General features: G+C 47.5%; 2 protein-coding genes across 2 annotated transcripts; both read left to right on the top strand.

Annotated features, from left to right (window-relative positions):
• Positions 1-16,602: 16,602 nt before the first annotated feature.
• LOC135828727 (uncharacterized) lies at positions 16,603-38,935 on the top strand. The gene is made up of 6 exons (XM_065341150.1): positions 16,603-16,695; positions 22,247-22,420; positions 33,611-33,670; positions 35,387-35,647; positions 38,383-38,661; positions 38,814-38,935. Exons 2-6 carry the CDS (start codon positions 22,288-22,290, stop codon positions 38,933-38,935), a joined length of 855 nt encoding a protein of 284 aa, XP_065197222.1. The 5' UTR covers positions 16,603-16,695; positions 22,247-22,287.
• Positions 38,936-50,035: 11,100 nt separating this feature from the next.
• LOC135828726 (uncharacterized) lies at positions 50,036-59,043 on the top strand. Its single transcript, XM_065341149.1, has 3 exons — positions 50,036-53,269; positions 56,142-56,187; positions 58,985-59,043. The coding sequence occupies exons 1-3, from the start codon at positions 50,036-50,038 to the stop codon at positions 59,041-59,043; spliced, it is 3,339 nt and encodes a 1,112-aa protein (XP_065197221.1).
• The last annotated feature ends 13,046 nt before the right edge of the window (positions 59,044-72,089 follow it).

Below are 72,089 nucleotides of genomic sequence, written 5' to 3'. Positions count from 1 at the left end.
TGGGTAAAACCTCCGTACTATTGTGTATCGCACACCTTTCTCCCATCAACCCCATTGTTTGCAAAAGTGGCTGTACTTTCAAGTAGTTCTGAGCGCAGGTTTTGAATTGTACTGGGAAGTAGCATATAAACCAACCAAACAACCCACCAACATATTTTCTATATGTCGCCTCTGAACTGTGTTGCTGGTAGCCAAGATATGTCAAAAACCAAGTTTACCAAACGGAATTTTTAAGGGAGATGCATTCAATTCCGCATATGGAAACAATGAACTGAGGGGAGTTTGTAACGATGGCTATACAGCCACACAAACACCTAAGGCGACTTGCGGCATTTTTGGCACGGTGACTGTGATGGGCAAATGCGGTAAGATATCCTGTGTGTTTCTGATTAAGATTGTATAGTGGAGACAATTGATTTGAGCTTCTTGCGACATTTTTGGCACGGTGACTGTGATGGGCAAATGCGGTAAGATATCCTGTGTGTTTCTGATTAAGATTGTATAGTGGTGACAATTGATTTGAGCTTCAAGATTTAGTTTAACTTTTAGTAAGAGGAATTTCCTGCTATGGCCTTGTGAACGGAGCTCCAAGCAAATGGAAAATTCCAATCAAGTGAGATTTGAGAAGTGCCAAGAAAGAATACATTACAGGGCAGATCTCTAAAGGGTTTGCTATTAAGGGGGTTCGCGACGGCAAGAGTACATAACCCCCCAGAGTGTGCAACTCCCACATACCCTGCTGTCCCGACAGAATTTCAAGTTGACGTCATTGTTAATGACGCAATGCTCCTTGCACCAGTGATTTACAACATGTGTACGGGTGTCAACGCATCACACGTTTTTCTTTGCAATAATTTGTACAGGATCGATCGGCTTCGGTCAACCACAGGTTCCGGATTCGTCTGATAATCCGTGTACAGTGCGCATTGCATCATCAAAATGACGTCAACTTGAAATTCTGTCGGGACAGCACCCATAGTGGAGTTGCACACTCTGGGGGGTTATGTACTCTTGGCGACGGTTAGCGCCATTTTGGATTTCCAATTTTTTTCTGAACAATAATGCCTTTCGGAGTGGAAAAATGGGGCGCGATCACGCACAATCGAGTAAGTAGTTTGCCCATGACCTCGCAGTGCGTGCTCGGGTCGAGACAAGATTTGAGGAAGAAGCTCAGCCACTACTACTGGCGGATTTTTTTGACATTGGCGGTTTTTGGATAGCTTGGTTCTCCTGCTGACGTGTCATGGAGATGAAGATGCGGGAGAGTAATCCGTCACCCACGACGCGACCTTGCATTCTGCGTACTGGACGATTCAAGAAGCCGAGGAGGGGGACGCTTCGCAAGCTCAAACGATCGATCGATTTCCTGAAAAATGGAAAGGGCGATCTCCACCACCAACGCCACTGGATTCAACTCCCGCGAAGAGGTCGTTCAGTGCCCCTCCTCACGGTCGACGAGTCGTTCATCTCGGGTACCTGGCTGTGGGATTGTCTGCGTGCCAGAATCCTGGATGTGGTAAACCTTTGGCGCTCATTGATTGTGTTGAAGAGAAGAGGTACGGCTTGGGTAGCGTACTTGTCAATCCGTGTCAGCAGTGTGGGATGGAGAATTTATAGATACAGTGAATGCAGGGGCGGATCCAGGGGGTGGGGGTTCGGGGGGTTCGAACAAACCCCCTTAAATTTTCCGACCATGGTGCAGTTTTTTTTTTTACAAAAGCCAGGCATGCGAATTGCTCCTGGGATCCTGGCCTGCCGTATATAGCCCGTTACATTGATACATGTACATTAAGAAAAGCGATCCTGTCAGCTTTTCTATTATTGTGTTCACATGGCAGAAAAAACGACACCGCTATGCTACGTAAGTTTCTACGTAAGGTGCTCGGTACTTCACTTAGGCTACGTAAGTTTCTACGCAAGGTGCTCTGTATTAGATCTACCAACGCGTGGTAGCCGCGTGCTGTGCACGTGCACGGCAGACATTGTGATGCAGTGCAGTCCGTTTTCGGATGTGCATGCGCGAGGAACTTCCTTCTTTGGAACTGCTTCTTGCATGAGCTGTTTCGGATATTTCGTGTCCTGGCTTATTTCGCTTCGGCTCTGCTCAGACCTCTTGTCACGGAATATTACTCAATGACAGGCGAGTTGACCAGTTCCCTTTGATTCATTTGCTTGTGTTGACTCTTTCATTTACGAAAAGTGTGCTGATTTTAGGTGGAATACAATAAAATTAATAATGGAAAAGCTGACAGGATCTCTTTTCTAAATTTAGCTTTTCTGCTGTCGAGGCCTCCTTTTACGGAATACTCAATGCCAGGTGATCTCTGAGTTGACCAGCTTCCTTCGATTTGTTTGCTTATGCTCACCCTTTCATTTACGAAACGTGTGCTGATTTTATTCGGATTTAGATCCATTCGTTTCTCTTTGCCCTTGCCAACAGTGTGCGAAGAACACGAGTTCACCTTCTTGACGGTAAGGCTTATGTTGCTGCTGAGGCTTTAAATAGATGTGTTGTCGAAATACTCATGTTCATTGTACATTGGTACGTTACAAGTAAGGCACTGGTCATGATTGCTTCCGGCATTCCGTGCTCCGATCATAGGGTAGAATCTGACATTTGCAGTGGCATAGCATCGTTGGCAGTTCCCAATCTGGAGGGAAAGGTTCAAAGACGCATTGGCCGAGTACTAGTATGCAAAATAAATTCGCATATCAGGGAAAATCTCCATTATGCATGGAGAGGTTCATGCATTCAGTGACTTGTTTGCTTCATACGAAACAAGCCAATGGGTGCAGTCTCGTCTCGTGAAAATCTCGTACGATTGGATTTGTTTACTCGAGTCCGGGCTGTTTGATTTGTGAGTAGCGCCGAGATTGCACTGCCCCAAATAAAGTTGCGTGCTGGTAGAGCAAGAATTACGATCTGCAATCTGTTTGTAGTACCTGCAAGAATGTGCTATACATGTATCGTATTTTCTTTGTTGTTGTTTCAGTTGCCGTCATGTTGCTAAAGAAAGGTTCAGTGAATCATTTGTTTCATAAAAGACGAGTTAATGGTTTGATCTGGCTTAGAATCTTTCGCTGTAGAAGAAATCTATTCGTGTCTCTATTGGAGAAATAATTGTATTCACTCGTTATAAAATAGGGTTAACACAAACTCACAGAGCAAATGCCATTGGTCCCTTGATGTTCGTCCTAAAGAGGTTTGACTGGATATCATTCATACTCCCCCGAAGTCGTGTAACATTTTACTATTATGGAGTGCCTTGTTTATCTCTCAGCACCTAAAACCATATATCCTTGCCCCTTATATCCTCAGGATCAGTGTAGTTGTTGGAACGAGGTGTCGGACTCAGCGATGTATTTGTTTACATTTTAATGCATGTTTATTGTTCCTACTTTGCTGTGTTGTTTTAGACAATCGTGGACACTTTGAAGTCACTGAACTGCTTCCAAAAGTTTTATCGACATCAACAGGATTACGATTTCACTACAACATGATGCCGGATGACCTTATCACGACAACCCATGACTACAATTATAAACACAGAATCAACAAAAAACATCTGCGGCACACACCTGGTTACAATTCTCAAGTAAAGGTGATTTAGGGTGTGGACATCTGAATTTTCTGAAAGACAAGACAATTTTATGACAGTCATAAAATTCTGCAACATCCACAGAATGACTTGCGTATAAAAAAAGTATCACCGCCACTACCCATATGATTCCACTGCAGAAGAACATGAATACATGTATGCAAGACTACATGTAGTTCCATTTTCTGCAAGAAAAGGCTTGCAGATCAATGCGTATAATACGGTATTGAATTTGATATGATACACATAGGGGCTCCCGTAAGAAGAACATAGGTCTGTGGGAAACACCCTAGTAAAATAAATAAAATAATAATAATAACATGCAGGGGCGCTACATGTAGGCCATCATTAGGGCATTCCATTGGTTACACAATTACATGTATATCCTTTAGCCAAAAAAACAAAAGAAATTATAGCAATAAAAACTGCTTTATGACAGTTTTCTAAAAAAAGTTATTGTGTTCTAGTCCATGTACCTCGTCTAAAAAGTAAGAAATTAACGAAATGTGATAGCCGAAAATTAAAATTTCACACAAAACCTCACAATAATCACACACAGGATGCGAGACGACCTTTTCCCCTCGTGGTCCTCTTTCATATGCAAGCATGTTGGCGCAGTACATGTACTTGTACAAGTACAAGTGTCGGAATAAACAAGTGTTGAAAGCCGTACTATTAGATCTTCAAGTGTCGTGATTATTGTGAGGTTTTGTGTGAAATTTTAATTTTCGGCTATCACATTTCGTTAATTTCTTACTTTTTAGACGAGGTCCATGGACTAGAACACAATAACTTTTTTTAGAAAACTGCCATAAAGCAGTTTTTATTGCTATAATTGACATAACCCTCAGACGAACACCTTGTCAATAGGCCTTTCCCAAATCGGCCATTTATTTTGGCCTTTTCGGCTTTTCGATCGGCTGAAAAAATCGCCAGAATCGGCTGAAAATTTCTGTAAAAGGTGGAAATTAGCCTCTAAAGTCGCAGCCACCTTTCGCAGATAATGGCTACAGAAATTGTATTTGCATCCTATAAGCCTTTTGCGCGTTGTACAGATGCCGAAATCCCGTAGAATACCGTAGAACCTAATGGGTGTTGAATGTGCAGGACCCTATTGTGTTTTCTGCTATTTCCACTAAGAAATGGGCCCTGAAGGCATTTCAAACGAAAACCTTTTATGACAAAGATCTAGGTAGTCATTAGTACTAACCAAAGTGAAGAAGCTGGAATAGGGATTGTCTGCCCTTAATTATGAGGCTAAAATTGGTCAATTGCGCATGCATAGCACACAACGAACACCCAATCGGTTCTGTACACACCTACGCCCTAGTACTGAACTTCGTACATCTGTACAACGAGCAAAAGGCACTAAGGGGCCTATTATATGTGCAACATCGACCAAGAATACCGCAGCCTCATTGGGTTTCCTTGTCGCCATGGTGGTCTTGGCCTGGCGGATCCTACATCTCTCTCCAGTCAGTACTCGGCTTCTCGGCACATCACTACTGCGCTAGTCCATCAAATGAACACTCAGGCTGGTATCCTGGGAGAGTCATTGGCTGAGGTCAGGGACCGCAAAGGTGAGGTACGGCGTGAGCAGCGAAGGTCAGTGGCCCACCGTGCCATGGAGCTCGCAAATGATGCATCTCCCCCAGTCAAGCGTGCCATGGAGCTTGGCAGCGAGAAAGGAGCCTCAAGCTGGCTTACATGCCGCCCACTAGCACGTCATGGCTTTACCCTGTCCAAGGCCCAGTTTCGTGATGGGCTGGCGCTTCGCTATGGGTGGCACCCGGACCGACTGCCATCAACCTGCTCGTGTGGTGCAACGTTCACTGTTGCACATGCTCTCTCCTGCGCTACGGGCGGCTTCATCATCATGCGGCACAATGAGGTGAGGGATCTCACGGCGCAGCTGCTCGGTCGTGTGGCGCATGACGTCAACGTGGAGCCAACCCTCCAGCCCTTGACCGGGGAGAACTTGCGCTATCGCACAGCTGTGCGGGATGACCTGGGTTGGCTGGATGTTGTCGCGAGCGGTATCTATGGCGGCCGGTTTGAACGGAGCTACCTGGACGTCCGGGTCTTCAACCCGCACGCTCCATCAAATCGCTCATCATCTGCGGCATCCTGCTACAAGCGACACGAACGTGAGAAGCGCCGGGCCTACGGAGAAAGGGTTCAGCACGTTGAGCGGGCAGGCTTCATCCCTGTGGTTTTCTCGGCACATGGTGGCATGGGCAATTCAGCTATTTCTCTTTACAAGCGCATTGCCTCCATGTTGTCCGAGAAGACTCGTGAAGCCTACTCCTCTGTCATGGCCTGGATTCGTGCCCGGCTGAGCTTCGCCCTCCTGCGTGCAAGTGTTGCCTGCCTTCGGGGTGCCCGCCGACCGATCCACTGCCACCGCCTTGTCTCTGCTTCTGCCGCACTGGCGGTTGCCGAGGCTAGGATTGTGGTCTGATCCGGCTCAGGAGCGGTATTGTGTGGGAACTGAACTATTGTTATCGATTTCACTGTACTACTTTTTTCTCTTTTACGTTTACTTTATACCAGGCGTGGGCCATCCCCTGTACATAGGTGCCATCATTTTTCTTTGTTTCAATAAAATTGTACTGTAGTTTTCAAAAAAAAAAAAAAAAAATGTTACAGTATGTAAACAAAAAAAAACAAAAAAAAAAAAAAAATTATATGTGCAACTCCAGTCCGGGCTGGAGCGAGCGGGCCAGCCCGCCAAGGGTGTTTACATGTGCAACGCCGGGCTGGTCGCCAGCCCGCAGTGAGTTTATATGCGTTGAGCACACGCCAGCCCGTTCTGAGTATGCAGCAAACACACTACGACTATAGTGTGCTGCCCCGGGCTGAAACGCAGGGCTGCAAGCCATACTCAGGTTATCAACCTAAATTGGCTAAAAACTTTTCTCTCACACAATGTATTCTTCTGCTGATTTCTTTTCGCGCAGTGGCACATGTTTGGTGTGTTGTATCACCTCGTTTCTTTTTCCTCTTTTTCACATGTTTTAGCTTTCCATAATATTTTGCAAGTATTTCCTTTCCATTTTAATGTAAATCATGCACGTCGACAAATAAACAGTGCTCACTGCACGTCCTTCTTGTTGCTGTACAAAAGCTTCATAGATTTACAAGACAATATCGAGAATCCTCTTTAAAACTTCCCTCAAAAGGTAAAAGTACCTATTTTGTAGTATGAACGCAGTGTCGACACCATAATAATACATAATCTGGCCCGGGCTGGTCTGTTTATATGTGCTTTTTCTGGCCCGCCTAGCCGGGATCCCGGGTGCTTGAGGCGGGATCCCGCCTCGCCGGGCCAGCCCGCTTGCCATGTAAACGCACCACAGGTTTTGTGTGGATTTGTGTACAACCCCGAGATCCCGTTGCAGGCGGGCTGGCCCGCCTGTCGACCAGCCCGGGCTGGAGCTGCAAATAATTATAATCACCCCCTAAAACATCAATTTTCGGCGAATCCAGTGCGAAAATTGCGTATTCGGCTAAAAGATCGATGATTTCTTCAAAACCACTATTTTCGGCCAATGTTTCGACCGGCCGATTTGGGAAATGCCCACGGGCCTTGACGCAGGCGCGCACGAGCGGTCATGGCCAGTTGCCCGCGACCCTGCAAAACGTGTACATGTACTACTTTCACTTTAGGCTGCAACCACACTAGGTACAAAATCACGTACAAACGGCATTACAGTAGAAATCGTCATGCCGACGCGTGCGAAATGCAAAATGCGCTTTGTAGGTTTTCAGCAACTGGCGCACCCTTGTAGAAAGCCACGTTTGTCGTTTTCGTCGTTTTCGCGCTCCTTCTCCTGTGTACAACTTAAATTTTGTACCGGGTCATCGTACATAGCATCAGCAGATTCAGCACCAGCATTGTTTTTGAATTTCCCGGTCTTTTCCAGCGCATGGCACACGCTTTGGTACGACAACGTCACGTGCTGGTCGCATGAAAACGTCATCTATGCAGACCGAAAAGTGTAGTGTGGTTGCGTACCGACTTGCACTGAGATATGCATGAAAATTTGTACTGTGATTTTTACGTAGTGTGGTTGCGGCCTTAGCTCATACATGTACATGTACATGTACACCCTTCAAAGCGGTGAACCCCTTGTAGTCTAGGAGCCAAGTCAGCACAAGTTCAAAAAATAAGGTATTAATAATAATAATAATAATAATATCTTTATTGATAGGCGACAAGCCTCTGGGCCATCCTAACGAGAGAGCTTGGAAGCTCAGGGCCCTACGCTATGCTTTTTTGCCTTGATGAACTAGACAAAAAAATCATAAGGATGTTATAAATTTTATAATCGCTATAAAGAGAACAAATTCTAAAAATTGTTGTCTCCGCATCGATTATTTACATGTTATAAATTCTTTAAAAAATTCCTTTTTTTTTAAGACATAACCTGGGATTCGAACCCGCACTATCGCGAGCCCTGCCTGCATCCCCCGATACACTTCGCATACATACTAATTCTTCAAAGTTGCTTCACATTATGATCTTGCATTTGAAAGCCCTATTTGAATTTTGAATATGCATTGTGGCCAGCCGGCTTTGATGGTACGGTACGGTAGGGATAGGTACGATCGAGGGTAATACGACACCGTGTCCCGTCCCGTACCGTACCATCAAAAACAGCTGGCCACATACAGCTGCCAGCAATATTCAAATAGGGCTTTCAAACGCAAGATCATAACGTGAAGCAACGTGGAAGAATGGGTATGAATGCGAAGTGTATGGGGAAATGCATGTAGGGCGATAGTGCGGGTTCGAATCCCAGGATATGCCTGAAAAAAAAATGGAGAATTGAAAAATTTATAACATCCTTATCCTTTTTTTGCCGAGGTCATCAAGGCGGTAGACGGTGTCGTATTATCCTCGACCGTACCTGTCCCGTACCTGTCCCGTACTGTACCATCAAAGACGGCTGGCCACAATGCATATTCAAATAGGGCTTTCAAATGCAAGATCATAACGTGAAGCAACTTAGAAGAATTAGTATGTATGCGAAGTGTATCGGGGGATGCATGCAGGGCGATAGTGCGGATTCGAATCCCAGGTTAAGTCTTTACAAAAAAAAGGAGAAATTCATAAGAATTTATAACATCTCTATGCTTTTTTGTCTAGGTCATTAAGGCAAAAAAGCATAGCGTAGGGCCCTGAGCTTCCACGCTCCCTCGTTATTACATGTACATGTATATTCAATATAGCTATGAATAGGATGAAGGCCGCAGACATCACGCAACTACGTTACTTGTTTGACATGTATTACTGTGTACTTTATAACAAAAATATGATCGAAAACCCTGAAGAGATAGCTACATGTATTATCTCCACGTAGATTACATGTATATTCGGCGATTTCTTGGTAAAATCTCAGAATTCGGCGAAAAGATCCGCAATATTTTGAAAAGGCTACTTTTCGGCAAATTTTTCGGCCAGCCCATATGGGAAAGGCCTACTTGCCAACATTCAACGCTTGGTCGACACGTATTCTGATGATCTGCCAAGCTCTTCAACTATATCAACTGACATCCGAAGGTGGGTCAGGAAATGGAAGGACGCAGCAGAGAAGTCTGGTGCACTTCCAGCTACCCCACATGAAGCTCTTGTGCATTGCGATGCCGATGTTTTCCCGAACATCAACGTCTTCCTCCGGATTGCTTCAACACTACCCGTCACCTCTGCGGAGAGTGAGAGCAGCAACACTGCCTTGAAACGGCTGAAGCTCTACCTGCGCTCGAGCGCTCGACAATGGGATTAGAGCGCCTATCCTCTAATCCTTTCCCAAAGGTGCCCGCACTTTTTCGCCCTCTTTCGAAAAGCCCGTTTCTTTCGCACTTTATTGCTTTTTTTGGTGAATATCGCCCCTTTTGAGCTGAAAAAGTGCTAAAATCTGTTTGCTCATACATGCCTATCCGTCGGCAGGACAGCAACCACCCTGCTAACCACTGTATTCCAGCAAATTTCATTTCCATCAGTCGTCGTCATCCTCTCCATTCTACAATACTTTTGATTATCCACTTTATAGGCACTGTACATTTCCAGGCGGTCAGTCGGCAGCCAATTTCTTAACCACTGTAGTCCAGCAACTGTCATTTTCAAAAGCACTTTTAATTTCTATGTCCTCATTTTAAAACACTTTGGTAAGGATGGAAGAAAACTGAACCCCCTTAAATACCGAACGGAATATCCTGCACGCAGTTTGTAACTCCGGCTTTGAATCTATTGGTCCATCTAACCCTCAGGCAACTTGCCACAGTAATTGCACGGTAACAGTGCAAGGCAGATGCGTAAGATATTCCTGTCGGTTTCTGATTAAGATTGTAGTGAGCGTAGATTGAAGTCTCACATCTGGTCCACGTCATCAATATAGTCACTCATCTTTCGAACTTAGTCTTTAGATAGTCCAAGGTTCGAGTCCTGTTGGTTCTGGCGATTTTTTCTCCTAACACGCAGTTCACTTCCCCGACTGATCCTTTGAATTTGACGTTCTCCCTATCCTGTCAAAAAAATTAATAAATCAACTCGTCATTGACCTGGCCACTACGGCGGACCGTTAGAGTCGCAGCACCAATTTGGCCATGGGGTGGGTCGACTACAAGAAGGCGTATGACATGGTTCCTCACAATTGGATTGATCGCTGTTTGGAGCTGTTTGGCATACACGAGTCCGTACGCAGAATTATGACTGTTAGCATGGCTCAGTGGAAGCTTAACCTTTTGAACGGCACCAACAACTTGGGATCGGCGGCCATTCACCGTGGGATTTTCTAGGGTGATTCATTATACCCACTGCTGTTCGTCATCTTCTTCATACCTATCACCATGGTCTTACGGAAGGCTGACACAGCCTACTGTTTCAAGGATCAAAACCGAACCAAGCTCAACCATCTATGGTACATGGATGACATCAAGCTGTATTCAAAGAATAAAAAAGGTGTTGCGATCTCTTGTATACACTGTTCCTGGATGTAGTCAAGACATTGGCATGCAGTTTGGTGTGGCAAAATGCGCGGCCGTTGTACTAAAGGCTCAACTGCAAACAAATATACAGCAAGGGCTGCACCAGTAGCGCAAGATGGCCCAAAATTTCTCTTGTACGAGGCAGTCAGTGCACTTGAGTTTCACATGTGCATCGATGCCTCGTCGCACTAGTGGAAAATCATGGTGTAGCAGTCGGGCGCTTGAGGATATCAGATATGCATTGCAGCTGGAAAATCAAGAATCGAAAAATAAAAAAAAGTTCTCTTTGGGGGACAGCCACAGCCCTACAAGTAGGTACCTAAAAAGATGCATGATATATACAAGTATGTTATATTTGCTCATGCACCATAAATACATGGGCTCATGGCAACCTGAGAGAAATTTTTGAATATTAGAGAGGTTCCGCACTACGTAAAGTTGAGCAACTTTACGTTAGTGGGCGGGAAAAACCCGCGAATTCGCTTACGGAAAGTTGTCTACGGAGAGTACGTAGATAGGGCTCTGATAACGTAGCTGGTCCGTAAGTGGATTGGGGTACAAATTTATGACTCTCTCCCGAAGTCGATCTGGTCGTACACTGCCGTGTTCGGAGTTGCCAAGGGCAGCTACGTGATTTGAAAACTCCGTATGGCGGAACCCAGATGCGCATGCAGTTTACGTAAGACTTTCCGTAGATCGACTACGTTTTTCACTAACGTAATTACGTTATGCGGAACCTCTCTAATATTTTTGGATGGGAGCATGGCACGCATGTGAAACTCGCATGCACTATTTGCCCAGCACAAGAGATCGTTCTGGCGCAATCTGGGCCATCTTGTACTACTGTTGCAGTCCTTGCTGATTTGTTGTTGTGGAAAAGTTCTTCTTTCTCGTCATGGTGGGCTGTTGTTGAGCAAGTGACGCTTCGTATCCCAGTATCCAAGCAACATTACTAGAGTTTCTGGACCAAACCGTCATAGTGGGCAAACAAAGTCCACTCGGGTATAAAAGGAGCCAACTCGGTAATCGGTAATTTGGCCATGTCCGGAGATTTTTGCTCGTTAAAGACATTTACTGATTTAAATGATGATGGGTTGAAACCATTAGTCCTATAAATTTGGCAACAAGAGCTAAAAGCCAGAAGGTTATATACACAGTTCCATATTATTAAGAGTTATCAAAATGTGACGTAAAAGTTTGAGCTGGCTCGAGTGGATGTTCTTCTTGTCCAAGGAGTTTCTAGTGTCTTCAAGTGAGTTGGGTCAAGTTTAGTCTCAAAGTACCACACTAAGAATTACTGATTTAAGTGATGATGGGTTGAAACCATTAGTCCTACAAAGAGCTAAAAGCCAGAAGGAACTAAACACAATTGCATATTTTAAGAGTCATTCTTAGTGTGGTACTTTGAGACTAAACTCTACCTCTCACCTAGCACTAAAATCAATTGACCCAACTCACTTGAAGACACTAGAAACTCCTTGGACATGAAGAATCTTTTCGAGCCAGCTCAAACTTTGACGTCACATTTTGATAATTTATATGAAGCACAGAAGTGATGGTTTCCCCTGCCTGCCTCATTGCAGTTTGTAAGTATACTCTAAAGCTGTTTTAAAAAGATTCTCGCGCAGGTGCTAGTGGGTTTTACATTGCCAAGTTTGTTATAATTATTGCGCTCTTTCGAGCAACTCACACCATCATTTAGCCTGTGTACGTTTCAACACCATTCTTCCGCCGATATGCTGTGTAAATTGACATTGGTGTGCTTTGTCTCATTTTCAACCCTAAAATTAACCGATTTGAGAAAATTTCTCATTAATGATGAAGAAAGGAAAAGGACAAAATGTTACAAGTTATGACAAACTGTCCACCAACGTAACCCGATCTTATACAGTCCTTTTCCTTTCTTCATCATAACTATATTGGCTCACCATCCGAGTTCAGATTTGAGAAATGATTATACAAAAGGACTCATCAGATTTACAACTCCCTTCGTCTCTTCATATGCAAATATGTTTCCCCGTTGTATAAGTTTTTCTCCATGGCAACTGACCTATGGGTACACTTCCATTTTTGGTTTCGTAGAGGGTGAATCTCATCATGTTTGTGATGCCAACAGAGTGCTTTTTATGCACACGCGGGATACACTGGTTTACGATAGTGCCAAGAAATTTTGCACTGATAGAGGCGCCAGTTTACCTACCCTCAACGAGGAACCCTGCATGAAGAAGCTTTCCACCCAGTTAAAAAATACCGAAGGACAACTACATTTCTGGACTAGTAGTCAATTTTTGGGAAACTGGGTTGCCTCTAATGGATTTGCTAAAATGCTTGCTGTGGACCCTATGGACGAATTTAATGTAGCCTGCATTCAGAAGAGGAGTAAGTTGATTAAATATAACATGCACATAATATATTATTATTTGAGTTTCTTTGTGCTGTGCTGATGGGTCCACAAAGGACGAAACAGCATGCTGTCTCCAGATTTCAGAGTCATTTGATACCCTTAGCATAAATTGTTATGTTGTAACGGTATTACCGTAAGGGGGGTAATACCTGATCTGGGTTCGACATTTGGCAAGATGCTTGTGCACGCTATTATTTCGCGGGATACAGCCATTTATGTATCTATTATTGCACGATTAAAGAGGTCAATATATTTCATATATTGACCGATTATGAGGGCAATAATAGATTTATCATTACATAGCATACCTAAACTGTTTTAAGCTTTGTTTATAGGAAGAAAGGAATACTAGAGAGGTTCCGGGGTACGATTTTCCATGCCAAAATCCGTATGGGCGCTACGGATTTTTTCCAGGCGTGCCCCATACGATTTTTCGGCACGAGAATCCGTGTGGACTGGCTTTCATACGAACCATGCTTCGTATGGAGATTTTTCGTCATCGGGTGCAGAAAGATTTTTCGCGTACAAATTTGGTACGAGAAACATCGATTTTTCGCGGGAAGTTTTGATTTCGGTACAAAATTTCATAATAAAAAGGCATAGCGCGGGAATGTGACGTGTTTGCGATCGTAACCTAGGCAATGACGGCAAACACATAAGTTCCGTACCCCGGAACTTTTCACTGCTCGAAAACGACGTATAAAAAATCCGTAGAGCCTCCACGGATTTTGGCACGAAAAATCGTACTCCGGAACCTCCGTACTATTGTAATAGTACATAGTATGTACATATGCCGTTTAAATTGGACATTACTTCTCTGTAAACAGAAGTTTTCAGTTGTCTCTTGTAGTAGGTTCCCCAACATTTGGCTTCAGACTTTTCTTCTTTCAGTTCTGACTTCTAAGTTGAGGAAAAAGTTCTAAGTCCTCGGGCTAAGTGGTCAATAACAAGTGGTCAATATAAGCGGTCAATATATGCTGATATTTGACCGCTAAGAGATCACAAGTTTCTGTGGGGGTCAATAATAAGAGAGTGATAAGTCACCATACGAGACAAGGTGAAATGCATACCTACTATGCAATATTTGTCTCACGCTGCACAACTTCTGATATTCGCAATAGTCACCAACGACTTGCACAGCGGCACAGCGCTTGGCCCATTTGGCAGCATCATCCCCATGTGTGAACTTTGACGATCTGCATGTGTACAATTTCCATGTTTCCGTGTATAGGTCCCAATTAAGCAGCGTATGTGTGTTGCTCGTGAACATAATTTTTCTAAGGTCAAGAAGTAGTACATGTACCAGGCAACTTGTGGATACAAACTGTGCCTTCGTCGCGACATATTGACATCGTTTCAAATGTGATGGAAATCATATACAAAATGTAGCTGCCCATAAAGGGTTAAGTTGAGCGAATATAACTTGTTCAATACATTCATTTTGATTTTCTCTGTCCTATGCTGATGGGTCCTCAAAGGATGAAACAGGATGCTCTCTGCAGGTGTCGCAGTCAATGTCTGTAATAACCGAAATCACCGGACATTGCCGAATTTCGGACTTCGCTTAACCGTTTGCTCCGTGTATCCTTCATTGGAACTTATTCGCCGACTTAGTTGTCCATGTTTCAATCATGGCCAATATCCAAGGACCATACCATCTATGTTCGCTCACCAATCCAAGTTACCTACTTGATCCCTCCAGACACAATTGGGGCCTATCTTCACACTTGTCTCAGGAAGAAAACACAAATGTGCATGATCATTTACATGTCAGGAAGCAACTCAGCCGAAGATTCAAGCAAGTTACATATCTTCTTCGCCACTGTCGTTCCTGGAGGAACAGCTCAAACGTTCGATCTGCACCGCTGCTGCACGTTTCTTGTTCCACTTCTCCCCATCTCGGATCTCTCTCAAAGGCTGTGCGTGCCTGTAAAAATAATGCCTTTGTTTGAGACAAAAAGGCAACGCCACATAGGCGGTGTCCTTTTTCAAATCGCCTCTTGCACTTGTCGTATTTGCTGATCCTCACCCAAGTGAACCGCTGGTGCTTATACATGCTGCACAGTGATAGCATCCGCTTTTTGTAGCACCTGTGCATACTGCACTTAAGTCCTAATGCCTTGCACCAGTCTTTTAGGCTAGTTTCCTGAAAGTCCTTTGCACGAGAGTTTCCCTCAAGACTTGGTGCTTTATTTTGAGTAGATACTTTGCCCGGACATCTGTGAGCTTCAGAGTGTGTTCGCCGGATTGGTCTCATTTTTGGGAGATTTCGACATGAGCTGCAGTTTCTTCGTCAGCGATTTGCTGGTATTCGTTGGTGGCAGCTCCAGTTTAAAAGACTCAAACGAACCAATCGCAACTTTTGTCATGGTTTGTGCTGCCACGTTGTGGGATTCAATGGTCACTGGTTATGTTCGAAGGGTGAATCGGTTATTCCATGCCGTATGACATTGGCGGAACACCGAAAAATCAAGTGCGAATATATTAAAGCGCCAATTATAACTTGGCGGTAACGGCCCAATATCACCCGACATGGCCAAATTTCCGATTTCACTAAAAGTTGGCTCCTACTGTCCATAGGTGGGCTTCATTCTCTGACTCTTTTAAAAGGTAAGACAAGTGCCGGCGAGGTGATTTTCTGAGTTGCAAGGGCGGCAAGTTGGTGCCTGTTCCTCGTGCTTCACGTTAAAGGTATTGCCTTCGGTTGTCTGCACGAATGTTGGCACCGGCATACAGCCGTTGTTCAGGCAAACAGTTATGAAGCGTACGCCTGTTCCGACAAATGCACCCGACTTTGTGCGGGTACGGCCGTGCCAAATAGTGTCTTCTACCGTACCGTGTTTCGTGAGTGCATGAATGACGGCGGCATCGGATATCCAAATCGGGATGTCCAAGATGTGCAGTTGCAGTGAGGAAGTGAAACAATGGCGGACAGCAATGCGAGATTTGCCAAGAAAGAGACGAAGTTCAACAATGGTTTTTTTAGAGGTCTGGCTAAAACATTTTGACTTGCAAGTTGACCCAGTAATCTGCCCGGAGGCGACGTCATCTTACCCCTGGTTTATGAGGGTGTCCCCATTTTCCACGATTTTCTGGCCTGTGAGGCCGTCGACACACATCACTGTATTGACCTTCAGCCTCCACAATTCAGCCTCCACGGTGGCTCTGGAGGCTGACGCTTTGAGCTGCCTGGCGGTGCGGAGTTATCCATGATAGGCAGGTAATTCTCGTCAGAATATCAATTATTGATATATGCCTCGAGAAGGGGGGGGGGGAGTAGTCACGACACTGAGAGCTTCAAAACTTGCTTCCTACTCCTGGCGAGTTTTTGACATGATGCCAAGAAAAGTACCTTTTGCCATAATACGTTCACACTATCACGCAGTATTCTAATCTGTACATGGAAGCACCAATACTCGACCAAACATAACCAAAACAAACAATACCCGACCCAACATAAACAGAACAAACATGAAATACTAGAAACACTCATCAAGCCTCTTTTTGCCCTTTGATCTCTGTTGTTAGTTTGTCTACGTCCTAAGGATCCAGCTCATGGGTCTTACAGCAACGGTGTATTCCTTCAACAAGAATTGCTTGATACGCTGACTTTGACATGTATTCAGGGATATGAGGTTCATGGTAACCCGAAGGTGACTTGCATCACAGCACCTTCCACTACTACCCCACTAGCCACATGCGGTAAGCTTTCTTGTGTGGTTTTCAAATTGCAAAATCAGTGTTACAACAGTATCCCGTGAGCTTGTTCCCAGCAACTGGCTGATTTGTGTGCATGTGTGTTAATTTCATTGTTAGTGAAAAATACAAATTACAATCGGACGTGCTTCAAATAGACCACATCGGCGTTCCATTTGTAACCATCCGCCTCGGTGTGGATAGAGCTAAATCATATTCACTGATGAGACCTTAGTGGTCGAAACAGCGTTGAAAATCGGCTTTCGGTATGAACGTCCATTCAAACACGACTTCGCACTGAGGAGTGTATAATCAGTTAGTATGAACATTGATGAAGCAATTCCACCTCCTCCATATGCGCTCTCTGGCCGACAATGACATCAGCAACATGACTCCAAGTTGTATATACTGCCAGATATAATTTCCTCCAGGCAGCATTGTTTGAATCACTAAGGTCTGATCAGTGGAGATTGAGAATAAAGAATGGCTAGCATTAATTTGAAGTCACATATTTATACATAGAATGAAGCGAAGAATTGTGATCCCGCGCTTGGAGATACGAGATAGGCTAAGACGGACTAAGTGCTTACATATGGTGCAAAATGACACTCCTACATGCCATTAGTGTACTGCGGGCATCATCGATACTTACGCAACAGATTCTAGCACTCTGAGATACAGCAATGTAGCATACTGAAAAAAACGGGGAGACAGTTCAGACTTTTGCGCTCCAACACAGTACTGCAAGTTCGCAAGACGCCCCTGGGGCATTTTCTCCGTCAACTCACTCAACATCATACAGAACTGTGAGCGCATGATCGGGCGAAAATTCTGCTGTTGTCTGCATTGTTTATTATGGTTCTCATACGATGTCACCCTTTGAGTACATAAAACACCAGTATGTAAACTGAGAAGAAGTAGCGACGACTCGGCCATTATGAAATCCAATACACCACACCACCACATTGCGCTCTTGGCCGATCCAAACTCTGCACTCATATCACCATCATCACAGCGAGGACAATTCCGGTGTATAAATTGATATTAACAATGACCCTCTAGACAGCTGTTTCGCTCCTCCTGAGCTCATGAGTGGAGGCATGATGTTGAATGAAAGCATAATAAGAGTAGACTGATCTTTACACGGCTACGCAATTGCGCTCAATCGGCAAAGAAACGTGGCATACCCTAGTGACAAAAGTGATAAAAAGTGATAAAAAGGTCAGGTGATAACGACACGCGCTCATGGCTGGGACAGGAACATGTAGCACGTGTGAAAAGGGGGGGGGGCAAAAAACAGCAGTCAGTCTAACACCAGAAAAGTTAGGGTGCGTTCTTATATTCTCTAGCTTCTAGAAGAAGAAGAAAAGAGAAGTCGAAGAAACTGGGATTACTCAAGAAAGGGTCTCGAAGAATTCGAAGATATTTTGCACATGTCAAGCAAAGTGAAGCGCCAAAGGGGCCGCGATCTTGAATGATGAATGTATGTGCGTATTCGAAAAGGGAAATGCGTACACTCATGACGAACACGTGGCTTTTAGCCGTAGTTCGCATGCGCTGATCCCAAACCGCAGTAATCTCCAAGTTTCAACCACGTCTGAAGCTTGGAGAGCTTTGGAGAGCCTCCTAAAAGTCGGAGAGGATATAAGAAGCGATTTAGCTCAACAGGACAAGACAGCACCCTCGATTTGATACTGAACAATTTTGATCCTTCCACTACAGCGAAGATCATCCCGGTCGCTTTCAGTGACCATGCTGCCGTGGCCAGTGACTTTCACCTCATTGTGCCTCGTGGATCTGACACCACACGTTTATACCGCAACTATCACCGGATAAACCACGATCACTTCCGGCGTGACTTAACCCAGAAGAACTTGTGTAGTATTACCGGCAACGCAAGCGCCATGTGGACCGAGTGGTCTAGCCGGTTTATTGAGGTTTTGGATGTCCATGCCCCACTTCAAAGTAATCACAGAACGAAGAAGCCTTCAGTGCCGTGGATTGACCGGCAATTGTTGTACTTATTACACAAGCGGAATAGGTTGCACCGAAAGTGGCTCTCTGCTAAGACACAGGAGACTTATTCTGAATTTAGTACAGCCAGACGTGCGGCAACTAGCTACAACAGGACCCGGAAACAGGAATTCTACAACTCCAAATTTCAGCAATGTACTGGAAATGCCAGAGAGACTTGGAAAATAATCAAGGAGTTGACAGGCAAACAGTCGACGTACAGGGATCCACAGTGCACGGTGGATGCGATTCGAGACACTTTTTCGAAAGTTGTGGAAGATCCAGCTCGCCCTGCACAGCTACGCCTACCCCTTGGGCCTCCACCTGCGGTGCACTTCTCGGAATTCTTGCCAGTCTCCATTGCAACTACTCGGAAAATGTTGGAACAGTTGGACACCAGAAAAGCCACTGGGAGTGATGATATTCCAGCAAGTCTCCTCCAGATGCATGCTGACATCCTGGCACCGTCACTCACGCTACTATTTAATAAGTCATTGAGAGAAGGACAGTTTCCTGCGGCAATGAAGGTGGGTAAGATACGGCCTCTGTTCAAGGCTGGAGACCCCAGCCAACCCAAGAATTACCGACCAGTCTCCCTATTGCCGATAGTGTCGAAAGTGCTTGAACGTATTGTTCATAAGCAGCTTCTGCAGTACCTCAACACGAACAATTTCTTGCCTACTAGTCAGTTTGGTTACAGACACCAGCATTCCACAGCAGATGCCTTAGCGCTAGCTGTAGAGAACATCAATGAAGCACAAGCCGCTGGGCAGCACACAGGAGTAGCATTTGTCGACATGTCTAAAGCTTTCGACAAGGTAAAGCATAGCATTCTGGTTGAGGACCTCTTTGAACTGGGTCTCACTAGCACTGCTTTGCAATGGTTTTCAGACTACTTGATGTATCGCCGGCAATACGTGGAGACAGGAAAAACCAGAAGTACAACTTATGACAGCCAGTCAGGGGTTCCTCAGGGGTCAGTTCTCGGACCTTTGCTCTTCGTTCTGTATGTGAGGGATATTGCCGGCGACCTTGCCCCTCATGACGTCACCACTATTCAGTTTGCTGATGACATCTCGCTGCGTGCGAGCAGTCCATAGCCAGAAGTTGTCTCCCAGCGCCTCACTGCAGCAGTTCAGTACCTGGCCACTTGGTTGAATAAACGTGGACTGATCCTTAACGAGACCAAGACGCAGATACTCGCCATACCACACCATAGAGCTGCAGCCCTCGACATCAATGTTGTATGCAATTCACAAGTCCTACCAGTAGTCACATCTGCCAAATACCTTGGACTGCATTTTGACTCGGACATGAGTTGGACCACAATGGTGGACCATGTTGCTCGTCGTGTTGCGGCAAAATTGCTGTCCTGCTGCGACATGCTTTCTCGCTGCCGTATCCATGCCGACTCACCTACTTCAGATCTATCGTTTTGCCTGAATTTTTGTATGCTTCTATTAGTTACTACCCGTATTTGACAGTTGCCCAGGAACAACGGCTACATAGGCTGTTCAAACGTGCCGCTCGGGCAGTCTGCAAGTCGCCACCGTGGACCAGTACTGCTCCCCTGCTAAATCGAATGCATGTATGTGATCTACAGGTTTCTGTGCACTTGAATATGTTGTGTTTCATCTGGCGATGTTTGCATGATGCATGCAGCACCCTGTTTGAGTCCTTTTTTGCTGTCGTGCCCTCAACTCGCACTCGGGGAGGCCAAAGCAACTTGCTTGTGGTCCCACCTGCTAGCACTGCTCGTTCTGCTAAGCGCCTAACGCACGCTGGAGCCATTATGTGGAATAGATTGCCACCAGCAGCAAAATGTTCAAATAGGTATTTGGATTTTAACCCTTTGTGTACGGACTGTACAACTTTCGATCCCCTGGGATCGAAACTTTTCAAATTTTCAATCGATCGTAACTCAGTCATTTCTGGGTTATATCCAAAAACTAAAATATGTAAGTCAAAGAGAAAACTCCCAGCTATCCATTAAAACAATCGCTGAAGCGCTCCGATGTGCGCTCAAGCCTTGCAGTATATATTATCAGCGACATAGGTTTTCCAATGCTTACTGGATTGATATCTGTTCGTTGCAACCAACCTTCCGTCATTTTTTCCTTTCTCTTTTTCTCTTGTATCTACTTTTTTTTTTTTTTTTTTTTTTTTCTCCACAATATCCTTTTCCATGTTATTCACAGTGGGTCCAATGTTATTAGGCATTTTGCCTGTTTTGATTTCCACTATAAATAAAGTATACAACAACAACAACAACAAAGAACAGCTCTGGCACTTTTTGGAGAGTCTCCAACTTTTCCGAGAGTCTCCAACTTTTCCGAGAGTCTCCAGCTTTTCCGAGTGTCTCCAGCTTTTCCGAGAGTCTCCAGCTTTTCCGAGAGTCTCCAGCTTTTCCCAGAGGATTTAAGAAAGCACCCTTAGTTATTGCATGTGCCACAAAAAAAACAAAAAATACTGCTGCTGCTGACTGTACTTGTCCCACAGTGACGTGACGGGGAAAGAACAAAGCAGCCAACGTAGCAGACCCAAGCAGCAGCCCCCAAGCAGCAGATCCAAAGGCCCCTGAGGCAATCACTGTCCTGCCAGCCCGTCGCACACAGCCACACCACGCCGCCATACCTGTTGAACATGAACATTGATGTTGCCTGTGCCTTCTGTCATCATCTTCCGCCGCAAAACAGCCACTTGACCCACCGAGAGGCCGGTGGGGCATTCACTCCATTCAGGGCTGTGCTGCGCACAATGCTGCTATATCTTGATCTAGCATTTGATGTTGAGGAACTATCCTGCTTGTCTTGTAATTTCACTCTATCTAAAATTGTAAAACAAATACCTCTGGGGTATGATAGATTAGCAAATCCGGTTTTAGAGTGAGTAGGTGTTTAGGTGTGAGCAAGGTTTGCCCAGTCGAGCAAGGGGAAAGAATGTGCATTACACATGCATGGCACGTTTCACTTGGAAATACACAGATATCCATGGAGATAAAGTGGTGCTTTTTCGTTTTTCGTTTTGAAAAACATTTCCTTGATCAATTGATAAACCTTCACAACGTCTCCGTCAGTTTTTTGCGAGGCAGCAATATTAATACGAGATCAGTGTTCCTGAGCAAAGTGAACCATTTGCCTGAATCATGCAACTTTCCATGACGAAAATCCCATGCACTGCAACACTGCTTCCCTCATTCCAGGCAACAAGTTCCCAATTAAGTCTGGGTCGCAGCACGGCTGGAAAAAAGCTCTTCTGCTTCCAAGAAGGACTTGAACCTGGTACCCTCTATTTCTCAATCATGGTCTTGGACCACCTCACTATAGCTACCTGCTGTAGTTGGGTAAAGGCTCCGTACTAAGACACAGGGATGTTGTGTATCGCACACCTTTCTCCCATCAACCCCATTGTTTGCAAAAGTGGCTGTACTTTCAAATAGTTCTGAGCGCAGGTTTTGAATTGTACTGGGAAGTAGCATATAAACCAACCAAACAACCCACCAACATATTTTCTATATGTTCCCTCTGAACTGTGTTGCTGGTAGCCAAGATATGTCAAAAACCAAGTTTACCAAACGGAATTTTTATGGGAGATACATTCAATTCCGCATTTGGAAACAATGAACTGAGGGGAGTTTGTAACGGTGGCTATACAGCCACACAAGCACCTAAGGCGACTTGCGACATTTTTGGCACGGTGACTGTGATGGGCAAATGCGGTAAGATATCCTGTGTGTTTCTGATTAAGATTGTATAGTGGTGACAATTGATTTGAGCTTCAAGATTTAGTTTAACTTTTAGTAAGAGGAATTTCCTGCTATGGCCTTGTGAACGGAGCTCCAAGCAAATGGAAAATTCCAATCAAGTCAGATTTGAGAAGTGCCAAGAAAGAATACATTACAGGGCAGATCTCTAAAGGGTTTGCTATTAAGGGGGTTCGCGACGGTTAGCGCCATTTTGGATTTCCAATTTTTTTTCTGAAAAATAATGCCTTTCGGAGTGGAAAAATGGGGCGCGATCATGCACAATCGAGTAAGTAGTTTGCCCATGACCTCGCAGCGCGTGCTCGGGTCGAGACAAGATTTGAGGAAGAAGCTCAGCCACTACTACTGGCGGATTTGTTTTGACATTGGCGGTTTTTGGATAGCTTGGTTCTCCTGCTGACGTGTCATGGAGATGAAGATGCGGGACAGTAATCCGTCACCCATGACGCGACCTTGCATTCTGCGTACTGGACGATTCAAGAAGCCGAGGAGGGGGACGCTTCGCAAGATCAAATGATCGATCGAGTTCCTGAAAAATGGAAAGGGCGATCTCCACCACCAACGCCACTGGATTCAACTCCCGCGAAGAAGTCGTTCAGTGCCCCTCTTCACGGTCGACGAATCGTTCATCTCGGGTATCTGGCTGTGGGATTGTCTCCGTGCCAGAATCCTGGATGTGGTTAACCTCTGGCGCTCATTGATTGTGTTGAAGTTAAGAGGTACGGCCTGGGTAGTGTACTTGTCATTCCGTGTCAGCAGTGTGGGATGGTTATAGACCTTATTCGATAAACGTCACAATCACGTGAACCAGGGTCCCGGGAACCAGGGAGTGGCAAGAGACCTGCACTTAGTGCACAGAGGACTCGGCGTGAGAAAATAGGAGTAGAAAAATACTGGTATTTTAGTAGAAAAATACTGGTATTTTACTACTCCCTTGTACAAACTGGGCCTTTCTTGCCACTCGTTTCACGTACGCGTGCCCCAGCTTACGACAAATCCCTGGAGGCGAGTCCAAAGATCACGTTATCGAATAAGTTTTATAGATACAGTGCAGGGGCGGATCAAGGGGGGGGGGGTTCGAGGGGTTTGAACGAACCCCCTAAAATTTTTCCGATCATGGTGCGGTTATTATTATTTATTTTTTACAAAAGCCAGGCATGCGAATTGCTCCTAGGATCCTGGCCTGCCGTAGCGCATATATAGCCCGAGCTGAATCATGCAGATGTTACATTGATACACGTACATTGATATGACCCTCAGACGAACACCTTGCCAATAGGCCTTTCCCAAATCGGCCATTTATTTTGGCCTATTCGGCTTTTCGATCGGCTGACAAAATCGCCAGAATCGGCTGGAAATTTCTGTAAAAGGTGGAAATTTGGCTCTAAAGTCGCAGCCACCTTTCGCAGATAATGGCTACAGAAATTGTATTTGCATCCTATTGAGGCACTAAAACATCAATTTTCGGCGAATTCAGTGCGAAAATTGCGTATTCGGCTAAAAGATCGATGATTTCTTCAAAACCACTATTTTCGGCCAATGTTTCGACCGGCCGATTTGGGAAATGCCCACGGGCCGTGACGCAGGCGCGCACGAGTGGTCATGGCCAGTTGCCCACGACCCTGCAAAACATGTACATGTACTACTTTCACTTTAGCTCATACATGTACATTGCTGACATCACGCAACTACGTTACTTGTTTGACATGTATGTGTAGATTATAGACCGGTTAGGAGGTCTATACAGGATATATAGACCGAGTAAAAGACCGAGGTCCCCCGAGGTCTTTTACGAGGTCTATATATCCTGTATAGACCAACTATGAGGTATATAATCTATTTATCGTGTTCTCCACGCAATAGTTTCTCTTCATATACGACATATCCTTGTAATTCTAGTATTATACTGTAGCCTATACCGCATTGTACTGCATTGAAAGTCAAGATCATTGTTTAAACTAGGTTCAGCATCGGTAGCACAGTGGCTGGGTGGTAAGGAAGAGTTGTGGGTTCAAATCCTATCTTGTGTATTTCTGCTTTCTTCAAAATTTTCTTTTCTAAGTTGAAGAGAAAATTTCTAAGTCCAAGAAGTTCTAAGGAGTCAAATATAAGTAGTCAAATATATATATTAAGGGTGAAACAATTATACCGAGTACTCGAGTACTCGCTCGGTTTTTTCCAAAAAAATAGTACTCGGAATAAATCAGAGTACTCGTTCATACGTACATGCATTTACTACAGAAATCTGCAGTTTCAGGGCAGCAGTCGGCAGATGGTGATGTGCAGGCTGTGTGGTGAACATTTGTTCACGAGTAGAGAGAGCCCAAATGACCCACCAACCAATATACCCGAGAAAAATGACTGCTACTCGGTTCAATCAGGGTTGAATCATGTTATTTTAAAGCCTTTGGTGTGCAATTTTTAGGAGATGAAGAGTACTCGAACTCGGGATCTCAGTGCCAACTTTCACCCCTAATATATATCGTGTATTTGAATACAAATGTAAGCAGTCAAATACGCGATATATTTGACGGTTTAGGTATCAGGGAAATTAGTGGGGTCAAATACTAAGAAGGCGATAAGTATAGATTATAGACCGGTTAGGAGGTCTATACAGGATATAGAGACCGAGTAAAAGACCGAGGTCCCCCGAGGTCTTTTACGAGGTCTGTATATCCTGTATAGACCAACTATGAGGTCTATAATCTATTTATCGTGTTCTCCACGCAATAGTTTCTCTTCATATACGACATATCCTTGTAATTCTAGTATTATACTATAGCCTATACCGCATTGTACTGCATTGAAAGTCAAGATCATTGTTTAAACTAGGTTCAGCATCGGTAGCACAGTGGCTGGGTGGTAAGGAAGAGTGAGTGAGATTCACAAGGTTGTGGGTTCAAATCCCATCTTGTGTATTTCTGCTTTCTTCAAAAATTTCTTTTTCTAAGTTGGAGAGAAAATTTCTAAGTCCAAGAAGTTCTAAGGAGTCAAATATAAGTAGTCAAATATATCGTGTATTTGACTAAGCAGTCAAATACGCGATATATTTGACCGCTTAGGTATCAGGGAAATTAGTGGGGTCAAATACTAAGAAGGCGATAATATAGCCTATACCGCATTGTACGGCATTGCAGGATCAAGCTCATTGTTCAAACTAGGTTCGGCATCGGTAGCACAGTGGCTGGGTGGTAAGGAAGAGTGACTGAGATTCACATGGTTGTGGGTTCAAATCCCATCTTGTGTATTTCTGCTTTCTTCAAAATTTCTTTTTCTAAGTTAAAGAGAAAATTTCTAAGTCCAAGAAATTCTAAGGAATCAAATATAGGTAGTCAATTATATTGTGTATTTGACTAAGCAGTCAAATACGCGATATATTTGACCGCTAAAGCGGGATTCACAGAAGCTTTTTTGCGATGCGACACGCGATGCGACAGACGCGAAACCGGGAAAAACCCAAATCGCAGCCATGTCGCACCCCACGCAACTGCCGCAACTGGGCCATCGCAGGCCATCGCAGAAGTTGAGCTTGGCTCAACTTTTGCGATGCGATGCGATGCGACAATCGATTTGGTGTACGATTTTGACCTTTTCTACAGCAAAGTTGTACAAAGGTGCAAGAGTTGCCTATACATTTTTACAAGTTATGTCAAACCGCACGTGACCGCTTCTTCAACCATGTTCGATTGGGAGTAAAGGAGGAACGCTGCATCGCAGCCTTTTCGGACCAAACCAGTCGACTCAGCGTCCAAAAGACTACAACATATGGGCCAATCGCGGTCATCCGTGCTTTTATAAGAACGAAATGGCGCTTTTAGTGACATTTTGCATACAAATCCCCATCTAGTAGGGCGCAGTCACCCAGTTTCGGTGGAAGTGCGCGAGTTCGATTGGGATTCAAGTAGGAAGGGAGCGTCTCAGCTTTCTCGGACCAAGACCATTCGACTCAGCACCCCGAAGACTACAACTGTTGAAATTTTGATGTTTGCCTTAACTTCCCCTTTAATGACACTGGAGTGCGTGATCAACTAGCTCAAGCGCTCGAGAAACTTGATCGCAGGTTGACGGACCTCGAAAAGAGACTCAGCTGTGTGGAAATTGTTGCTCCACGAACAGGGGTAAGTTTCGAATTTGATCAGCCTCATAGTAGTAGCAGTGGTCGTGGACATTCGTATTGTCGTGGTGGTCAGGTGGAACCACTGATTTGTTGTGGTTGTGGACAACCTGGCCATTTTGCTCTAGATTGCCCACACAACCCTTGGCGCTCGGGAAACTGAGTACGTACTGGTGGTGTGGGACAACTCCCAGTCGTTCACGAGGAGCCAGCAGATGCAGTACGTATCGAGGCTGTATCGTCTGTAGTCCCTACGCTAGATCTCCATGTTCAAGGCAAGTGTGTAACGGCGTTAATTGACTCTGCTTCCTGTGTTTCTATGTTGCATGAGCAACCATTTTTGTCCACGTATGGTGATGTGCCCTTGCAAGCTGCTCCCGGTTTGTGTGCGGCTAATGGTGAGGGACTCCAGGTTCTGGGTGCTGTGGATATTGTATGCTGCATTGGAGAGCGTTCATTCTTGCATACACTTGTAGTGTCTCAATGATGGTCTTGGACCATCTCACTATAGCTACCTGCTGTAGTTGGGTAAAGCCTCCGTACTAAGACACAGGGATGTTGTGTATCGCACACCTTTCTCCCATCAACCCCTACAGCACATCTGCGCTCTCCAGAGGGCCTCTCCATTGTTTGCAAAAGTGGCTGTAGTTTCAAGTAGTTCTGAGCGCAGGTTTTGAGTTGTACTGGGAAGTAGCATATAAACCAACCAAACCGATTTCGCTCGAAATTTGCAGGTATGTTCCCTTTGGGGTGTAAATCGATTGTGGAAAGTCCTTGAAAAAGTTTCTGAAGGGAAACTTGCATACCCTCAAATTTTATTTTTTGACAACGCAACACAATTATTGTGGAAAGGTCACAACAATAAGAGACAAGATCAAAAGGAAAGATTTACAATAATAATAATAAAACGTAGCCTGTAAAATGTAAAAAGTCACTGAGTACAGTATCCATGTCCAGTATTTATAATAGAAATAATCTGCTGCAATATATAGATTCTCACATGCGAGCAACCTGGGCCTCAGCAACAACCAGCTCAGCAGACTCTGGATGCCGAACCGATCGCTCACGGAAAAGACCCCGTGAACCCCGCAAAGACATGATGTATGATCGCAACAGGGCAAATGAGAGACGGCATCTGATGTAAGATATTGCTTGGAAGTACTGCTCCTTCCTTCTTTCCGCTCTCAATAACGCGATTCGGCGATAGAGTGATGTCGCCGCTCTTCCCATGCCACCACTTGCCGACAGCACAACAGGCATGAACGTCGCATGCTCCACCTCTCTCACTCGCTCTTCATATCATCGTCGCTTTTCTTTTTCATGGCGCCGATAGACAGTGGTGTGTGGTGCAAATCGATTTGAGCGTGCATGAGGATTAATACCCCGTATACCAAGTAAAGTACGCTCAAAATGACTGCCCCACAAACCACTGACCGCTACAGCAAGCCGCGCATGCTCCTCCACAATAGCAGACCTGTATCTCATTCTCTCTCCAGTGAGTGGCTGCAGCAGTGGCTCAATGGAGACATCGTGACAGGTCTCTTGAAGGCGAGAGGCTGTCACATCCCGGATCTCATTATGGCGGATAATGGTAAACCCACCAAGGGGACATGATAAAGAATGGTCAATACCATTGTCCCGTCCACAAGAGCAATGAGTTGGTAACCTCGGCGGCATCCAACCATAACGGAGGCACAAGCCGTTGATGAACTCAGCTTTGCTCAGTGAAAAGCCATACCCCTAAAAAATTGCCGAATAATCTCATTATTTATGGGTCTACAAACGAGTCACACCACAGCAAGTACAAACAAGCCAACAAAACAAAACAAAACAAAACAAAACTCTGTTATGTTCTCATGCACACCACTACTACTAGACAACAGGAACTAGTTTGGTGACAAGATAATAGAAACTAATTATTTACATTCTCAAGTGAGGAAGAAGAGCAAGGAGAAGAACACATGAATCCAGAATATGGATGCGTGCATGCGTCAAATAGAGACATGACGTAATCACGTGAAGCAAGGCGTATAACGTAACAATACGCGTTATACGGGTGATAATAACTTGAAGTACATGCGCAATACATGAGTAGCTAGCATGATACATCACGTCCCTTCTGAGATAGAAATATAACAATTACATTTACATACATGTATCTCACGCCCCTTCTGAGATGACAACAAGGCATCTAATACCAACTAGAAAGGACGGCAAAGAAGATAGAGATAACTGAATACGAACATAGCTGAGCTCAACACGAGACAGAAAGACGCACAGGCAGTCATAAGTTTGGCCACGAGTGTTCGAAAGATTCAGCCTAGACGGGTGTTGGCGGCTTCGCTGACAGCGCCGGACTGGCGGGGCAGGCTGAGTGATGGGGGTAGCAGGCATCGGCTGTGCAGGTGCTACGGGCAAGACAACAGGACGAAGAAAGCGGCGGTTTCGCCAGTACATTCGGCCACTGGGAAGCTTGATCATGTAGTCGCGGTGGCTCCCAATGGCGACAATGGTACCGCGGGCGTTCCACAACTTGCTGCGGGGATCTTGTAGATCCACAGGGCAACCAAGGTGGAGGGCAGGCAGAGAACGGGCAGACTGGTTGTAGTGCTGACTGGCTGATTCAGACTGGGCAGAGGCATGACTGTCGATTTCGTCAGCGGTTTCTTGCCACGCTGGGGCAAAACTGGTCCGGTGGACAAGCACGAATGACGACAGGGGGCGGCCAAACAGAGCCTGCGCTGGGCTCTGACCGGAGCTACGGGGAGTGTTACGCCATTCCAATAAGCCACGACGGAAGGCATCGACATCAATGTCTCCGTTGGTGGTGGTCTTGTACACGAGAGATTTGATGGCCTTGACAGCCGCCTCTGCATGGCCATTCGATTGTGGGTAATGCGGACTGGATCTGACGTGGCGGACTTGCCAACGCTGACAGAAGGCAGAGAAACGCTGCGCTGTGAACTGCGGACCACCATCAGTCGTCAGGACAGCTGGGACACCGAGATCCGCGAACCAGCCTCAGAACGCACGGACTACGTCAGCGGAGGTGGCGGTGCGTCCTATCTTGGCAACACAGGGCCAGCCGGTCTTGCGGTTCACGTATACCAGGAACTGGTAGCCTTGGCACTCGAACAGATCCGCGCTGGTGCTCTCAAACGGGAGGGCAGGACAACGATCCTCAGTTGCCAGCATAGGTTCCTTCACCTGGGAAGGTGCATGGTGACGGCATTCAGCGCAGCTGCGAACGATATTGTCAATGTCGTTGGACAGCTGGGGCCAATACACCACCTGGCGAGCACGAGCCTTGGTACGGTTGAGACCTTGATGAGCAGCATGCAAGTCGTCAAGCACACTACGCCTGAGGGAACGCGGTACCACAATGCGAGGACCTTTCAGTACCAGGTCCTGGTCGACCGTAAGATGATGACGGACTGTCCAATACGGCTGGGCAGCAGGACATAAGTCGCGTTTGTCGTTCCGGACGGTGGTGAGGAGTGCCTGATAATCCGAGTCAGCTCGAGCGGCTTCTTGCAATTCGGCAAACCGGAGATTGGCAATCTGGCCTTCGGTGTCTTTCCGAATGCAAGCGCGTATGGCAGGAGTACGAAGGGCTGGGTGTTCACCGAGCTCATCGTCAGGGGTGGGATCATCCACCGGATTGCAGGACAGCGCGTCGGCGAAAGCGTTGTCAGTACCCTTACGCCAAGTGGCATGCAGCTGATATGGACGAAGCTTCATGAACAGGCGTTGGAGCCGGGGATTCTCAATCTGATCGAGCGAGTACGAGTTAATGATTGGTGTGAGGGGCCGGTGGTCGGTGACAAGCTCAAACAATGTACCGGCGAGGTAGAGAGAACATTTCTTCACCTCCCAGACGACAGCTAGGAGCTCCAGTTCGATGACAGGATACCGGGATTCTGGATCCGACAGAAATCGACTGCCACACTGGAGAATGCGCCACTTGCCATCTTGCAACTGCCACAGAACGTAGCCAAGGCCATGCAAAGCAGATGCATCTGTCTCTAGGCGGAGTGGCTGGTCACGTTGGAAGAATGACAGCGTTAATGGTGACAACAGCTCAGCCTTGGCAGCGTTGACTGCGTCTGTGTGAACTGAGTCCCATACAAACTCGTTGGACGTCTTGAGCAATGGGCGCAACGGGGCGGCGTGCTCAGACAGGTGCGGGGTGAACTCACCACACTGGTTGATAAGACCCATAAACGATCGGAGATCAGTGCGGTTGCTGGGAGCTGGAAACTGGCTGATAGCTTTGACCTTGGCATCATCGACGGTCCAGCCATCAGCACTGATGCGGTAACCACAGAACTCCACGGCTGGCATACCGAACACAAACTTCTTGGCGCTCAGAGTAATGCCATTCTCCCGGGCGCAGAGCAGGACATCTCGGACGTGAGATCGGTGGGTGGGCAGGTCATTATCGTAGACGAGGCAGTCATCAACGACCTTCTGGAACTGGGAGATATGAGCGAATGCGGCGTCGGTGCGGCGATTAAACTCGTATCCGGCAGAGACCAATCCTTGTGGGTTGCGTAGGTACCTGTACCGGCCCCAAGGTGTCATGAATGTGGTCAACGGACGGGAGGCCTCGCTCAGAGGAACTTGCCAATAGCCGTGGCGGGCGTCTAGCTTGGTGATATATCTTGCATTGCCAACGCTGGATACAGCGTCACGAGGGCTTGGTGCGGGGTGAGCAGGGCGTTCGACTTGGTCGTTGAGCTTTTTGAAATCAACGGTGAGCCTCTTCTCGTTTGTCCCCTTCTTGTCCACGATGACAATCGGGTGACACCACGCACTGGGTTCGGTGACCTCCTCGATGATGGCATCCCGGACCATGTCATCCAGCTGGGACTTCACTTGGTCACGGTACGCATGCGGGATCTGGCGGGCATGATATGCAGCGACAGGCTTAGCATCAGCTCGCACTCTAATTTCCATAGGTCCACCAAGCATCGGCTTCAACACAGAGTCATCAAAGACGTCAGCGAATTCAGCTAGGAGTTCGGCTCTCATCGTCTCTGAGTCGGTGGCTTTGGACACAACCTTGTCCGCAGGTGCATTGGGAACGACCGATGGGACTACCTGTTGGACTGCTGCGATTTGCTTCGGCCAGCCGGACGGCAAGTATCCCAGGGCGTGCAAGGATGAACGGGATAGGAGGGCATCAGTCAAACCATCATAGACATGAATGGTGGACGTGTGCTGGTTTGGTCCACAACTGAGAGTCGCCGAAATCTTGCCAACAGGGGTGAGACTGGCGCCATCTGCGGTACGAACATCGTCGATGTCGTCAAGCAGGTTCTCGACAAATCCGCCTAACTGGTCAAGGTGTTGAGTGCCGATGGCATCAACGTCGCTACCAGTATCCGGGAGCCAACTAAGAGCAACGGGCTCTGGCTCGGTCACAAGCTGGGTAGCAACGGAAACTGTTGCGTCGTCCAACAGAGATGCTCGGTTGAGTCGCAAGTGTGCGATCTTGGACGACTTGTCCGGCTTCTTGGCAGGCCTGCGGCACATTGCCCGGAAGTGACCCGTTCCATTACAGTTGAGGCACACTTTGTTGATCGCGGGACATGGCGATTTCGTGTGCGCTGTGCATCCGCAGTTACGGCACTTATCACGAGCAGAAGTGTGCTTCGCCTCAACTGGGGGCTGTGAAGCTAACTTCGCGCGCTGATAAGACGACTTCCTGGCAGCATTGACTTGGCCGGCGGTAGGGATGTGGTGGCTGGTCTGTGTGGCTGCCTCTTCTGCACGACACACCTTGACTGTCGCCTCCAATGTCACGTCGGAGGTGGACAACAGTTTGTGACGGGTGGTGTCGTCCAGGATACCGATCACAATGCGGTCTCGCATCATGTCCGCGTGGACCCGTGCAAGATTAGTCTTGCACGTAGAACAGGCACGTGCCAAACAGGCAGAACAGAGCTCGTGTTCCACAAAATCACACGTGTTAAACAACTCCTTCAGGGAAGTGTGGAACCCATCAAACATTTCCCCTTTCTGTTGCGTGCGCTTATAAAATTCAATTCGATCAAGTATCGGGTTTCTTTGTCGGCGAAGAAACTGCTTGACCGCCTCCAAGACGTCACATGCATCAGGATTGGTCGCGATGACAATGGTGCCCTCCCTGATAAAACGTCTGAGGTCTTCGTCCAGGCACTGACGGATGGCAGATACCCTGGTTTCCTTTGACTGTGCTGTCAGGTGCTGGCACCGAGAGAAGTCTTCCCACAGTTCCTGCCAGGCAGCAAACTCTGACAGGGACGCGGAGGACAGCAGCATGGGTCGCTCCGCCGCGACAGGCTTTGGAGCTGGCGGTGCTGGCGGCGAGCGAGGCTGACTCTGTTGAGTAAGACCAGTGATAATTGCATCGAGACGCTTCTCTCGCTCATTGGCTGCCTCCATCTGCTTTTTGAAGAGATCGGCAAGAGCAGCGATATCTGCGCTCGGCACACTTGGTGCAGCTGCATCTGACATTTCGGAAGACGGTCACGACTAGAGAAATAAATAATATTTAATTGGACCTGCAGGCCTCGTGCGAACACAACCGGGATGCACCACGGGCAAGAAAAACACAGGTACGAAACTTCACTGCGCCATGTTATGTTCTCATGCACACCACTACTACTAGACAACAGGAACTAGTTTGGTGACATCAAGCCAACATTGTCTCACCTTCGAGTGTGACTTACAATCGAGTGTGACTTACAATCGAGTGTGACTCACAATCGAGTGTGACTTACAATCGAGTGTGACTTACAATCGAGTGTGACTTACGATCTAGTGCGACTTACAATCGATTGTGACTTACAATCGAGTGTGACTTACAATGGAGTGTGACTTACAATCGAGTGCGACTTACAATCGAGTGTGACTTACGATCGAGTGTGACTTACACTCGATCGTAAGTCAGTGTGACTTACAATCGAGTGTGACTTACGATCGGAGAAATATGGTATGCACCACAGACACATGTTTTCACTCCATCTTGGTGTTTTCTTGTCCAGACACCTGTAATCCAAGGTGTACGGGGGGACTGATGTGTGGTAACGGAACCACATGCCAATGTAAGACAGCGTATTTTACTATTCTACTTGTTAAACATCATGTGTGGGTGTGTGTGTGTTCTACTCTCCCATGTCTCGGGGGCGGCATGGCCAAGCATTTGGCAGCTGTACACCAGGCCAGGTGTGTGTGTGTGTGTGTGTGGGTGGGGGGGGGGGGTTGGTGGGGGGGGGTGTCGACGCGTTTTCAGTGCCTCCTCGATCGGCTGTATCTTGGCTCGTTCAAGGAGAGTGGTGTTGGAGATGTGCTCCTTCCATTGTGTGTCTCTGGGAATATCCAGCAGGAAGCGAACGCAGCGATGATGAAAGGCTGCAAGCCGACGAACATCCACGGCCTTAGTTGCCCAGGTCTCACAACCATACAGCAGCGTCGACAAGACAACGGCCGAATATACGTGCACCTTCGTCTTGATGGAGAGATCACGATTGAAAAAGACAGATGAGCGCAATGTGCCAAATGCTCGGGAAGCTTTCGCCAAACAAGCCGAGATCTCAGCAGTCATCTGGCCCAAAAGTGGTGTAAATGCGTCGACACCGCTGGTTAGGCCATGTTGCTCGAATGGATGACTCCCGTATGCCAAAGTGTATCCTCTTCGGCGAACTGGACAAGACCCGTCCATGTCATGGCCCCCGAAAGCGGGGATGGAACAATGTTGTGTCCGACATGAAGGAGCGCCAGATAGTGGACTGGTACGACCTCGCCGAGGACAGCAGAGAGTGGGGATCAGCATGCACCACCACTCCTCCGACCGAGCCTGTCACCTTAGACTTCGTTTGCACTTGTGGAAAACGCTATCGCCGTTGCCTGGACTTGACTCGCCAGGCCCGATTCTGCTCGTGACTTGAACACTGTTGGTTCCTTCGGGATCTGCCATCATCTCCGAATGGGCATAATGTATTGTGTGTGTGTGCGTGTGTGCGTGTGTGTGTGTGAATGTGTGTGCATGCGTGCATGTGTGTTTGTTTTCCCAAATATAAGTCCTTGCGTGGCAGGGTGACCGGAGTTAGCAATCCACCAGCTCGCATGTACCTGCGATGGGGTTTTCTCTTGGCCAACATAATAATTATATGATGCATTCTGTTACCCTGCAAGTCGGTATGAGGCTGTTTTGGAGCATATGCATTACATTGAAACCTTTCTAAGGTGCCGGCTCAAGGGACCTTGCAAATGTGGTCCCTGTGTACAGGGGGTCTTCTTTTCAAGGGTCATTGGACTGGAAATAACCTCCATTGGTCCTGGTTGTAGTGGTCTCCTGGGACAGGTGGTCGCCTTATCAAAGTGGTCGCCTTGATAGGTTTTGCTATACTTCCAGCTCTTGCTGTTATTGCTCTTTGCTCCTTTCTGTGCTGGCAATCAGAGCTGTTTGACAACCTTGGGGTGTTTCTGGTCGCCAATTCTTACCCTATCAATACTCTTAATCCATCGTTCTAGTGAAAGCAATCCCCAAAGGGAGAACTGTAGGCATCTTGGCTTGATGAGGCAGTGAGCCAAGTGCGCCCACGTCTGCTCATAAATACAAGCTTACTGTGTGCTCGTGTACTGTCAGTCTGTATCATGGCTGGGCATTTGTCTGCCGCCGTAGCTTTGCACCGGCCATACCAAACGCATACTGTAAGACCAGTAATGAGCATTTAATTCTAATGATTTAACGATTTGTCCTATCCTGTATCTACCTATCCTTTCACCCATTCCCGGCCCCTATCTGTCGCCTACTACAGATGTTATGGTGCATACTCCCAACCAGACCAGCATATCCATGCAGCATACCATCCAAAGTTTGGAAGCAGATGTGGAGTACTACGACCAGGTGGCAGGCGAGTGGTTTGAAACGCATAACTTCACGGTCGACCTCTTCCAGGATCCAATCCGCATTTTGATGAAGGTCGGACACCAGGGCACGTATTTCCGATCGCGCATCAATATGTACGTCCCGGAGTGCTACACAATTTCACTCACCACCACCGGCACCCCACCAACAGGTGAGACCCCGTCAGGCTGTACCCTAAAACTTGAGCTTGCCACTCCCATCAAGAGTACATAACCCCCAAGAGTGTGCAACTGCCTGCGCAACCTCTATAGGGTGCTGCGATGACAGAACTTCACTTCACTTGGCACGGTCCAAAACGTTACGCTGGCAAGCAGTGCAAAGTGACCACAAGCGAGTTGAACGCAAAGCAGGGTTGCGTACGACCCTGCATCTGTCATGCACAGGGTACAAATGTGTGCGGGTTTCATCAGGTGATGTGAAGTTCTGCCGCCCTGCACCCCATGGCTGGAGTTGCACATTATTGGGTGTTATGTACTCTTGCTCGAATTCAGTACTTTATCATCTCGTGACCAGCCTCTTTACTGTGAACACAGACTTTCAGGCATTCACCAGATTTTCGACCAGGCTCAGCATCAGAGTGGAAAGGGTTTGTGAAATGGAAAACTTCTAAGCGTGTAAGTGGCTGTGCTTGAGTTAACGGACAAGTCAAAAATTTGTAGCAATCCCTGTGATAATATACCTTTGTGTGGTGTCCAGTTTTTCCGGATGCTGAAAACTCAGTCTAACTTAGGGTGCGTTCTTATATTCTCTAGCTTCTAGAGGAAGAAGAAGAAAAGAGAAGTCGAAGAAACTGGGATTACTCAAGAACGGGTCTCGAAGAATTCGGAGATATTTTGCACATGTCAAGCAAAATGAAGCGTCAAAGGGCCGCGATCTTGAGTGATGACATGTAGTTTGTATGTGTGCGTATGCGGAAAGGGAAATGCGTACTCTCATGATGAACACGTGGCTTTTAGTGGTAGTCCGCATGCGCTGATCCCAAACCGCGGGAATCTCCAAGTTTCAACCAGCTTGGAGAGCTTTGGAGAGCCTCCTAAAAGTCGGAGAGGATATAAGAACAGCTCTCGAACTTTTCGGACAGTCTCCAACCTTTCCGAGGGGATTTAAGAACGCAACCTTAGTCTCAAGAGAACCATGCATTTTTATCATTTATTGTTGGCTGAACAAGGTTTCTTAATGGACTGGTCAAAAGTTGTCATCATAGTTCTTTTAGAAGTGTCATCCAGTGCTGCTCCATTATATCCGATTATGCAAGTCAATGTCATGCCGGGCGCTATGCAGACCAAGGTCGGGGAATATCGAGTTTTGTCCCCGGTTAGGGCGCGAACCGGACTGATGAAATCAGATTTAATTTTAAATGCCTCGGATGGAGAGCCAAGGATGATTTTATGGGAAAGAAAAGGACGGGGGAACTACAAGTCATCAGTGGTGTTAGTGGACAGTATAGCGTAACTTGTAGTTCCTTGGTCCATTTCCTTTCCCATAGCATTTTTAAAGCAGTTTAAAAATGAGCACAGCCCTGTTCACTGTAGGGATTTCTGTCGCGGTCTGTATTGGCTTTTTGATGTCCACAACATCACTTGCCTACAACGACCAACGTTGCATTGCACTAGGTGTACCTGAACTTGACATGTGTTGGAGTATAAGTGAGATCATGCAGAGTACAACCTGCGCTGACCGGACGCCATCGGTGCAGCAGAAATTGTCCTGATATGACAGGATTTCGCTTGATCCAGGGATGCACGTTCGATCCACAGCACTTTGGTGCACAGAAATTGTCCGGTCAAAACAGGATTCCGCTCGGTGCAGTGGCCTTGGGAAGACACATGAAACGTGATTTTTTTAACAGACTAGTACTGTCATTATCATGGCACACAATATCATGGTTGGAAAAGCCACATGCTTTCCTGGAAATCCATTTCCTTACTGAAAATACACTTTACGCTTTTGCATTTAAATCTGCCGTATGTGCTAATTCAATGTTGTTTTGTCTCCTCCAAAAGAGAATGTGGTCGACCTTGCTTGTCATTTACGAGTGTTTGTGTCCAGGTGAATGCATGAGAGAAAGAGGGGCTGTTTGTGTTCGTATGAGTATGTGTGCGTGTGTGAGTGTGTATGTGTGTGTGTCTGGCCAGAAAATGTCACTCCAAATAGCTGTATGGTGTAGACCAGGCTGAATAGTGACGGTCAATTCTTCAGCCTTGCAAGCTGTTGAATGGTGTAATCCCAGCACAAGTTGCTATGGCTTCTGCCGTAGCATTGCTATCATCGCCTCCGGCGATGGGCGTCAAAGGTCAAGGTCAAGGTGTGTGTGTGTGTGTGTGTGTGTGTGTGTGTGTGTGTGTGTGTGTGTGTGCCGCCGAATTGGTCCTTTCGCTATCATTGCCCACGGCAATGGGCAAGTTCAAGGTTCAAGGTGTGTGTGTGTGTGTGTGTGTGTTGGTGTGTGTGTGTGTGTGTGTGTGTGTGTGTGCATATGTCTGTTCGTGTGTGTGCGTGTGCAGATGTCTGTTCGTGTGTGTCCGTGTGTGTATGGGCAAGTGCGCACTGATAGTATTTGCTTGCATGTGATGTACACATGTACGTACGTAAGCTCAGTAGGCACGCCTATCTGCACGAGCGGAAACTTGTAGCCACTCATGACGTACCAAATTCCGCGAATATAAGTGGCACCTTTTTACACTAAACTTCTTGGACGCAGAAGGGGGTGGCCTTATAATCAAGTATGACATCCTAGCAACGCGACTATTCCGAAACACATGGCCCACAAAAAGGGTAGAGTGACTTATAAAATGTCATGGGAAATATGGTACCGATAATCGTATCCCCAAAATCCGTACGCGATGATAATTCCTCTCATCATGATCTCGTCTCCTTTCCCTACAGGCTACCCTGTGTACACCTGGCCAATGTTCCCGTTTGCTGCATACGACACTAAACGAGCAGCGGTCACCCTGTCTTTGCCGACGGTTAACCCCACGGCCAAACTGAGCGTGCAGATTGGTCTATTTAAAGGCGCCAGCACGTCGATCACCACGTCCACCAGCACCGTAACACTAACAAATGTCAGAACAACAGGGCGCTTCTATTTCCGCATGCTTAGTCTCGCATCGAAATACAGTTCCTCGTCTGCATATACTCAGAAAGTGTTCTTCCAGATCTCACGTAAGTTATCAGTTGGTGTCTGAGTTCTTTAAGGGAAGGTGAGGGGTGGGAGGAGGGTAGGGGGGAGGGGGGGGGGGGGGGGGTGGTGGGAGGAGATGTTCCGAGACCAAATCTATTGTCAACATTCTGCTGCGGGTTGCTTGTGTGTGTAGCATTATGGGTGCACGCAGCTTCGTTCTACCGCTCGAACTATGCTGCTGTGTTTGAGAGTGCTGTTGCTACATGCTCATGCTTTGCTTCTGCCTATGGTTGTGTGCACCACACGTCACGGTGACCATGTCGTCCAAACAACATGGTGCATGCACGCGTGGTACCCAACGTGGCAATCTACCTGACATTGAACATGACACTCAACGTGGCATTTATGCGTGGCGCTCGCCCTCGATGCGGGCGGCATGCAACAGGGCATTTAACCTGACATTTATTTTACCCTTTACCGTTTGGACGTACAGCGCTGGACTGGTTCACCGCAGAGAGCTGGGATTTTCCCTACTGATAGCCAAGATGTACGCGCAGAGGGTGCTGACAATTTTTGTGTGTGATGCAATATAAAAAGGACTTCTTGTGGACGCAGTATGAAACTCGGATGTTGAGATGCTGTGCTTCACATGCACACCCGTAATCCCTCATATTCCATCCATGGTTTTATCGTAATGTATTTGTTTGTATATGGAAGCACAGTCACGAATTCTAGCACACTGCGCTTACCTATTTCTGGCGTATGCTGAGAATAAATGCTTCCCATTTACCACAGTATGCACCTTCACGTAAATACAACCCATATGATATGCATATCGATTTTTTTGTCAGATCTGGATAAGAAAAACTCCTGATAAGACAAACAAATGTGTTCAGTCACTTCAAATCGTCCTTACGAGGTTTGGCTGTACATGTATTGCCCTATGGTAAGAATAATGATGGGTTGCTATCTCCACTTACCCTGCCATGCATGGCAACTTATAATGTTCTGTATTTAACCCCCCCCCCTCCTTCACACACACACACACACACACACACACACACACACACACACACACACACACACACACACACACACACACACACACACACACACACACACACACACACACACACACACATACACACACACACCCAGTATGTGTGCTCGATTATCCGGTTCCCTTGCCTATCCGTTTTTTTCTGGAAATCGGATGTGTGCGGTTATGCGAGGTCTGACTGTAGTAATAAACGGATACTGAAAAACATGAAAATTTCGGTGCAACTTTAATTTCGGTGATTTCGATAGAGAAACCAGGCACCTCAATCGAAATTGTGTCGGAAGGCTACCCCGTCTTGCCAAAGCATTTTGGAAGTTGGACTAGTTTCGGCTCCACAATCCAGTGTGTCGTTACTATTATAGCTTTCATGGCTGAGTTTGTTGGTACGTCTGTTGGCCCTGGGTTCCCAGTACCCAGTTGCCGAGGCTGGTTGGTAAAATAACTCCAATTTCACTTCAAGGTACCAGTGCATCTAGTGTCTGCTTTGATCAAAGCAGCGTGCTGTCTATACTGGTTACCCCAGCAAGTGTAGGGTGTGCATAGGTAACTGTCTTGGCCGTCCTATTCCGATGTACTCCGTGTGGTGTAGACCAGGTGTGCATTGGGGGGTCGATTCACCTGGCTTCGCCAGTTGTGTGGATTAGACAGTTATCTGGCGCTTGTCTTGATCTGTTTCAATCAGAATCAGATCCGCTATCGTTGCTATAAAGAGAAAATCTGTGGGTGCACATCCAGTGCATTTGCAGATTTGCGTGCTTCTCTTGCGACGGGCGTATGCATTGTACATGGTGTGTGTGTTTGTGTGTTTGTGTGTGTGTGTGTGTGTGTGTTTGTGTGTGTGTGTGTGTGTGTGTGTGTGTGTGTGTGTGTGTGTGTGTGAACTCCTCCGAACTCTTCTTTCTTCGTAGTGAGTTTAGGGCCACGGGCTGGCTCCTGGCTTCTGCCAGGGCCAGCCCTGGTGAGTAGAAAACACTTAGTGACGCGGTGTTAGACAAGGCAGTCTTCATCTTGCTGCCGCGGAGGAGGAAAATTCAGCGTTGACGACATGGCCACTTCGGATGTGACCACTCGCGCTGACCCTCTTTCGCCTGGGTGTAGAGGTCTTGCAAACCCTCGCCCAGAGTCTTTCCACTCGCGTGCACCAGCGGCTCGAAAGGTTGTTCTGTCTCTGGGAACGTGGAACGTCAGGACTCTTGTCGACACTGACGGAAATTTGAATACGGCGTCCAAAGCAAAAAAATCAAGGAAAGTTTGTTCGAATATTCGCGAGGAGAGAAAAATTGACCTTGTGTGTCGTCAGCTCAAAAAGTATGGAATGGACATCGTTGGCCTCCAGGAGACGCTTTGGTTTGGCTCTCATCAATATACTGTCGGAGATTGCTTAGTTTTGACAAGTGGTCGCCCAACACCGACTGGGGATGAGCCTGCTCGTCGTGATGAGGGGGTTGCTGTCGTTTTGCGAGGCAGATGCAGGGAGGCATTTGAACGCGGAGGCTCTCGCTGGACGGCGGTCGGCTCCAGACTCCTATCATTGCAGGTAAAATTCGTATGTGGTCGGAATCGGTCTGTGTCTTGCCTGCACTTCGCTGTGGCGTATGCCCCCACGTTTGTCAGGCCCCGTGAGGAGAAAACTCAATTCTACGCAGATGTCCAGTCCTTCATTGACAGTATTCCCAGGAACGATCAATTCGTCCTTCTTGGTGACTTCAACGCCCGTGTTGGCAGTGCTGGTGCGGATGGTGACTGGTCAAGTGTCAGAGGCCCTCATGGTTTTGGTCGAATGAACTCAGCTGGAGAGGATTTGCTCAATTTCTTGTCCAGAAATGGTGCCCTCATATGTAACACGTGGTTTCGGAAGAATGATGTTCATAAGCATACCTGGTTTCATCCTCGATACAAACAGCCTCACTGCATTGACTACTGCATCATTCCTCAGAGCCGACGCTCCCAGTGTATTGATTGCCAAGTCATCCGGTCTGCGGAATGTGATACCGATCATAAATTCTTGGCTATGAAATTGCGCCTGGCAGAGAATCCCTGTTTCCATCGTACCCGTGCTGTCATCAGAAAACCCATTGCTGTGTCCAAGCTGTTGTGCAAGCCTGGCGGAGATGACGAACCGGACACTCGTAGGGTCTTTCGCGACATGCTGGATGCAGAGTTGGAGGGAGCCTGGTCGCATGAGCCATCCTTGGATGACTGGTGGACTATCATCAAGACAACAACTATCAAGGTTGCAGAGGATTGCTTGGGCAGAGAGAGCCGTAGACAGCCGGAGTGGTTTCGGGATAGTCAGGCAGAGCTTGAACCTTTCCTACTGGAGAGGGATCGGCTGTTTGCTGTTTGGGTGTCTACACGCAAAGTCAGTGATTGCAATGCCTATAAGTGTGCCCGCAGCTCCGCGCGGAGGGAAGTCAGACGCGTCAAGCAGGAATGGCTACTCAACAAGGCCCAGGATTGCAAACGTTTCAGCCTCACGTCCAAGGGTGGCTGGGAGTGCATCAGACACATCCAGGCTGCGTTTCAGGGACTAAAACCGAAGGTCACAACAGCGATCAAGAATTCAATGGGACAGGTTTGTGACACCCCCGAGGCCACGAACATGCGGTGGCGGGAGCACTTTGGGAGAGTTCTCAATATCGTCAGCGACTTTGACGTGGAAACCCTCGACTCTATGGACCAGCGTCCGGTCTTGGGGGAGCTTGCGGATGTTCCCGACCGTGTGGAGATTCGTAAGGCCATGCAAGCACTGAAGAACGGCAAAGCTTGTGGTAGCTCTGAAGTCTTTGCCGAGATGCTGAAGTATGGTGGTCCTGTTCTACTGGGTAAGCTGCAGGCATTGCTGGAGGAGGTATGGCGAGCTGGTCGAGTACCGCAGGATTGGGTGGATGCCATCCTGATCCCTATCCCCAAGAAGGGTGATCTGAGTCTGACTGATAACTGGCGCGGGATTGCCCTTCTCGACGTGGTTGGCAAGCTTGCTGCACGGCTTATAGCGGACCGTCTGCAGCGTGTTGGGGAACAGTATCTGCCTGATTCTCAGTGCGGTTTTCGCAGAGGCAGGGGCGGCTCGGATATGGTATTCTCTGTTCGGCAAGTCGCGGAGAAGTTGCATGAGCATTCTTCCAAGGGATTCGCAGTATTCATTGACCTCCGAAAGGCCTATGACTCGGTGCCGCGGGCCGCCTTGTGGAGGGTGCTTGCAAAGCTTGGCGTACCAGAGGTGCTGGTTTCCGTAATTCGATCGTTCCATGTCGACATGTCGGCATCTATACGCATTGGTGGCGAGCTGTTGGAGCCGATTGCGGTGGGGAACGGACTGCGTCAGGGATGCACCATGGCCCCGATTCTTTTCAAATTGTACATGCTTGCTGTTGTCGAGAAATGGCATGAGGCAATAGCTGGTGACGACGAGATTGGACTATCAATTTGTCAGTTTCGTCAGGACAGACTGTTCAACACGCGTCTCCGAGCATACACCAGGGCTCCACTAACGGAATGCCAGTTTGCGGACGACTCTGCACTTCTTGCCAAGACTCACCCTGGTGCAGAGAGAGCACTCGCTGGGTTTGAGACTACTGCTTCTGCCTTTGGGCTCAAGGTTAACATGGCCAAGACAAAGTTCATGGCTATTGGTGTACTAGCTGTGCTAGTACTTGTTAGCAACAATCCGAACTAGCGCACACACTGCACTGCATTGCTTTGTACTGCATTCAAGACTGACGTCATGCGCTTTGTTTTGCTGCGTAATCACAAATGGCACCAGCCCATTTTGCGGAAAAGAAAAAACAAATCTTGCTTGCCCTGTTGTGCTCTTCCAGACAACGGATCGTGCTTCAGCAGTGTTTCTTTTCCTTTCGTAGCTTTGCTGCCAGCCCGAGTGTTACCTCGACACTGTATTTCTCCAGTATGTCTGACCTTACTATCGACACTGTCAAGGCAATGCCTTGCCAAGCCCTCCGCGGCGAGCCTTCTCAGCGCGGCTTGAATCCGAAAGGAAACTTAGTAAAAGTATTTACAGCACCGTTTGCTGGCACAACTAGCCCTTGGTAGCTCCGGCCAGGAGAACCAGCAACATGACAGTGCGGACACGGCTCGCGAGCCCAGAAGCCCGACGTGCACCAATGCCTCCTCCGCCAGCTCAGGTGACGCGGGCTCAACGGATCTCTGCGCTCCCGTACGGGACGAGGTGTAGTCGGCTTTGTCGGCCGCCATTTTATTATTATCGGAGAGCATTGTGCCGCTCCTCACCCAAGGCCAAGGCAATGCGGCAGCTGCCGCCACTACGCCAGGTCAAGCTCCTGTAACCCACCCGATCAGCCACCTGCACCAGCTGTGCCCAAGGCTGTGCAAGAACGTATCTTGCGAGGGGAGTTCGTAGATTTTTCAAGTTTGTTGCCTGACATTCTTGCACACTTCCGGCCCAACATTCCGGCTGGTGCACAGCCCGAATAACGATAGCCAGCTAAATATCGTTGAGTCGGATGACGCGAAGCAGGTGCGTCGCAAGGTTCACGATAATTATACATGTAGCTACCCGGCTCGAGGCATGGACCACATACATGTCTGTTATCACGGCTGCTGCCCTACACCGCACTGCTGAACTGCTGAACTGATTGCGTACCAGCAGTCGATCCTGACTGCTAACCACCAGTTCTTCCCAAGCGCGTGGCTAGAGTACGACCGCCAGCTGCGGATGCTCGTGGCCCAGTAACCAGGCACGAAGAGGTTGGACACCATCGACGTGAACCTATGGCAGATAGTTGTCACAGGCCATGCACACCCAAAATGCGCTCAATGTAAGACGTTCCATCCAGGGGCGGTTTGTGTCCTTTTCGTCTCCAAGCCAGCAGCATTTACCTCCAGTGGTCGCAACCATACTAGCGACGGCCAAGAAATCTGCCGCAACTTCAATGGAGGTCGCTGTTCTTCGTCGTCGTGCCGCTTCTCCCACACCTGCAGCCAGCGTGGCAAGGACCACCCATGCATCATGTGCAACCAGCAGCAGCGCGGAGCCAATCGGCCACCCCTACGCTCCTAGCAGATTGGCTACTGAATCGCTTGAGTCGGTACGTAGCTTCTTTCCTATACACTCTGCAGACACCACACTGCTAGCTGACCACTTTGCCCGCCTGTTACGTAACCACTCAGATCAATCATGTGTTGCGTATGTTCTCCATGGCCTGCGCCGTGGCTTTACTCTTGGATCTGCCGGCCAACACGACATTTCGGTTTTCTCTAATAATCTACCCTTGGCTTTCACTCACTCGGCATTTATATCCGAGCAATTAGCTGCTTCCTGCGCCCGCAGCGAGACCACAGGCCCATTTCCGTCACCTCCATTTCAGTTCATGCGCCGCTCTGGTATTGGTGCCATCCCCAAAAAGAACGGCAAGCTGCGAATGATCCACCATCTGTCTAGTCCGGAAGGCACCGGCGCGAACGACAGCATTCCTGCCGAGCCGCTCTCTCTCTGCACTACGCGAGCATTGACAACGCGATCAACATCATCAGGTCATGCCCACAGCCTGTGTATTTGTCCAAGCTCGATGTACGCAGTGCATTTCGGCAGATCCCAGTCCGCCGTCAGGACTTCGCTGGGAAGGCTCCTACTACTACGAGCGCTTTCTGCCTTTCGGCCTCCGCTCCAGCCCAGCCGTCTTTGACTCAGTAGCCACAGCAGTCAACTGGATCATGCAGCACGAGTTTGCTATAGATCACCAGCTTCATTACCTCGATGACTTTCTCGATATCTCCACTGGTTTGGCTGCAGCCAACCAGCAACTCAACATCCCCCTCCGGGCATTCACGTATCTCGGCACTCCTCTTTGCTCCATCCCAGCTCGAAGGGCCACCACCATCATTGACCTTCCTTGGTATTGTCCTAGACTGCGAGCGCCACGAAGCTCGGCTACCAGAGGACAAGCTGTCCGAGATCCGTGCGCCACTCATGGCTACTATCAGCGAGCGCAGCATCGGCCAGCGTCAACTCGAGTCCCTCCTGGGGAAGCTCACTTTTGCTGCCCGAGTCATCGTCCTGGACACACATTCATGCGTGAACTATGATCAGCGTGCCCTGAACTGTATCTGTGTATGCGAGTGCGGTGCATAAAGCCCACCTTGAGAATGGGTTTGCCGGCCCCTTAGTAGATGCGTGGCTTCTGAAGAGGGTGTTGAAGGGCATCCAGCGATGCCATGGTACGGCCGTACTCACCCCTCGCCTTCCTATAACTATGCCAATCCTACGACACCTGACGGATGCACGCCGGAAAAGTAGTATCCTGAATGGCCATGACAAGCTGCTCTACGAAGCCGCCATGCTGCTTCTTTGGATTTCTTCGGTGTGCTGAATTCACTAATGGCATCACACGGGGCTGTACTAGCTCCCCTGGTGACGGACGCCTGCAACTCTTCCTGCTTTCATCCAAGACGGACCCATTCGGTAAAGGCGTTACTAGTGACATTAGCCCGTCTGTACCGCCGTACTGCCCGGTCCGTGCCATTGTTAGCTACCCATTTGTAACTCGTCGCGAGGGACCGGAGCAACTCTTGTTCGTACTCTCGAACAGACAGCAGCTGACCAGGCAGTCATTCACAGTAACAGTATGGTCTCTTGTCGCTGCGGCCGGTGTACCATCCCAGTCGAACTACTCCGGGCATTCGGTCCACATTGGTGCAGCCACCACCGCTGCTATGGCTAGTGCCCCCGTCCTTCTTCCGAGTGGCAGGTCAGTGGAAAGAGCGATGCGTGTCTATGCTACATCCGGACTACAACAAGCGGTAAGCGCCAGCTATCGTCCCGGCTTGCTGCCGTGCCATGGATGACATGATCCCCAACTCGGGTGAGTAATAAGCTACTGAACTCTAGCTGCACAATGCTTGCCTGTGCTGACATTAGTTGACCCTTGCTGTGCGTCAATAGTGCTTAGCTAACGGAGTGCTGGTTTCATGGGTCCACTCTCACAACTGGTGTTATCTAGCTATTTGCTGCGGCTCTGCCTTGCGCTATATTACATCCATTTAGCATTGCAGCTCTACGTTGAGCTAACAGCAGCTCTACTTTGAGCTAACAGCAGCTCTACTTTGAGCTAACAGCAGCTCTACTTTGAGCTAACAGCAGCTCTACTTTGAGCTAACCGCAGCTCTACTTTGAGCTAACAGCAGCTCTACTTTGAGCTAACAGCAGCTCTACTTTGAGCTAACCGCAGCTCTACTTTGAGCTAACAGCAGCTCTACTTTGAGCTAACAGCAGCTCTACCTTGAGCTAACAGCAGCTCTACTTTGAGCTAACAGCAGCTCTACTTTGAGCTAACAGCAGCTCTACTTTGAGCTAATCGCAGCTCTACTTTGAGCTAACCGCAGCTCTACTTTGAGCTAACAGCAGCTCTACTTTGAGCTAACAGCAGCTCTGCTCTGAGCTAACAGCAGCTCTGCTCTGAGCTAACAGCAGCTCTGCTCTGAGCTAACACCAGCTCTACTTTGAGCTTCAAACCAGTTGTTTCGAAACCAGCACTCCTCAATCCAAAGATGCCTCTTTGTTGACTTGTTTGTGTGAGGGATGGGGCTAATGGTGTACTAGCTGTGCTAGTACTTGTTAGCAACAATCCGAACTAGCGCACACACTGCACTGCATTGCTTTGTACTGCATTCAAGACTGACGTCATGCGCTTTGTTTTGCTGCGTAATCACAAATGGCACCAGCCCATTTTGCGGAAAAGAAAAAACAAATCTTGCTTGCCCTGTTGTGCTCTTCCAGACAACGGATCGTGCTTCAGCAGTGTTTCTTTTCCCACCATCCCTCCCTATCCAACTTATTCACACCATCATAATTATCATACCCACTAATCGGGTCCACTCTCACAACTGGTGTTATCTAGCTATTTGCTGCGGCTCTGCCTTGCGCTATATTACATCCATTTAGCATTGCAGCTCTACGTTGAGCTAACAGCAGCTCTACTTTGAGCTAACAGCAGCTCTACTTTGAGCTAACCGCAGCTCTACTTTGAGCTAACAGCAGCTCTACTTTGAGCTAACAGCAGCTCTACTTTGAGCTAACCGCAGCTCTACTTTGAGCTAACAGCAGCTCTACTTTGAGCTAACAGCAGCTCTACCTTGAGCTAACAGCAGCTCTACTTTGAGCTAACAGCAGCTCTACTTTGAGCTAACAGCAGCTCTACTTTGAGCTAATCGCAGCTCTACTTTGAGCTAACAGCAGCTCTACTTTGAACTAACCGCAGCTCTACTTTGAGCTAACCGCAGCTCTACTTTGAGCTAACAGCAGCTCTACTTTGAGCTAACAGCAGCTCTGCTCTGAGCTAACAGCAGCTCTGCTCTGAGCTAACAGCAGCTCTGCTCTGAGCTAACACCAGCTCTACTTTGAGCTTCAAACCAGTTGTTTCGAAACCAGCACTCCTCAATCCAAAGATGCCTTCTTGTTGACTTGTTTGTGTGAGGGATGGGGCTAATGGGACTGGGGTGGTGAACGAGGACATGGCACCTTTAAACGGCACGGTGGAGCACGTGCACTCCTTTCGTTATCTTGGATGCCATGTGACACCGGATGCCAGGTGTACCTATGATGTGTCGCGTAGAATTGCTGCTGCATCGGGCGCTTTCCACAGTTTGAAGGATGCAGTGTTCTACAACTCGGACTTCACCATCGGCATCAAGCGTGTAGTCTATGGCGTCACTGTTCTGGCTGTCCTCCTGTATGGTTGTGAGACTTGGACAACACGGCAAAGGGACCTGCAGCGGCTTGACGTGTTTTACCATCAGTGCTTGAGGATGATCTTGCACATCGGTCGTGCACGCCAGATTGATGGGCACATCTCCAATTTGCAGGTGCGGAAATGGTGGGGCGACTTGGAGCAGCCGGCTGACAAGATTCGCAGGCGGCGGCTGCAGTGGCTGGGCCATATGGCACGTATGACGAGGGGCGACCGCATCCCTCGTCAGCTGTTGTTTGGCTCCTTGCCATCGAAGCGCCCACCCCATGGTCCGAGGAAGCGATGGAGGGACGTGGTGCGGACCGACCTGGCGGCAATTGGCATTGAGCCCAATTCCTGGCTCGACGTGGCAAGTAATCGCCGTGTGTGGAAGTCCCAGTGCCTTGATGGGGTGTATCGTATTGTACTTGCCCATCAAGAGCCTGTCGACAAGCCTCTGCTTTGCGGTGTGTGCAACCGCAGTTTCCGCCGCCGTCAGGATATCGCACGGCATCGTTGTACATCGCGGCGTTCAATAGCAATTATAACCCGTGGGAATGCGCCGTCACGTCAGTCGTTGGGTCCTGGTGCCGCTTCCCGGAGACAGCGCTAATCCAAGAGCTGCCCCGTATGGGGCCACTTAGCCAGTCATGGCAGTGGAGAAGAAGGAAAAGGAGGTGTGTGTGTGTGTGTGTGTGTGTGTGTGTGTGTGTGTGTGTGTGTGTGTGTGTGTGTGTGTGTGTGTGTGTGTGTGTGTGTGTGTGTGTGTGTGTGTGTGTGTGTGTGTGTGTGTGTGTGTGTGTGTGTGTGTGTGTGTGTGTGTGTGTGTGTGTGTGTGTGTGTGTGTGTGTGTGTGTGTGTGTGTGTGTGTGTGTGTGTGTGTGTGTGTGTGTGTGTGTGTGTGTGTGTGTGTGTGTGTGTGTGTGTGTGTGTGTGTGTGTGTGTGTGTGTGTGTGTGTGTGTGTGTGTGTGTGTGTGTGTGATGTTTGTCGCCGCTCTTTCCGCTCTCATTCTGGTTTGAGCCGTCATCACTGTGACCGTGCGAAACGGATGTCACGGGCAGCCAGGAACAACTGCCGTCATGAATGCGAGCATTGCGAAAGACGGTTCTCAAGGCCACAGGACTTGCAACGCCATGCCAAATATTGTTGACTTTGCGATTTCTCTCTCTTCTCTTCTCTCTTCTTGTCGTTGTCTCCCGCTTCTGGGAGCGGCGTGGCCCGATAGGGTAGCTGTACATAGTAGTAGTAGTAGTAGTAGTAGTGTGTGTGTGTGTGTGTGTGTGTGTGTGTGTGTGTGTTTGTGTGTGTGTGTGTGTGTGTGTGTGCGTGCGTGCGTGCGTGCGTGCGTGCGTGCGTGCGTGCGTGCGTGCGTGCGTGCGTGCGTGCGTGCGTGCGTGCGTGCGTGCGTGCGTGTGTGTTTTTAGCTCTCGTCCTTTGGCAGTTTTTTCGTCCAAAGTTCTTTCTCCGTGGGACGACTCTGGGCTTCCAGGGTCGTCCCAAGGGCGGTGGCCCTTGACTGCGCGCGTGGGAGCTCACGACGTCAAGACTGGGTGGTTTCCTGTTGCCACCACTTGTCGTCGTCCTGCGCGCGCCCGTTCGTGTAGATTGGCTCTCTACTCGGACGTCTATCTAGTAAGCCCTTAGTACAATGGCGAGAAAGGAGACGAGGAGAAAGAGGAGACGGAGGTCGTGGATAAAATTTGGCTCGTGGAATGTCCGCAGTCTGGTGAATTGTGATGGCCCAGTTGAGACGGCGACAACTCGAAATTTGAATTTGAAAAATTCAAACCAAGTGAATTGCATCGTGGAAGATAGGAAGATCAACATCGTGGTTCGCGAAGCTCGACGACTTGGTATCGAGACCCTTGGACTCCAAGAGACGAAGTGGTTTGGCAACAATGTATACAATGTTGAGGATGCTGTTGTTGTTGCTTCTGGTCGACCGACACCCGTGGAAAATTTCGCTCGTGGCGAGGGAGTCGCGCTCGTGATGCGGGGCCGCTCAGCGCTGGCGTTTGCAGCAGGCGGCCGACAGTGGACAGCTGTGTCTTCTCGTGTGATGGTCGTAAAGTTGCAGTTTGCTCTGGAGTCTGGCAAGTCGCAGTGGGTTCATGTTCTTGTTTGCTACGCTCCCACTTTCCGCAGTAGTCGTGATGAAAAATTCAAATTTTTCAATTCGCTTGAACACGTGCTTCTGTCAATTCCGGTCTCTGATAAACTCATCGTACTCGGAGACTTCAATGCTCGAGTTGGTTCAGGGCAGCGTGATGACGAGTGGCACAGAGTTCGCGGTCCTTTCGGTACTGGAGCTATGAATGAGTCTGGTGAACGTTTACTCTTGTTCTTGGCTCTGCATGGTCTGCAAATCTGTAACACCTGGTTCAAGAAGCGGGACGCAGAACTGCACACATGGCAACACCCACGCTCGCAGGCATGGCACTGTATCGACTTTGTCTTCACTAGGCGAGCGGATCGTACCAGCTGCATGGACTGTCATGTTGTTCGCCGTGCAGAGTGTAGCACTGATCACAGATTGGTGTGTCTGACCTATCGCCTTCCGGCACCAGTCCACCGCCAGCGCCTGCCACCGCGAAACCCTGGGAAACGTAGCGTGTTCGATGTAAGCCAATTGAAGACGTGTACGGGTATGAGTGAGGAGGAGCGGGAAGTTGTTGAGTGCAACAGGGCAGTGTACCGAAGTGCTCTTGGTGATCGACTGAAATCGTGTCACGTCACCCATGAAGACACCTGGCAGCCTATCAAGTCGGCGATTGTAGATGCTGCCGAAGCTTCCATCCCTGCACGGAAATCTCGACGTCAGCCTGACTGGTTTGCAGACAGCGCAACAATCCTTGAACCCAAGCTGCAACATCGAAACCGTGCCTATGCCCAGTGGCTTCAGTCTGCTGATCCCGCTGACCTTTCAGCTTTCCGCAAGGCCCGTAGTGCAGCGCGTACTGCAGTTCGAACGGCAAAGCGTGTCTGGTTGCAGAGAAAGGCGGATATGGCACAGTCTGGCAAGTTCAGTGGGGAGCGCGTCTGGTCAGCCATCCGGGACATCCAGCGCTGCTACAATGGTATGAAACCTGTCGCCTCTCATTCCATTCGCAAATCTGATGGAACCCTGTGTGTGTCAGCGGAGGAAGAGCGTGTTTGCTGGCAGCAACATTTCACCCGTGTTCTCAATGTCATTAGTGTGTTCGATGTCTCTGTCTTCCAGCAGTTGTCCTGCCGGGAAGTTGACGACAGCCTGGCATGCCCTCCAACGGCTGTGGATATTGAGTGCGCTCTCCATCATCTGGCCAACGGCAAGTCGGCTGGTTCGTCTCTCATCGTTGCGGAGCTGTTGAAGCACGGCTTTACTGTTCTTCGGCCACACCTGGATGCACTCTTCTCCACATGCTGGTCAGCGTCATCTGTGCCTCAGGAGTGGAAAGATGCTGTGCTCGTCCCTATTCCAAAAAAAGGTGACTTGAGCAAGTGTGACAACTGGAGGGGAATAGCCTTATTGGACGTCGTCGGGAAGCTTCTCGCACGTGTTATTCAGGACCGGCTGCAACCTCTTGCTGAGGCACATCTCCCTGAAAGCCAATGTGGTTTTCGGCGCGGGCGATCCTGCACAGATGCCATCTTTTGCGTGCGACAGGTAGTCGAGAAGGCATTCGAGCACCGCTGTAAGGCCTTTCTCGTTTTCATCGATCTCCGCAAGGCGTACGACTCGGTACCGCGCGCTGCACTGTTGCTGGCCCTTGAGGTGTATGGTGTGCCTGGGTCACTCATCCAGCTGATTGACGGCTTCCATTCAGGCATGCAGGCTGCTGTTCGGGTTGATGGTGATGTGTCTGGGAACATCTCGGTTGAGAATGGTTTGCGGCAAGGGTGCGTTATGGCCCCACTGTTGTTTAATCTGTACTTTGGTCTTGTGCTGGAAGCATGGCGTTCAGCTATAGCAGCAGCTGGTGTTAATGGTGTGTCCCTGATATCTTCAATCCATGGAAGTGGCAATCTATTTCCCAAGCGAACCCGTCAAACTGGCACGACATCGGTCAACGACCTGGAGTTTGCAGATGATGCAGCACTACTTGCACCATCCCGTGAGTCAGCTCAACTGGCTTTGGAGCTGTTCAGCAACGTTGCTTCTTCCTTCGGCTTGACTCTGAGTACAGCGAAGACCAAGTTCATGGCCGTTGGTGCAAATTTATCATGTGCTGACCGCCTTCCGCTCTTTGTTGGTCCGGAGGAGATCGAAAGTGTCAAATCCTTTGTGTATCTTGGCTCTGTGATAACTGCTGACACCCGCTCATCTGCAGATGTGGCCAGAAGACTCGGTAAGGCAGCGGCAGCTTTCGACCTTATGCGCCGTGTCTTTCTTGACCGAAACCTTTCCATCGCCACCAAGCGCCATCTTTACGATGTTTGCGTTCTGTCCACATTGCTCTATGCCTGTGAGTGCTGGACTCCGCTGAAGAGAGACATGGTTGCCATCAACAACTTCCACCACCGCTCCCTCAGGTTCATTCTGGGTGTATCCCGGCTCGATCAACAGCTGCAGCATGTCAACAACCAGGAGCTGCGAAGACGCTGGGGTGATATGGCACTGCCATCTGATACCGTCAGACACCGCCGTCTGCAGTGGCTTGGGCATGTCGCCAGAATGCCAGATAACCGGCTTCCGAAGCTGATACTGTTTAGCTTCTTCTCAGATCCACGCCCAGCCTGTGGGCCACGACTGCGATGGAAAGACCTCGTCGCACGTGATCTTCGTTTCGGTGGCATAGTCAATTGGCTCACTTTGGCTCAGGATCGCCCAGCATGGCGCGAGGCAATTGCAAAGACTCCGGATGATCTCGTGGAGTGTAACAACAACAAAGTCACCTGCAAGGTTTGCAACCGATCATTCACTGCTCGTGGGATTCACCGTCACAAGTGCTCAGCTGTACGGTCCTTACCTGTTGCCCAGCAGCCTGGGGCCCTTCACTGTGGAGTTTGTGACCGCTGGTTTCAAAGCGCTGGCGGTTTTGCAGTTCATCGTTGTGTGGAGCGTCAGACATCGGACGAAATACCAGCTGTTTCAACGAGATGCAGCCTGAATTTGGACTGCTGCCAGCACCATTGCTCGATCTGTGATCGCTGCATGAAGAGTCAGGCTGGTTTTAACCGCCATAATTGTACTCGAGGCAAACGACTGCGAAAGGACCAGAGGACTAATCTGCCCATTCAATGCAGCATATGTAACGAACGATTCTCCCGCCCGCAGGACCTCACCCGCCACCGAAGACAGAAACACTAGCTATGTGTAGAACGGTCCCCTTTCACCTCAATTATTCTCCTTGTTTCTTTTTTTTCTCGCTGTTGTCTCCCGCTTCTGGGAGCGACGTGGCCATTTTGTGGCAGTTGTACATAGTAGTAGTAGTAGTAGTGTGTGTGTGTGTGTGTGTGTGTGTGTGTGTGTGTGTGTGTGTGTGTGTGTGTGTGTGTGTGTGTGTGTGTGTGTGTGTGTGTGTGTGTGTGTGTGTGTGTGTGTGTGTGTGTGTGTGTGTGTGTGTGTGTGTGTGTGTGTGTGTGTGTGTGTGTGTGTGTGTGTGTGTGTGTGTGTGTGTGTGTGTGTGTGTGTGTGTGTGTGTGTGTGTGTGTGTGTGTGTGTGTGTGTGTGTGTGTGTGTGTGTGTGTGTGTGTGTGTGTGTGTGTGTGTGTGTGTGTGTGTGTGTGTGTGTGTGTGTGTGTGTGTGTGTGTGTGTGTGTGTGTGTGTGTGTGTGTGTGTGTGTGTGTGTGTGTGTGTGTGTGTGTGTGTGTGTGTGTGTGTGTGTGTGTGTGTGTGTGTGTGTGTGTGTGTGTGTGTGTGTGTGTGTGTGTGTGTGTGTGTGTGTGTGTGTGTGTGTGTGTGTGTGTGTGTGTGTGTGAAAAGCCACAGCTAGAGAGAGAGGGAAAGAGAAAGAGAAAGAGAGAGACAGAGACACAGAGAGACAGAGAGAGAGAGACATAGACAGAGGATGCAGAGACAGAGAAACGAAAAGACAGAGGGAGAGGTTGAGAAACAGAGAGAGACACACAGAGAGACACACAGATACAGAGACAGAGCCAGATACATAGATACAGAGCGAGAGATAGGATTCAGTGCTGACTTCACGAGAGCTTCCTTGAGGTTGAGCGGAGTACGTTTATGTACGACATTGACAGGGAACCCCATTAACCCGACTACAGGTCGTCCCTCGTTAATACATAATCTCTGGGACTTGACAAATGTTATGTATTAACGGGGTTTATGTACTAAACGAAAGTGTACATAACTTGCTTGTGAACCAGAATTTTTTTCACTTTTTTCCACTTTTCTGAGTGTTTCTTGCTACCATGACTAGGGAGCGAGATATACTTGATTCCCTCAATATGACATAAAAATTATTATATTATTATATTATAACGGTCACAGTCAGCGAAGATTCTACAGTTTACATGATAGCATGCCAGCCATGCCTGTAAAGTCACTCGGAAAAAACGGAGCTTTCTCGGCGTGTGATGTGCGCTCTGATTTCTGCGCTAATTGCGTCCACAAGTAGAAACCAGAACACAATGTGCCTCCACTGGAAGGCCGAAAAACCAACAAATTATGTATTATTGAGGTAGGTGGTCCGGAAAAATGTTATGTACTAACGGGGTTTTTGTACTAACGAATTATGTACTAACCGACAAAATTTGTATGGAAGTGACCACGTTTCGTCCGGGACTTGAGATTTCTGATAACTAACGGGGTTTATGTACTAACCGGACTCGTATTAACGGGGGACGACCTGTATTATGCTGAATGACTTTTGAGGGAAATGATAGCGTTAGTTTAGCATCATCTTTTTTCATTATCTTGTTGTTACTGTTCTAAACACCATCCGGCACTATTACTCATTCTACTTCCCCATGGCTAGATCTAGCTTCGCTTTGCATTTCTGATTCTTTTTCCTGGTGCGTTTTTGTGGGATTGAAGCCGAGACCTTTGGTCGGTGGAGCCCCTGGCACCTCACCATCACTGCTGCCCAGTGCAGCCCCTACTCAGTTGCAGTTTGTTTTTGTCCACATAATTATTTATTTTACGAGTTGGGTGTGTAAATAATAGTAAAAAAAAATAATAATAATGCAAGGCTCACATTGTTGGTTGATGTGGCAACTTTACTGATGAAGCTCTTCGATGATTGCCTCCGGATAGTTATTGTTTCACAGCAGATGCTTCGTCATACCGAGACTCTCATGGGCCTGTTCACATCAGGATCAATTCTTTCGAGCTCGGCACGAGACAACATAATTATTATAAAAGAAGAAGAGGTTGGTGTGACTTCAGCGATACTTGGGGAATTGTGTGTTGCTCCCTACGGGGCAGCTTGGGCTATTCCTGTCGACTTGAATTTTCACTTGACTGACTCATGACTGCCATCCAGAGCAACCGAGACGTCCATCTACTCGGCAAACCTGCAAGAAAGCACCACTTTTAAAAGAACACCTTTCAATGCAGTGCATTCGCAGATTGTGCTTAGCAACTGTATACAGAGTTTGTCAGTTGATAAACGACATTTTCTTTCACAAGGCAATTGCGAGATATCCACAAAGTTCTTTGTGGTTATGTCCTGTTTTCGAAAAAGAGTTAGGTTTAGAGCATAGGTGCAAACCGGGTCAAATCAAAGCTAGTTCTATGAGTCAGCCGTGGCCAATGATGACAGTTATGGACTATTGCTGTGTTTTTGTTGTTGTTGTTTTCTCCCATCTTTCAAAGATGTTTAATGCCGCACTGTTGGAGGCGATGCAGCTTGAATTTGCAAGTAAGTACATGTTGTAGAAGCTTGGCCCTGCTTCTAGCATATCTCAGTAATATCTCATAAATGCACAAAACCGACTCTATGTTGACACCCGGCGCTGTACTTCCTACAGCAAACTGTTAACCCTTTGAAGCCCAAGGAAAAGTATATTCGTCCCCAGTGATTTCCCAAGGACGAGTTTACTTGTCCCAACGCGTACTGTAAGCGCACTGAGCATGAATCACTGTTATATCTTTGTACCTCCGTTGCTATTTCTTTGATTTTCAACCAAGATAGCTTGTTAGAAAGCTGAGGAAAGAAGTGGAAACTCTATGAGGTGGTTGTACGGTTAACCCTGTGATACTATAAAGAAGAATTTCAATGATACAGACATCGTTCTTGGCTGTTGTTTTGAACAACCATCACATGCAGAAAAAACAATCGGGAAGAACTACCCCAACTACACTAAAGAGTGCGGGGCGCAGCTCGGAAAGGGAAGAAAGTGAGAAGGGGACATGGGGAAAGGAGAAGAGAGAGAAAGCGACAGGAAGACAAGGTGAAAGGGCGAGGAAGAGAAAGATGAGGGGCAAAGAGTTAACAAATTGCTTGTTTCACTCAGCCTGGAACACGAGTTCCAACAAAGTGTATAAGAGTACTTCTCCTGTCTGCACTCAAAAATGCGCCCAGGTGCCAGGCATAGGTCATGGAGCAAAAGTGCTTCTGGAAACATTGGCATGGTCGAAAGAACGGGAAAATTAAAAACTGAAAACTCCTCCACACGAAGGCCCTCCAAGCCGCGGCTGCTTCTGGTACTACTAGACTGGATTCGTAAGTCAGCCCGCCAGTCAAAACAAAAGAGGAAGATTGAGAAGATTGTGCCTGAAAAGAACCACTTATAGACTGCTCTCCAGGCCAAACTATAACCAGGGATACAAACTTACAGAGAAACTTTGTTTCCAGCGCGACATTCTGGACGCCGAGAGCCGCCAACGCGTCTACAACGGCTTTGTGCGACCCACATTCGAGTATTGCCCCTTAGTGTGGATGGGCTCACCCTCGTCCCATCTTAAGAAGCTGGACCAGATCCAGCGAAGGGCCCTCCACATCATCGGAGCAGGTACTTGGCTCCCTAGCCTGGCACTCCGTCGCCTGGTAGCTGCACTTGCCTATACCTACAAGCTCTGCTATCTAGATGCGTCCAGCCCTCTGAAGCAGATGCTGCCTAAACCAGCCAATCACCGTGCCCCTGAGACAAGACCTACCCGTCAGTCTCTCCAGCTGCAGGATTCCCATCCATACCAGATGACAACTGGCCTGCCTGCCAACACCCGGAATAGCTGTCTCCAAGGATTCCCTGCTTGCACCGTTGCAACATGGAATGCCCTGCCACCAGACCTGTTCCACCACCCACCCGCCCAGCCCCACATGCAAAGCTTTAAGAAAAAGGTGTACCGTCACCTTCTTGCTCAGGACTGGCTCTCTGCTACTGATGCACTTTTAATCTGCTCGCCAACGCTTTCCCTTTTCTTATGAGTGTTCAGCTGCTTACCTTATAACCCTGCTGCCATCATCACCAATATTCTGATTCTCATGCACATATCCCAGAACATGCTATCCTTCGCAGCCCCCATCACCAAGAGCACTGTGCTCTTCTATCTCCCAGCTTTCTCTATCTCTCTCTCTCTCTCTCTCTCTCGCTCGCTCTCTCTCTCGCTCGCTCGCTCTCTCTCTCTCTCTCTCTCTCCCTCTCTCTCTCTCTCGCTCTCTTTCGCTCTCTCTCTCGCTCTCTCTCGCTCTCTCTCTCTCTCTCTCTCTCTCCCCTCTCTCTCTCTCTCTCTCTCTTTCTCTCTCTCTCTCTCTCTCTCTCTCTCTCTCTCTCTCTCTCTCTCTCTCTCTCTCTCTCTCTCTCTCTCTCTCTCTCTCTCTCTATCTCTCTCTCTCTCTCGCTCTCCGAAGCTCTCTCTCTCTCTCTCTCTCTCTCGCGCGCGCGCGCTCTCTTGCTCTCTTGCTCTCTCTCGCTCTCTCTCTCGCTCTCTCTCTCTCGCTCTCTCTCTCTCTCGCTCTCTCTCTCTCTCTCTCGGTCTCTCTCTTTCTTCTCTTCTTCTTCCCCCCCCCCCTATCTCCCGATAATTATTAGCCCCCGTTTTCTTTCGACGCGTTTGCTGTGCAGTGAAGCCGAGACCCTAGGTCGGTGGAGCACAACAGACCCCGTTACCACGTCCACGATTCATGCTTGCGATGCTGCACCGCTGCTTTGCATGTCATGATTGGAAGCTGTGGCCTTAGTAAAAAAAAAAAAAAAAAAAAAACACCTCGTGAAGTCCCAGGTAGCAACGTGAGTGGGAGTCGCTCATGGAGTTGTGCTAGACAGAGGTTTGTATAGTTTGTATCCCTGGTGATGGTTTGGCCTGGAGAGCAGTATATAAGTGGTGCTTTTCAGGCACAATCTTCTTCTTCAGCCTACTCAAGTTCAACGGATGAGGGGTGAACTCCCCGAAACACTGTGTATTGAGCAGGTAGTGGTGCTTTCTTTCAGCTTTGCCAAGCGGAAAGTGCGACATGCTCCTGGTGTGCTCCGGATTGCAGACGTGAGTCAGTCAAGTGTCAAGTTAGTTTGGCAAGTAGCGTGTGCTTTTCGTTGGAGCAACCATCTTTATGAATAAATATTTTATTTCTTAAATAAAATATTTTTCTGGTGAAAAGCAGTGATAGAGTGTGAGCCAGTTTGCTCACAACCAATTTTTTTTTATTCGTTTTAGATACAATAATGTTCACATTATGGTACCATAAAATATCCTTCTTTTGTACTCCAACTCTCAAGGTGATGACTTTGCATCTGATGATTATCACATGAAAAGAACGTTGAAATCTTACAACTAGGGCTGAAACGATCGTAATTTTCCACCTATCGATTACTCTTAAAACTAGGGCTGAAACGATCGTGAATTTCCACCTATCGATTACTCTTAAAACTAGGGCTGAAACGATCGTGATTTTCCACCTATCGATTACTCTTTAGCTTAACACTCAGTTAATCGACTATAATCATTAACAAACAATGTCAAAATGTTCGCAAAAATTCCTCTGTTTCAACAAGCTATGAAGTTGGTTGTTCCAACTAGGAACACATGGTTATTGCCGAACTACGCGCTGGAAACAAAGTGTGTCTCTAAGTTTGTATCCTTGGTTATGGTTGGTCTGGAGAGCAGTATATAAGTGGTACTTTTCAGGCACAATCTTCCTCAGCCTACTCAAGCTCAACTGATGAGGCTGAATTCCCCGAAACACTGTGCATTGAGCAGGGAGTGGTGCTTTCTTGCAGGTTTGCCGAGTGGAAGCTGCGACGTGCTCCTCGTGTGCTCCTAGATGGCAGTCGTGAGTCAGCCAAGTGTCAAGTTCGGCAAGAAGAGTGTGTTCCTAGTTGGAACAACCAACTTCATGACTAATACCGGCGAAGTCGCAACTTCTAAGTTCAACAAGCTAATGATAAAGTTAACGTCATCATAATACCAAAAATTCAAAGGCTAGCTCCAGAACATGGCAGTTTTGAAGTCAATTGAACCTCAGAACAAGAACCCTACCCTGCCAATTGCATATTCACAGCGGAAACTGATTCAAAATTCACAAAAGAGGGTTTGTTAGTACTTTTTGGACTCAATATCCGTAATGAGTAATCTGTAGCGTAACGAAGTTAAAATAGTGTTCCATTGAGTCCGCTCAGTTAGCTTTCATTGTTATAAGTTTTCTTGTCTCCACGCGGACCTTTTAAGTTCCTTACAGTTTGGCATTGTTCATGTAACGTTGTATGTTTGGATGGATGTTTGGATGGTGCCTTTGTTGCTGATCCACCACACCATCACTCAATGCACTCTACTGCATTGTTCACCCACCACTGATTTTATACTTCTGCGGCTCCTTTGCCACTTTTCTTCTGATTCGTGCTGTTTTGGTTCTGATACAGTGATCGTTTGACGTTTGAAGGCGACAAGGTGACAACAGTGTAATGAATACCATAAACAGAACCAGCTTCTACTATAAGCTGATCTGTTTAGTGCCATCTTTTTCTAATTATATTTCTGCTTTTCTTGCTAGCGTCTTCTAAAATATATTCTTTGGTTTGTGCAAATAGTTGCAAAGGAAGTCCTAGATTATGGCTCCACCCTGTCACGATGAATCTCATATTCGCTCCGCATTTGTCAAGTTCAACACACTTTATTTGCAGAAAGAATCTGACTATTCTATTTCGGTCGTCCCTACTTGCATCTTCTTCAGTATATACTTTGGTTTGTGCAATTTTTTTCCTCATTGCTACTGCCAAGAGTAAATAACTACTTTTCGGTATTAAAAAAAAGCCATGTGTGAGTAGAATCCGGGCGTAAAGATTGTTTGTTTAGGTCAGAGTGAATAACCTTTGCTGCACGTCATACCGCTTCACACGGTGACTCCACGGTATCACCGAGGTGTGTTTTGTGGCGTATTGCTTGTCATGACGTCACGATGATGATGATCGTGAAAAGCAGGAGAAGCTATTCTCATCGCCATGGCGATACGGGTATATGGCCTCGAGCCTATGGTTTGATTGGTGTTGTAGGACTTACATCACCTAAACAGTCCTTCCCCAGACGCGCAAAAAAAGACCTCTCCCCACTAATCGATATAATAACAGATTCTTGACTGATTTTTGCCGCGAAAGCGAAAAAATGTTCTCAAATTTGAGAACTGTCCTAAATTGGTTCTGAGAGATGGAAGCCGTTTTATTTATTTTTTATTTATTTTCTGCACCTCGTGGCATGTCAAGACAGCCAATTGAATTGAGGAGAGGGTGAGACCAACCACGGAAGAAGAGAAAAAAAGAAAATGAAGAGCACGTACACAAAGTGGGAAGGGATTAGCAACTTAAAAAGCAATGGGATGCTCAGCGAGCTATGCAGCGGAAGTGGTGACTGTGACTTTGTTTACTGGGAGATACTGAAGTGCTGTAGAATTAGCTTCGAACGATTGAATCTGGTGTCATAATTAATGTTACTTTGTAGATTACAGAGAGGACAGAAACATTACTGTTCGGCTCATATAGGTACAAGTTGGGTGATGCACATCGTTACCGAAGATCACCAACTGTGGTGTGCCGCAGGGCTCACATTTATCACCTCTCTTGTTCTTAATCTACATTAATGACCTACCTAAGTAGTAAGTGCGGGCGGATTCTGGGCCACTTTTTGACCTTTGACCTTTGGGCCAAATAAGGCACACTGTGTCGGGCGTGCTTGGTCTGGCCCCGGGACCCCCCAGGGTTTGACCTTTGACCCCTGGCATGCCATAAATGTCATCCTTAAGGTTCTTTTCGCCATAGATGGCGAACGTGCACTTGTGCACGTTCGGTGCATTCGCACCGGGGAGTAGTAAAATACGTACTATCCCCTGATTTGCACATCGTAGATGTGCATTGCATGCAGTGACATATTGCGCATGCGTGCATACGCACGCGGAGCGTGTGACCTTCAGTGGTCCTATGCGTGTGGAAAAGACGCAGTGCAACACAAGGTGTACTAGTACACGTGTCATTATACTACTCCCTGATTCGCACTTCGTAGATTTGCAGCAAACAAAGTTCACGTTCCGTGCATTCGTTTTATTTGCACATCGTAGATGTGCACTGATTGACAAGTTGCCCATGCAGAGCATGCCTAATCGGCTTTTCGATCGGTTAAGAGAATGTTCAAATTCGGCCATATTATGAGCCCCAAGATCAGAATTCGGCTCAACATAGTACTTGAAGTCACCGTTCCCATTACGTCATGTACATTTACATACACCCTGTAGAAGCACTGAAACATCGGTTTTCGGCGAATTCAACATGCGAATTAGGGAGATGCCTACTATCCATGCAGGTGCATTAGATGCATATTTCTCTTTTGATTGGAATTCAGTTAGAATCAACCGGCTACGCCCGGAGTATCATGCATCAAAACAATTATTGAAGGGGTGTCACAGTGAAGCAGTGTTGCTACGCACCACAAATCCCCTCCGCCCTGCACCGAATTTATACTGGAGAATCCAGAGTGACCAGCAAAGAGTCACAACCCGCGGGTATCCAGTCACACTAAGGCATGTCCACCATTCCCCACATATTCACTGTAACAAAACACAATACTGTTTACTATAATACACTTTTATTTAAATTGACTTGGATGAGTCTGTAGAAGAGAACACAATGCACGCACACGCACGCATGCGCGGACACACACACGCACACACGCACACACACATCTAGGTTATAGTGCTATACACGTATCTAGGGTTTAGGAAGCACGAGAATATGTCGAAGCACCCACACATACCCCTTCATGCAGTGTACTTCAGTAGCCCAACACATTACGACTGCTCAGGACCATCACAAAATACATTACGACTGCTATAGCACAGTACCATCACAAAACACTACACACTGTTACTACACTGCACACACAGTTACTACACTACGCCTGTTACAAGTACTTACAAAATTAATAATTTTGAAACAAATGGCACATCCTGAAGACGGCAGCCCCAGACCTTCATACATCATCATCTGTGAAACCAAGCATGAGCGCACACAAACACTATTAGTGTCACGAATACGAAAGCAGGGTAAGACAAGAGGATACGAAACAAGTAAGTATCGCTATAACGATGGGGTAAGTATACATGTAAACAGAGCAGTGCTTACTTACAGGGTCCTAGTACGCTTTACGGCGTCCCGGTAGTCGGACTGCAACAGCAGTCCGACTTGCCGACCCTCCCAGTTACGGGTTAGATGGGCCGTACCCGTGAGGTGGGCGACCACGGCTGGGCCTCCCACCAGCCGTTCTCCACTGTAAAAACGAAAGAAACCGCAGAAAGCACAGTGTCATAGAGCTCTTTTGTTGGGGGAGAGAGCTAGGAGCACTGCACACTTACCATTTGTCACAATATATGATGAGAAAGAGGCGGCGCTTGACGCACCGCCTCAGGTGCTGGAGCAGGGGTATTACCCCTGTAAGTTCGACACCGGAGTGGCACGTGAACGTCATTTGGACTGTAATGATACTGAAGTGAAGGTGTGAACCGCAAAGCAAGACCTTTATCTTCTTCCTGTCGAATTCGCTCCCCAGCTGCATACCGACATCATCCGCTAAAATCCAATCATACCAAGTAACGCAAAGGTCATCAGTTGACCTTTTGGACTTTTCAACTCTTATCCGAAACCACCAAAAGGAAAAAACCCAGGATAATAATAATAATCTTTATTTCAGGATTACCCAAAGGCTAACGCCTATCTGGGGATGAAGAAGACGTCAGTTGTAGAAGCGTTTGTGGAGGAGTTGTTACATTATTCTCAGTAAATAGATATGGCTGATACATTCGGTGTAGACGTGGACGACCGGTCGTGGTCTCTCACCACGGGTCCTTTACTAATAGAAAGGCGGACGCCAATAAGAACTGTTGTGGAGTTGGCAGATCAAAACGCGCAGCAAGAAATTTGGCACGTCGACGGTAGACTCCATCGGGAGGACGGACCAGCTCTTGTTGATAGTAGGGGAGTGTCCGCCTGGTGCTATGGAGGTCGCCTTCATCGCGTTAATGAACCGGCTTGGATAGGACGGGGTAGCATCGAGTACTACCTCAACGGTGTCCGTCATAGAGCCGGCGGTCCTGCAGTCAGTTATTGTGACGCCACATGCTGTATTCTACGGTGGTATCACCACGGAATGCTCCACAGGGAGAATGCGCCAGCGGTGATACGCAGGGAAGGTAACAATCGTGTACGGGAGTGGTACCGATACAACCTTCGGCATAGGGAAGATGGACCTGCTTTCATCTCTCAGGAGGAGGAGGGTATCTATCAGTGGTACCTCAACGGGGTGTATTACGGTAGCCACCATCAAGACCAGGCAATACACCCCATGGAGCTGCAGTACATCAATGTAGTGCCAACTAAGGTAGACTCGTCAGCAATAAGTCATGAGCCCATTTGTGTGATTTGTCAGGATACCCTGGACCGTCCTCTATCCAAGTTCGAGTGCGGTCATGAATTTCACTTCCACTGTATGAAGGAGTGGATCAGTTCTGCCCCCAGCCCAACTTGCCCAACCTGCCGCTACTCCATGAATGCTGAGGACTTGGTTGAGTTCTTGTAGTAATACATGACACAGCTGCGTGTAGGCGACTACGAATGACCAGTCATGTGCTACAGATGGACACGGACACGCCACCCTAAGTAGCCATGAGCGGCTATTTGGACAAGGACAACAAAGCACCTCGTGGGCGGCCAAGGTTGACACTAGCCACAAGTCTGGTCGCTCAGTTGAATAAGCTGGGTGTGCCCATGAAGACCATGGAAGACCTTTCCAGGTGCTGACAACATGCAGAGGACAAGACAGACTGGAAGAAACTGTGCAGCTCGACACTCGAGGACAAACCAGTATCAACAGCTACTACACCTTGCTGATGATGCTCACAAGACAGAAGTGGGAAAAAACACTGAATTTCTTTATTTAGTGCTCAACTACGCGAAATGTGTTATTATGATTATACATGCTCAACTGTACTCAGTCTGGCTGACTGCCATTCTCTACCACACATTACCGGACACTGTTGTGGTTGTCGTCGTTATCGTCGTCGTTGTTGATGTTGTAGTCGGTTGTTGCCGTCATTATCGTCGTCGTTGTTGATGTTGTTATTGGTTGTTGCTGTCGGTTGTTGCCGGTTGTTGTTGGTTGTTGTTGGTTGCTGTTGATGTTGTTGTCGGTTGTTGTCGTCGTTATCGTCGTCGTTGTTGATGTTGTTATTGGTTGTTGCTGTCGGTTGTTGGTTGTTATTGTTGATTGTTGTCGGTTGTTGTTGGCTGTTGGATGTTGTTGTCGGTTGTTGTCGGTTGTTGCTGGTTATTGTTGGTTGTTGTTGGTTGTTGTTGGGCGTTGTTGGTTGTTGTCGGTTGTTGTCAGGTGTTGTTGGTTGTTGTTGGTTGTTGTTGTCGGTTGTTGTCGGTTTTTGGGTGTTGTTGTTGGTTGTTGTTGGTTGTTGTCGGTTGTTGGGTGTTGTTGTTAGTTGTTGTTGGTTGTTGTTGTCGGTTGTTTTTGGTTGTTGTCGGTTGTTGTCCGTTGTTGTTGGTTGTTGTTGGTTGTTGTTGGCTGTTGTTGGTTGTTGTTGTTTGTTGTTGTCGGTTGTTGGTTGTTGTTGGTTGTTGTTGTTGGTTGTAGTTGGTTGTTGTAAGTTGTAGTTGGTTGTTGGATATTGTTGTTGGTTGTTGTCGGTTGTTGTCAGTTGTTGTTGGTTGTTGTTGGTTGTTGTTGGCTGTTGTTGGTTGTTGTTGGTTGTTGTTGGTTGTTGTTGTTTGTTGTTGTCGGTTGTTGGTTGTTGTTGTTTGTTGTTGTTGGTTGTAGTTGGTTGTTGTCAGTTGTTGTTGGTTGTTGGATGTTGTTGTCGGTTGTTGTCGGTTGTTGTCGGTTGTTGTCGGTTGTTGTTGGTTGTTGTTGGCTGTTGTTGGTTGTTTTTGGTTGTTGTTGGTTGTTGTCGGTTGTTGTCGGTTGTTGTGTTTTAATCGTTATTTTGTTCATTATCCAGGAGGATGTTGCTATGATCCAGTACCATTTTTTCGCATATACGAGACAAGTTTGTGTAAAGTGAGTGTGACGTGGGGTATGCTCATTGGATGTGAGGTGGTGAGAGTATGCTGATTGGCCGATAACAATTAGTGGAAGGGATAATGTAATGCGCTGCTTGTGCAGCGTACCCAAACACATGGTCTGTGGGAAACACCCTAGTAAAATAAATAAAATTATAATAACATGAATTGCCACCGGCACTTGAGAGACTCGAGCCCCGCCACCTTGTTCAAATCGGACTTGGTAGCTTCATACTGGAACTTAATCTTCTTCTTTTTGAGGTATGACCGTACAAAACGCGCTTGGATTTTTTTCATTTTTATTTTATTATTATTATTTTTTTTCATTGCAACTTTTTTAGCAGACTCCTGAAACAACGGTGAATCTGGAACGAATAAATGGTCCTTGTCAAAGGCATGACGAGTCTCGAAGTCTTCACATTCATGATGGAACCTTGTCATGATTGACGCATTCCTTGATGGTGCGCACATGAAATCACCCTGGCTCATCTTTTCCAATTCCATTCTTTTCACATCCTGCAACCCATACCCTACTAGTATCAGTGGGGATGCTAGAATCAGAAGAGGCAAGGCAGCACTCTTCCGTGGATGTATTACTCGACACAACACCACCCATACTTGTTTTCTAGAAGTTTTGACTATAATGATATATTGCAGCAGGAAGTAGTATGCAGTCAAATAGGATAGGATAAGAATGAATGATCAACTGTCTGATAAAGAATGCAGTTCATTAAAGACTTATTGGAAGGTCTCTACCAGCTGATCGTCATGTCGGACGGCGACACTGCATGATGATATGAAGCTCTCAGTTAGCTGTTTCAGTTCCGTGGTAGAAAGTGTCATGTGTGCGTCCAGGGAACGATGAAAACATCTGGGGTCCACGTTGATGCAGACGATTGGAGCAACAGCAAGACGTACCTTCAACGCTTGCTCGTCAATGTCGAGGGAGACTGCCCCGGGGTAGATGAAAACATCTTGTTCCACATCCAATTCGAAACAGCTGGTCGGGACTAGCTTGCTTTCACCGTTGATGTACACCCGACATTGACCGTAGGACGAACGTGATGGGTAGAAGTTGGTCTTGATCTTCTCCACACGTCCTCTTCGGAGAGTGTCACGGAGCGATGGACAAGTCTTGATCAAGTTCGTAATGATGAACTCAGTGGACTCATTCAGTTCGATGTAAACCTGTCCTTGAGCATCTTTGCGAGCTGTTGCCGTACTACCACAGGCTGGTAGAGCTCCTGAAGGGAAGTACATCTTATAACCAGGCTTGTAGAAGGATCTACCTGATGACTTGTAGGACAGTTGCATGTCCTCCTGAAACCCATCTACCACAATCTCTTTGTGGAGCTTGGTAGGAGCAGGTGACACATAGCGACGCTTAGCCGGTACTGCCTTCGAAGAGAGCACAACTTGAGGAGGGTCAGCAGGAAGAGCGGAATTCTTCCTCACTCGCCGCTCGTATAGGTTATCCATCTTCCAGGAAGCGAAGGGAGAACAACTCATCAGCACTGTATTCGATGAACGAATGACTCGACTACAGGACAACCACCCGTATTTATACAAGGCAGAGACGGAGGCGGGTTGAAGTGATAAAATATGTGTCAGCTAGCTCAACCAATAACCATCCAGCCCACCAAAAACATTTGACCACTCAGCATTGAGCCCACCAAAAACATTTGACCAACCAGCATCAAACCCGCCAAAAAACATTTTGTCCAATCAGCGGCATGCCCACCAAAATCATATCTCATCTTAAAGATTCCTTACATGATACCGCCACTTTAGTGAACTGATACAGTATGGAAATAAGATCAGAGTCAAACGTGTGCAAGTTCTGAATCACGTGATCAAGTGAATAGGTTTCCCAACAATAGGCATCAATCAATGATGCCATAAGAGATGTATCAGATGGAGATAATATCAGCAAATTCGTACGCAACGTGGACAGTTGAGAAGAAGACACCATCCTGGTCGACTCCATGAGATGCATTATAGGAGTGGAAAATGCTGAGGAAGAGGTTTCATGATTCGACTGAACCTCAACCATGATACATTGCTACGAGGTAAGTAGGAACGCAGTTTACGTAGTACATCCACATTCGTATCGTATACTATGCAGGATAATGCTATAGCATAGTTTATACTCTTGTACAAACAGGATTTTTTCATCGCAAGTATCTGCTCCCGAAGAGGGTGTACGCAAAGCTGATCGGATAAGAGTTCAGTTTTCGAAAGAAAATGCAAAAGATGACGATCCACACCGCTTAACCGCTCATGTACCGCGTAAGGCTTCTTTATTCGTCCCAGATTCACCGTTGTTTCAGGAGTCTGCTAAAAAAGTTGCAATGAAAAAAAATAATAATAATAAAATGAAAAAAATCCAAGCGCGTTTTGTACGGTCATACCTCAAAAAGAAGAAGATTAAGTTCCAGTATGAAGCTACCAAGTCCGATTTGAACAAGGTGGCGGGGCTCGAGTCTCTCAAGTGCCGGTGGCAATTCATGTTATTATAATTTTATTTATTTTACTAGGGTGTTTCCCACAGACCATGTGTTTGGTTACGCTGCACAAGCAGCGCATTACATTATCCCTTCCACTAATTGTTATCGGCCAATCAGCATACTCTCACCACCTCACATCCAATGAGCATACCCCACGTCACACTCTCTTTACACAAACTTGTCTCATATATGCGAAAAAATGGTACTGGATCATAGCAACATCCTCCTGGATAATGAACAAAATAACAATTAAAACACAACAACCGACAACAACCGACAACAACCAACAACAGCCAACAACAACCAACAACAACCGACAACAACCGACAACAACCGACAACAACCGACAACAACATCCAACAACCAACAACAACTGACAACAACCAACTACAACCAACAACAACAAACAACAACAACCAACAACCGACAACAACAAACAACAACAACCAACAACAACCAACCACAGCCAACAACAACCAACAACAACCAACAACAACTGACAACAACCGACAACAACCAACAACAACATCCAACAACCAACTACAACTGACAACAACCAACTACAACCAACAACAACAACCAACAACAACCAACAACCGACAACAACAAACAACAACAACCAACAACAGCCAACAACAACCAACAACAACCAACAACAACACCCAACAACCGACAACAACCAACAACAACCAACAACAACACCTAAAAACCGACAACAACCGACAACAACAACCAACAACAACCAACAACACCTGACAACAACCGACAACAACCAACAACGCCCAACAACAACCAACAACAACCAACAATAACCAGCAACAACCGACAACAACCGACAACAACATCCAACAGCCAACAACAACCGACAACAATCAACAATAACAACCAACAACCGACAGCAACAACCAATAACAACAGCAACAGCGACGACGATAACGACGACAACAACCGACAACAACATCAACAACAACCAACAACAACCAACAACAACCGGCAACAACCGACAGCAACAACCAATAACAACATCAACAACGACGACGATAACGACGGCAACAACCGACTACAACATCAACAACGACGACGATAACGACGACAACCACAACAGTGTCCGGTAATGTGTGGTAGAGAAGGGCAGTCAGCCAGACTGAGTACAGTTGAGCATGTATAATCATAATAACACATTTCGCGTAGTTGAGCACTAAATAAAGAAATTCAGTGTTTTTTCCCACTTCTGTCTTGTGAGCATCATCAGCAAGGTGTAGTAGATGCTGATACTGATTTGTCCTCGAGTGTCGAGCTGCACAGTTTCTTCCAGTCTGTCTTGTCCTCTGCATGTTGTCAGCACCTGGAAAGGTCTTCCATGGTCTTCATGGGCACACCCAGCTTATTCAACTGAGCGACCAGACTTGTGGCTAGTGTCAACCTTGGCCGCCCACGAGGTGCTTTGTTGTCCTTGTCCAAATAGCCGCTCATGGCTACTTAGGGTGGCGTGTCCGTGTCCATCTGTAGCACATGACTGGTCATTCGTAGTCGCCTACACGCAGCTGTGTCATGTATTACTACAAGAACTCAACCAAGTCCTCAGCATTCATGGAGTAGCGGCAGGTTGGGCAAGTTGGGCTGGGGGCAGAACTGATCCACTCCTTCATACAGTGGAAGTGAAATTCATGACCGCACTCGAACTTGGATAGAGGACGGTCCAGGGTATCCTGACAAATCACACAAATGGGCTCATGACTTATTGCTGACGAGTCTACCTTAGTTGGCACTACATTGATGTACTGCAGCTCCATGGGGTGTATTGCCTGGTCTTGATGGTGGCTACCGTAATACACCCCGTTGAGGTACCACTGATAGATACCCTCCTCCTCCTGAGAGATGAAAGCAGGTCCATCTTCCCTATGCCGAAGGTTGTATCGGTACCACTCCCGTACACGATTGTTACCTTCCCTGCGTATCACCGCTGGCGCATTCTCCCTGTGGAGCATTCCGTGGTGATACCACTGTAGAATACAGCATGTGGCGTCACAATAACTGACTGCAGGACCGCCGGCTCTATGACGGACACCGTTGAGGTAGTACTCGATGCTACCCCGTCCTATCCAAGCCGGTTCATTAACGCGATGAAGGCGACCTCCATAGCACCAGGCGGACACTCCCCTACTATCAACAAGAGCTGGTCCGTCCTCCCGATGGAGTCTACCGTCGACGTGCCAAATTTCTTGCTGCGCGTTTTGATCTGCCAACTCCACAACAGTTCTTATTGGCGTCCGCCTTTCTATTAGTAAAGGACCCGTGGTGAGAGACCACGACCGGTCGTCCACGTCTACACCGAATGTATCAGCCATATCTATTTACTGAGAATAATGTAACAACTCCTCCACAAACGCTTCTACAACTGACGTCTTCTTCATCCCCAGATAGGCGTTAGCCTTTGGGTAATCCTGAAATAAAGATTATTATTATTATCCTGGGTTTTTTCCTCTTGGTGGTTTTGGATAAGAGTTGAAAAGTCCAAAAGGTCAACTGATGACCTTTGCGTTACTTGGTATGATTGGATTTTAGCGGATGATGTCGGTATGCAGCTGTAGAGCGAATTCGACAGGAAGAAGATAAAGGTCTTGCTTTGCGGTTCACACCTTCACTTCAGTATCATTACAGTCCAAATGACGTTCACGTGCCACTCCGGTGTCGAACTTACAGGGGTAATACCCCTGCTCCAGCACCTGAGGCGGTGCGTCAAGCGCCGCCTCTTTCTCATCATCTATTGTGACAAATGGTAAGTGTGCAGTGCTCCTTGCTCTCTCCCCCAACAAAAGAGCTCTATGACACTGTGCTTTCTGCGGTTTCTTTCGTTTTTACAGTGGAAAACGGCTGGTGGGAGGCCCAGCCGTGGTCGCCCATGTATACTTACCCCCTCGTTATAGCGATACTTACTTGTTTCGTATCCTCTTGTCTTACCCTGCTTTCGTATTCGTGACACTAATAGTGTTTGTGTGCGCTCATGCTTGGTTTCACAGATGATGATGTATGAAGGTCTGGGGCTGCCGTCTTCAGGATGTGCCATTTGTTTCAAAATTATTTGTAAGTACTTGTAACAGGCGTAGTGTAGTAACTGTGCGTGCAGTGTAGTAACAGTGTGTAGTGTTTTGTGATGGTACTGTGCTATAGCAGTCGTAATGTATTTTGTGATGGTCCTGAGCAGTCGTAATGTGTTGGGCTACTGAAGTACACTGCATGAAGGGGTATGTGTGGGTGCTTCGACATATTCTCGTGCTTCCTAAACCCTAGATACGTGTATAGCACTATAACCTAGATGTGTGTGTGCGTGTGTGCGTGTGTGTGTCCGCGCATGCATGCGTGTGCGTGCATTGTGTTCTCTTCTACAGACTCATCCAAGTCAATTTAAATAAAAGTGTATTATAGTAAACAGTATTGTGTTTTTTTATTTAATTGTTACAGTGAATATGTGGGGAATGGTGGACATGCCTTAGTGTGACTGGATACCCGCGGGTTGTGACTCTTTGCTGGTCACTCTGGATTCTCCAGTATAAATTCGGTGCAGGGCGGAGGGGATTTGTGGTGCGTAGCAACACTGCTTCACTGTGACACCCCTTCAATAATTGTTTTGATGCATGATACTCCGGGCGTAGCCGGTTGATTCTAACTGAATTCCAATCAAAATAGAAATATGCATCTAATGCACCTGCATGGATAGTAGGCATTTCCCTAATCGGCCGGGCGAAAAATTCGCCGAAAACAGTGGTTTTGAAGAA

The sequence above is a fragment of the Sycon ciliatum genome, chromosome 12 (assembly GCF_964019385.1).
Source record: "Sycon ciliatum chromosome 12, ocSycCili1.1, whole genome shotgun sequence".
In the NCBI taxonomy this organism is placed as follows: Eukaryota; Metazoa; Porifera; class Calcarea; order Leucosolenida; family Sycettidae; genus Sycon; species Sycon ciliatum.
This window is presented reverse-complemented; position numbering and strand designations above follow the sequence as displayed.

Coding starts and splice junctions, on each gene's coding strand:
- LOC135828727 (XM_065341150.1), top strand. CDS start 22,288: ATGGGAGATACATTCAATTCCGCATTTGGAAACAATGAACTGAGGGGA. Junction 22,421..33,610: donor GACTGTGATGGGCAAATGCG/GTAAGATATCCT, acceptor TTTCTTGTCCAG/ACACCTGTAATCCAAGGTGT. Junction 38,662..38,813: donor AGTGTTCTTCCAGATCTCAC/GTAAGTTATCAG, acceptor TTGTGTGTGTAG/CATTATGGGTGCACGCAGCT.
- LOC135828726 (XM_065341149.1), top strand. CDS start 50,036: ATGGCGAGAAAGGAGACGAGGAGAAAGAGGAGACGGAGGTCGTGGATA. Junction 53,270..56,141: donor ACAACAAAGTCACCTGCAAG/GTTTGCAACCGA, acceptor CATCTTTCAAAG/ATGTTTAATGCCGCACTGTT. Junction 56,188..58,984: donor GATGCAGCTTGAATTTGCAA/GTAAGTACATGT, acceptor CCAACTCTCAAG/GTGATGACTTTGCATCTGAT.